The sequence below is a fragment of the Apium graveolens genome, chromosome 3 (genome assembly GCF_009905375.1).
Source record: "Apium graveolens cultivar Ventura chromosome 3, ASM990537v1, whole genome shotgun sequence".
Classification (NCBI taxonomy): Eukaryota; Viridiplantae; Streptophyta; class Magnoliopsida; order Apiales; family Apiaceae; genus Apium; species Apium graveolens.
In genome coordinates this window covers 32,921,718-32,993,806 of record NC_133649.1, presented here as the reverse complement: position 1 = coordinate 32,993,806, position 72,089 = coordinate 32,921,718, and the positions used below count along the sequence as shown (strand labels likewise).

The window sequence follows — 72,089 nt, the reverse complement described above, 5'->3', positions numbered from 1 at the left end:
AGAGTTTGTTGGTGAGTAGGGTGTTTCAGATGCTTCTATTATTAGAGATTTTGGCCGTGACTCCACATTTATTGGAGCCACATCAAACTGAATTTGAGAGAGTACAGGGACTGTGTCTTTAGCACCAGTTTGCACTGTGTGTGTTCCCTATGCATCCCCAGAGGTTTTAGATTTCTTCTTTCTTGTGTAAGTTTGGGGTGAGCTTGTGTCCCTTACCCTTTTGGCCTGTGCTCTTGGCTGAGAGCTATGTTCAATAACTGCATCCTTTTGGGAGGATGTAGCTAGAAGTGAGCTTTTATCCTTTTTAAGCACTGCAGTTTGTTAGGAAACTGCAGTGTGGCTAGGCTGGGATTCACTCAACTCTCCAACCTTATTCTTAGGGTTTCTTTGATGTTCACCCCTTCCCTCACCTAGCTTACCCTCCTTCACACTCCCCTCTTTGGCTTTGGTGGATTTTTCAACTGGTACCTTTTGAGAGATACCAGATGGGGGTTTTCTTTGATTTGGATTTAGAAATTGCAGTTGTTTTGGCAGCTTTGATACGCAACTGTTTGGTCATTGTCACAGTTGCCATAGCTACTCCTGAACTCAAAGAAATAGAGGAGGTTGGAATAGTTAGAGGAATGGATGAACTTACCTCACTTACCTGAGGTGTCTGCATTACAGGAAAATAGAACATTGGCACATCCCTATGATGGTTGGCTCTGTTCAAGTCTGCAATGAGTCTTCTCTCTTGAACCCAACAAGCCAGTTTGTTGTTTGGGTTCTCAAGCACAATTTCTTGACATAGATGGTTAGCCAATAACATGAAAAATCTAGCATAATATACATTCTTTCCTCTTTTAGCTAACTCACCTAGTTTAAAACCTAACTCAATTAAGACAAGGTCACTGAAATTGTAAAATTTATCTGTGACTAGCATGTATAGCATGTTAAGCATGGAAATGTTTACAGAATCAAAATTACTGACTTTTCCAGAGAAAACCTTAGTAACTACATCACACATGAAACTCCACTCCTTCCTAAGACCCATTCTTCTAATATCACTCAGTTTAGAAGTAGGAAGTGCATAATGCATGGAATTAAGCATATTGATAATATCAATGTCAGTGTGTGGTGAAGTCACATTATTATCAGGAATTTTGAAACATGCTTTTATCACATCACTATTGATACAGAATTCATTACCTTTGATGGTTAGAGTGATGGTCTTGTCAGTAGAGTTGTAGATTGCAGTGGTCCACATGTCTTCAACAACTTCACAGAAGATTGTGGGTGATTCCAGCATGGCGTAATTTAGCTTGCAGTTCTTCACAAAGTCCATCATTTTATGGTAGTCCTCTGATTGCTGAATACCCTTATTGAACAAAGCAGTGAAGTTGTTATTCTCATAGATGAACCCAGTTTGAGACATAATCTTTACTACAGGTGCCATTGTTAGAGAATGAAAGCTTGAAGAGAGAAAGAGAAGATTTGCTTGAGAGAGAATGAAATAAAAGCAGCTGAATTCGAGAATGATAAAAGAAAATAATTTGAATGAAATAAGCTTTTATACTATCTCAAAAATAACTGAAAAAAATAATAAAGAAAAGTAAATTAACCAATAGGAATTGCCTAAAAATAGCCGTTTAAAAATAAACTGTAAAAATTCCACCCATTATCCGTCGTGTAATGCTTACAAACTATAAGTATACTCGATGGATAATGTTCAGGGAATTAACGGCTGTGATTTAGACAATTCGACAGATGAGGATAAACTGATATCCGTCGAGTCATAAAGTATTCCAGAAAAGTAATTGACTTTTATTAGCAAGTAATATATCGACGGATGACTAAACTCGATGGATAAGGGTCATCTGTCGAGATGCAAATTTTGACTTAGCCAAAATCTCATCCAAGACTTAAAAATCAACTAAATTTCTAGCTACATTACAACTTGCAAAATAACTCAGATAAATTTAAGCGTAATTAAGCATACCTAACTCACTTACCAACCTTGAAAAGGTGGATTCATCCAGTGGCTTGGTAATGATATCTGCAAGTTGCTTCTCACTTGGAACAAAATGTAATTCCAGAGTACCATTCATCACATGTTCCCTTATGAAATGGTACTTGATGTCTATGTGCTTTGTCCTTGAATGTTGCACTGGATTTTCAGTGATGGAAATTGCACTTGTGTTATCACAGAAAATAGGAATCCTTTCAACTTGCAAACCATAGTCTAGCAATTGATTTTTCATCCATAAAATCTGTGCACAGCAACTGCCAGCAGCAATATATTCAGCTTCAGCTGTAGAAGTAGAAATTGAATTTTACTTTTTACTAAACCAGGACACAAGCTTGTTTCCTAAAAATTGACAGGTTCCTGTTGTGCTCTTTCTGTCAATTCTACAACCTGCATAATCTGTATCTGAATAACCAGTTAGATCAAAACCAGAATCTCTAGGGTACCAAATGCCAAGTTTTGGTGTTCCCTTGAGATATCTGAAAATTCTCTTAATAGCTATCAAGTGAGATTCTCTAGGATCAGCCTGAAATCTAGCACACAAACATGTAGCAAACATTATATATGGCCTACTAGTTGTTAAGTACAGAAGAGAGCCAACCATGCCTCTATAACTTGAAATATCCAAAGACTTTTCAGTAGTGTTTAATTCAAGCTTAGTTGCAGTGGCCATGAGAGTTTTTGCAGATGTGCAATCCATTAGGTCAAACTTCTTTAAAAGATCAAAAATATATTTAGTTTGACTAATGAATATTCCATCACTAACTTGCTTAACTTGTAAACCAAGAAAGTAAGTCAGTTCTCCCATCATACTCATTTCATACTTACTTTGCATCAATTTGGAAAACTTTTTACAAAGTTTCTCATCTGTAGAGCCAAAAATAATATCATCTACATAAATTTGAACAAGTATGCTAGAGCCATTAACATTTCTGAAAAATAAAGTTTTATCTTCAGTACCTCTTGTGAAGTGATTTTCCAAAAGAAACTTTGATAAAGTGTCATACCAGGCTCTAGGTGCTTGCTTCAGTCCATAAAGTGCTTTCAGAAGATAATAGACATATTCTGGAAAATTTGGATCCTCAAAACCAGAAGGTTGACTGACATATACTTCTTCCTCCAAATCTCCATTCAGAAAGGCACTTTTGACATCCATTTGATAGACCTTGAAATTGGCATGGGCTGCATAGGCTAAGAAGATTCTGATGGCTTCAAGTCTTGCAACAGGAGTAAATGTTTCATCAAAATCTATTCCTTCTTGCTGACAATAACCCTTAGCAACCAATCTAGCTTTATTCCTGATTACTATGCCATTTTCATCCATCTTGTTTCTGAATACCCACTTGGTGTCTATTAGATTCTTTCCTTTAGGCTTGGGTACCAGCTTCCATACTTTATTCGTTTCAAATTGGTTTAGCTCCTCCTGCATAGCTAAAATCCATTCAGGATCCAACAAAGCTTCTTCTACCTTCTTTGGTTCTTCCTTTGATAGAAAGCTGTTGTATAGACATTCTTCCTGAGTTGCTCTTTTTGTTTGAACTCTAGAACACACATCACCAATGATAAGCTCAAAGGGGTGATCTTTTGTCCATTTCCTTTGCTGAGGTAGATTAGCTCTAGATGAAGAGGCCTCATGATTTTCTTGATGTGTGATTGAGTTTTGATTGCTAGAAACTCCCCCTGAGTATATGGATCTTTGATTTGAGAAGGGAGAATTTTCTGTAGGTGATTTGTCTAGACCTCCTGCTCCTTTTGATAACCCGACGGATGGTGAATTTTGATTATCGACGGATGAGGCAGGTTGTCTTCCGACGGATAACACAGATTGCCTTCCGACGGATGAAGCATTATGCAACTCGACGGATGTTGAGTTTTGTGCTTCATTGGTGGTAGATTTGTCTGCATTATCCTTAGACCCTGTTTCTTGATCACTGTCATCATCACTTTCATCACTAACCATCTCAACATTGTCGAATTTGAGGCTCTCATGGTTATCTCCATCTTCCAGTCCTTCAATCTTTTTATCATCAAACACAACATGTATAGATTCCACAACAATGTTGGTTCTTAGATTGTAGACTCTATATGCTTTACCAACAGCATATCCAACAAAAATTCCTTCATCTGCTTTAGCATCAAACTTCCCATTTAGATCAGTTTGATTTCTCAGGATATAGCATTTACAGCCAAAGACATGAAGAAAGTTTAGAGTTGGCTTCTTGTTCTTGAACAATTGATAGGGAGTCATGTATCTTGCTTGATTAATCCGAGAAATGTTCTGAGTGTAGCATGCAGTATTTACAGCTTTAGCCCAGAAATATGTTGGAAGTTTAGATTCTTCAAGCATTGTCCTTGCAGCTTCAATAAGTGATATGTTCTTTCTTTCCACTACTCAATTCTATTGTGGAGTCCTTGCTGCTAAAAACTCATGCAAGATCCCATTTTCTTCACAAAATGCTCTCATGACATAGTTCTTGAACTCAGTTCCATTGTCACTCCTGATTCTTCTAACTTTGAAATCAGGATGATTGTTAACTTGCCTTATGTGATTGATGATGATTTCACTAGCTTCATCTTTAGACTTTAGGAAATATGTCCAAGAGAACTTTGAGAAATCATCTACAATTACTAGGCAAAATCTTTTCCTTGAAATTGACAATACATTGACTGGTCCAAACAAATCCATGTGAAGCAGTTGCAAAGGCTCTTCAATTGCTGAATCAAGTTTCTTCATGAATGATGCTTTAATCTGCTTCCCCTTTTGGCAGGCATCACACAGTCCATCCTTTAAAAACTCCACTAGAGGAATGCCTCTTACTAGTTCTTTCTTTACCAGCTCATTCATGGTCTTGAAGTTTAAATGGGATAGCTTCTTGTACATAGCCAACTTTCATCTTGACTTGCTTTAATGAAAAAACAAGTTACAGATTCAGCTTTAGTTGAGTTGAAATCAGCTAGGTACACATTTCCTCTTCTCACACCAGTGAGAACCACTTTTTGCTTTGATTATTAGTCACAACACAGGCTTCTTTGTTGAAGGTTACTGAGTTGCCTTTGTCACAATGCTGGCTGATACTTAACAGATTGTGTTTAAGACCATCCACTAAGGCAACCTCCTTTATGATGACATTGTCCTTTGAAATCAAGCCATATCCCACAGTATAACCCTTGTTGTCATCTCCAAAAGTAATACTTGGGCCAGCTCTCTCCTTAAACTCTGTGAGCAGGGTAGAGTCACCAGTCATGTGTCTTGAACAACAACTATCCAAGTACCAAAGATTCTTTATGTTTCCCTGCACACATCAAAATCAAATCAAGTTTATTTTGGTACCCAAGTATCCTTGGGTCCTGCCTTGTTAGCTTTTTTCTTCTGTTTCTTAGGTCTTAACTCATTTGACTTAGGAATTTCAGATTCTTCCTTAGTCATTTGGGTTGGGCCTTTGAAATCATTTAATGCAACAGAATTATCATGCATATTATGGCTAACAGGAAATGGCATGCTTGGTGTAAACATGTTATTCCAGTAAGGCATGTTAAATGGCATTTGAGGCATACTGTATGCAGCATAATATAAATTAGGTGTAAATGGTATATTAGCAAACTATGCATTCATATTCTGTGTAGGCATAGCATTAACAGGCATGGGAGGCATGGCATTTATGTTAGGAAATTGAGACTGAACAAACATGGGAGTAGGCATGGCAGATTTGCAATTAACAGACAGATGATTTACACTGCCACACTTGACACAGATTTTTCTAGGAGCATATTTATCAGGTGTGTAGTTATTGTGTTTGTTAATCCCTACTTTACCATTCCTATTGTTTTTCCTTTTAGTCTCTATTTTTACCTCAATTTTCTCAAGTCTGTCACTCAACTTTTGACAGTCATGTGACCAACATTAGCCTTTCTCCCTTTTTTAACTTCGCTTGACTCTCCTGAAACAAAATTCTTGGAAACAGGCCCATACTTCTCATTTAGCTTGATTATTTTGGCTTTGTTAATGGGCTTGCTCACAGCCGACGGATGAGGATTTTCATCTTTCGACGGATAACACTTTTTTTATCCGACGGATAGTCCTCATCATCCGTCGAGTCTACATCTGTCAGCAAACCATCTACCAAATTGGGTTCTAGTTTCTCTTTATTCTTTTTCCAGGCTTCATCACAAAAAGACTCAATTCCTTGAACTTTGGTGATTTGAGCATGGACATCCCTGGATGTTTTCCTTGCTTTAATCACCTCTTGTTCAGGCTCGAGCTGCTTCTTTAAAATCTCTTCCTTTTTCAAGGACTCAGTTAATTCCTCCTTGGCAATCTTACACTCAATCCTTAGTTTCTCAAAATCAACAAACTGAGACTCAAGCACATTATTCCTCTCACTTAAAAACAAGTTATTTTCTTTAATTTTAGCATTTTCTTTAGTAAGAGACTTAAGTGTAACACGCAAATGATACAATTCTATAGACATGTTATTTATGGCATCATTACACTCAGCTTTAGATAAATGTGCAAGGTTTGTAGTGATTACCTGATTGCTTGAAGAACTTGTCTCTGTTTCATCAGACTTGGCCATCAGGGCTAGATTGACATAGCTGACATCTTCATCTTCATCCAAACCATCTGCTGCCCAGTCATTCTCTTGTGTAATGAAAGCCCTTTCCTTTTGTTTGAGTAGATCAAAGTATTTTTGCTTATAATCCACAGACTCAAACATTTTCTTACTGGAATCTGACTTTCTACACTCATTTGCAAAATGCCCTGCTAAGCCACATTTGAAACATTTAAATTTTGACTTATCCACCATGTTTCCATTTGGCTTGGCTGCTCCAAAGTTCTTTTTGAACTTGAGCTTGGCAAATCTCCTGGAAAGAAATGCTAGGTGCTCATCAATGTCCTCCTTGTCATCTTGGCTCAATGAATCTTCACTTTCTGCTGCAAGACCCCTGCCCTTACTCTCACTGTCCTTTGAAGTTGATTCTACAGCTTCCATCTGCATTTTCTTCTCCTTTTCCAGATCAGCAACTAGTGCAATGGATCCTCATTTCTTCTTTCCTCTCTCCATCCTTTCATCCTACTCTATCTCAAGCTCATAGGTCTTCAGGATGCCATACAGTCTCTCCAAAGTAAACTCTTTACAATCTTGTGAGTTTCTCAATGAGACTGTCATTGGTTTCCATTCCTTTGGAAGAGATCTAAGGAATTTCAGATTAGAGTCTTTAGTCTGATAGACTCTTCCATGCAACTTAAGAGCATTTAGTAGTTTTTGGAATCTACTAAAAATGTCAGTGAGTGACTCACTTTCTTCATTGTGAAAATATTCATATTGTTGAATCAGGAGCTGCATTTTATTTTCTCTAACTTGCTCAGTGCCATCACAGATTATATGTATAGTATCCCAGACTTCCTTGGCAGTTTTGCAGTTTATAATGTTGTCAAACATGTCTGCATCAACTCCATTGAACAGAATGTTCATGGCCTTTTTATCCTTCATGACTTGTTCAATGTCAGGATCAGACCATTCATGCCTTGGTTTGGGAACAGATGGCTCGTTTCCTGTTGCAGCTCTCATTAGAACATGAGGACCTCTTTCTATGCAGTCCACATAGGCCTCATCTTGAGAAAGCATATGAAGATGCATCTTTACCTTCCAATGATGGTAATTATCTTTATCAAGAAAAGGAATCTTGACTCCAACGTCTTTCTTGTTCATCTTGCTGAATTGTTTTGATCTTTAAACTCTTCGTAGATTAAGAGCTTGCTCTGATACCAATTGTTAGTCCCTCAACAATATAGCAAGAATTACAGAAGGGGGTTGAATGGAATTCTTGAAACTTTTTCTCAAAATAAAAATGTTCAACTCGAATATAAATATAATGTTTTGATTAGCACAATGCGGAATAGAAACTTAATTAAATCAAAACATAAGTAATTAAAAACAAGAGTCTTTAAAAACTTTCTGGTGGATTTAAACAATTTCACCAAAGATATATATTATATATCGAGAGGACTCTGTGTGCAGGAATGCTCACAGCTGCTTACAAATTGAATTGCTGAGAATACAGGGAAATGCTGATGATTCTGCTTACAAAGATTTCTCTATTTGTGTTTCTCAACTTGTTTCTATTTGCTACGTTCTTGGTTTATATATTACCAAGATTACAAAGTCAAAAAGACTGAATAAATATAAAAACTATCATTCTTAAGCTTTGCTGCTTTTCATCTTCTATTACCCAGTTAATAGGCTTCCACAGTAGATTTGTATACATCTCGACGGCTGTGCTCAGCTTTCACTGTTCAACTGCTGTTTGAATTCTTTACATGATCATCCGTTAGATTCTATGAACATCCGTTGGATATATGATCATCCATCGACTTTCTGAACATCCGTTGATGGCTTCATTGATCATCCGTCGATTGCTATATTAAATATCCGTTGATAGTCATTTGATCATCCGTCGATGGCTTTGTTAATCATCTGTCGGTAGCTATTTTGGCACTTGACTTCATTTCACTTATGCAGAATTATAAGACATCATTTATATACAATTAATCAACCTATTCTGCATATCTAGTTAAAGTCAACATGACTTATAGGCTACTACAGAATTTATACAAAGATGTATACAGAACTGTGCTACAGACTTATCATTACATAAGCTACTCACTCGATGGATAATAAGTTAACATCCGTCGGGACTATAATGAGTTATCCGTCGGGACTATAATTCTTATCCGTCGAGTGCTACATTATTTCACTAAGTAAAATCCACTTAGATGTTTTGTTTATGAAATCATCAAGTACACAACATATGCACAACAAAAAGCATGATTGGTTTGGTTGTGTCGATCACAGCAGCTCTTTGGAGCATTTTTTATGGTCTCAATATGGCTTGGGAGAATGAAGAGAAGTCTATGATTGTGGAGTGTGACTCTCAGGAGACCGTGGCTTTGATATTTAATGCTAATCCCACTTTTGACATGTTTGAGTTGGTGTGCATGATCAGGAACCCCGTGTCAGAGGAATGGGAGCTCTGTGACCTTGTTCACATTGCATCCTCTACAAACATTGCAAAAAATGCTCTTGCTAATAGTGCCATCTCTGATGATGGTGGCCTTGTGGAGCTCAGTGCTCCACCATCCTATATGTTCCCACTCTTGGTTGCTGACAAGATGGTTTGAAAGCCTAGTTTGTACACTAGGTTATTCTGTATTTTGGCCATATTTCATCTTATCAAAGGCTACCTAATAAATGGCCATTTTTATGTGGTGTGCTTGATTTTTAATCAGTTACATAAATCATATAATGAAGAACAAGAACAATAAGTGCTAAAACTGTTAAACATCATACATTGATAGCATCAGAAATTACACATAAAGATAATAAATTAGTACAACATTAAATTTAGATTACATAATTCAACTCCTAAGATTACAAGGATCATACACAATGCTTCTCATTACAGTTGAAACTACTTGTTCTATTTACAAACAAACCCAACACAAAACACAATAACAACATACAACCAAGTCAGACACCTTGAAGAATCATGCTTCTTCATTGCAACACCCTTTTAAAATTCTCTCAATTTCTACTTCAAGACCATTAATTCTTCCTAGCAACCTACATATCATGGATCTGTCACACTCACAAATAGGTTGTTCAATCCATCTAAAATAGTTGCATCCAAGTCGACCTTCAACACAGCTCACAAACCTCCTTCCAACATTATTATTAGTCCATGTCGTCCTTATAACCACCAACTGTCCACAAGTACAAAATTCAGACATTTTAATTCTACTGTTAAGCTTTTCAATTTGGTTAAGTTTTCAGCTGTTATGTCTATTGGTTGTGTTTTTATGCATTCATTTATATCCGTTGCTCAAGTTTTTTGCATATAAGCCGCTCAATTTTGCCCCCTTTGCATCAATGCTTAACATCCCTAACACTGCACATAATAGAAGCACACATTCTGCACCTCTCTCCTAAATCCAGTACACATCTTGCTATTATGAAAAATCAGGTAGACATCTTGCACCATTTATAAAGTTCAGGTACACAAATTGCATTTTACTCTCTCTCTATCTCTCTCTCTTTCTCTATATATATATATATATATATATATATATATGGCTACTCTAATAGAAATAAATAGTAAAATAGAAACTAAAAACTAAATAATATTTTTTTTAAAATTAATTCTAAATATAACACATATGATATGCAAATTGATCGTTGAGAGATGGAGAAAAGTATAGTGAAGACGGATTTTAAAAAAATTATCATTTGACGGGAAAAATCAAATTAAAAACAAAAGGGAAAAGTTAAAATTATGTTTGGGATGGTATAAATTATTATATATATATATAATTTAAATATCCATAATTTTACTATTTAAAATTGATCATATACAACCCATAATTTTATCAATTTTTGAGTAAGGGAAAAAAGAGAGAAATGAAGAAGTATGTAGGAATGACAGAAATGAAGAATGAGAATACAAATGTTAAGGCCAATCTCCAACCATTACTCTATTTTAAAATAACCCTATCTTTAAATTTTCACTTTTTTCATTTCAAATCACTATTTTTTTCTCCAACCATTCCTTCAAACCTGTTTTATAGGCATATAAAACTATAAACATATACACATGTACCACGGTATTATGGAATAGCAAGTGAAATGAACATGTGTGGTAATGCGTTGCTTTATATGTACATTGCACTTTTAAATATAGAGTTGATCAGTGTATTACTTCATAAACAAAAATGAAGTTAACTATTAGTGTATTACTTCATGAACAAAGATGAGGTTAACTATTATTGAAGATGGAATTTAGAGACTTTAAATTTAAATATAGAGTAATATAAAGTTAAGGGGGTTTTTAAAAGCAAACATTGGAGATGCCTTAATATTTATAATTTTGGGCTCATGACCAAAAATAATAAGTCGGATATGACCGATCTCATCTTTTGCCAAACAGGCCTGATAAAAAGAAAATGGTCTTTTGTCCAAATGAAGTCCAAATATGAGGCCAAACATGAACGTAGGGCTGTGCAACGGTCGGGTTGGTTGGTTTTTAACCATCAAACCAGACCAAACCATATATAACGGTTTGATCATATACTTAACCAGACCAAACCGTTAGAAAACTGAGACCAGACCAAACCAGACCGGAATTAAACGGTTTGGTCCGGTCGGTTTCGGTTTGTAACCAGAATAGACACCTAAATATTGAAAAATAATTTAACAAAGAGACATCCATGAATAACATTGCACACTTGCAGTTGCACAAAAATGATGTCAAATTCATACATACTTGATACTACTTAGTGCCCAAATATAAACAAATTACATATCTTAAATGTCAAAAGATAGATAACTTGTTCATAAACTGTCTTTATTGGTACACATCATTAAAATTTAAAAGTTCACAGCAAAATATTAAGGTAACGATCTAATCTTGTATCCTTCATGTTCAACAATCCCTGGTCCTTAGCATTTAGTCTACAATAGCCAATTGATAAACAAAAGAAAATACATAAGCATTTAATAAGGAGAATTAAATATATAAATAAAAAAGTATAACAGTGAGCATATGTTATTTAACAATCCCTGTGAACATAATTTAGACTTATAAAACATTGTTTATGTAACACCCCCAGATCCGGGGTCGGGAATCCGGGTTGTCACGGTCTTTCTTTCCACAATATCACTTTACTTAATTAATAATAAATACCCTCATGCTGTGACCCCACACTAACACACACCACAACTCGTTATAGTCTCAGAGATGAAATTTAAATAAGTACAAGTCTTTGAATCCACAATTTAAAAGTTATTACAACCCAAAATGATTACTTGATAAATTTACAGTTAATTGCCATTATCTGCCACAAGTTATAATTATACATAATTGATTCTCAAAAGTAGATGGTCTGATCTACAATAGATCTACCTCTGCAGCTATAGCAGCTACAACATCAATGGGAAGACGCGGGACGCTTCCCACGCGCTTGCGCTGGGTCTGCTGGAGTCTGGCCATCTTTCCTAACTGTTGTTGTGTGATGAAAGAAGAAAGCAAGGGTGAGCAGCAAGCCCACCAAAATAATATGTATTATGATTTACAATATATGAGCCTACTCATAATACTCATGAAAGTCTTGGTCAAAAGAAATGAACCAAGTTGATAACTTAATGCGATGAAGTCGCAAAATATTCAGTATATATACATATATACTTTTCAAAATATTGGAAGTCCTCTTCCATGCATAATATACACAAAGTCCTAGTGTGTAACTGTATGAAAAAAAATATCGTTGCAAGGTGATCTCATATATCTAACCTTGTCTCAACGTTTTTCTGAAAATCTTTGTCATACATAAGACAATTATTAATTAGATATAAGTTTAAAAGATGAGGTTACCAAATACCCCAATATACTTATATCTTTCCCAATACTACTTGAACTACCACCGTTCAAGTTATAATCAGTTTCAAAAGTTCATCACATAGATGAGACTACAAGACAAGATTTGAATAGATTCAATCTTTGAAATATTATTGAATGAAATAAAGTTACGAGATACTTTATTTAGTCCCGATATATATATCCACATATATATATCTCTTAAACATTTCCTGGAACCTCTGTTATGTAAAGTATGAACAGAGTTCGAAACATCCAATGAATTTTGGAAAGGAAGAGAATTTTGGCATAAACCCGATATCTCGCTGATCAGGCAAAGATACCAATAAGTAACCTTTTCTACTAGTAGATGGACGAATTCCCCACTGGTCATCACCCTGGTCATAATTAAGACCTATGCTGGACTGCCACTCAGCCACCTATGCATTTGATGGACTCCCACTGAGCCGCTTACACAATAATAGACCGTACCTCGGCCTGTCGCTTATGCCGACTCAATGAGAGGGGCTTACTTCCCGAACTTTGGGCAAGTAATCAATTCATTTACCAAATCTGCAACCTTGTTGCGAATATAAAATACACCACAGAGCCGGATTTCCCAGGTTTTGAGCGGGTATTTAAATCCCCTTTAAAAAGGAAGATCTTAAATATAAAAATGAGTTTTGGGATCCGCTCTGACTTTTAAAAACCATTTTGAAGACTCGAAAATACTTTAAAGAGTGTTTGGAGTAAGGCTGATTTAATGAAGTAAATCAGTCCCCAGAATATTAGAAAATATCTGAATATTATTAATTAAATAATATTCCCATGAAGAATAGTCTTTATAAAAATAATTGAAGTAGAAGTATTAAAATTTATACTTGAAACGAGTATTAAATAACCAAAGATATACTTATATGAAAGTATTATCTTCATTTGAATAACCGAAAATAAGTTTGATTATCGAAACATTATTCTTTAATAAAATAAAGAATATATTTCAGCAAATAATCGGAGTCATAGATCCTCAAATGAATATTCAAATAATATTCATAAATAATATAAACTGAGTCATAAGCCCTCGAATGAATATTCAAAATAATATTCATTAATAAAATAAAGTGAGTCATACATCCTCAATTGAATACTCATATAATATTCATTTAATATAAAGGAGTCATACGCCTTCGAATAATATTCGAAATAATATTCAATAATAAAATAAAGTTAAAGTTATCGAATAAACCTTATTCGATTTATAGTTTTGAAAACTATGACCATATATATATATAAATATATATATATATATCCATATCCATATATATACAAAATCTACTCGGGATCCTCGACTCCCGGTTTTAGAAAATATTTTCACCCTTGGGTCCCTATACTAAGGGTATATGCAAGTTACCGCTATCCTCTAGCATAGGTATTATCAAATGAACCAACAGATATATATTTCAAGAATATGAAACAGGCATGCATATATACCATATCACATGCTACAATATATCGCAAGAATTTGCTAAATAACCAACATGCATCTATCGCAAGATAATGCATATACAAGTGTATTCATCACAACAACAGTATAACGGATAGAATACTTGCCTGAGCGACTTGGGGGTGAGAAAGGCTCGGGACGAGTCTGATAACCTATAAACAACAAGTAAGTTGGAATTAAACCAAAATCACTTGTAAATCTATGCTTTAGCTAACTTAGACTCTAATGCTAGTTTTACGCTCACTGATTCGCTTAAGTCACTCGGGTACTCTCGGCTCCATCATTTTTAATAACTTAACCTTTACGAGTCTTAAAGCGATTCCTTCGCGAATGACTTACCAACTGCCTAACGCACTTACCATAAATGTTTCACACATTAATTAACCCTTTTTGGTCTTTAACCTATGTTTCAAAGTAAGGCGAGGGAAAAAGTTTCGTCCGCGAAACGCCGTTACTTGAAACGGTCGTTTCTCCTAAACCGTAAATCGGAATCGAACGAACTACATATCAAAACGAAGCTCGTAACATGAGCTATCTAAACATGGCAGTGGTCACAATTTAGCAGGGGGTTCTCGGGTCCTAATGCTATTCACAAAAACAGTCCAAAGAAAATCGGACGTTACGACGGCTATGTTTACGCGATTTCCCATTTTTTAAACTATCCACCATCAACACAAACCATCCTCAAATCCAACACACAATAAACACCCATCCTTATCACATCATAACAACCCCAACCAATTCAATTTAACCATTCATACTTATGCTTAAACTTTACTTTAATCATTCTTAAGTTTCTTTAAATCAAAACCACAAAATTACCATTTCATTTCACTACCATTCCAAATCTCAAACTCTAATCATAACAACAACTACAATAACATCCTACTCATCAAAATCACCTTATAATATATATGAACCTAGGGTTTGAAAATGGTATACCTTCCTTGAAGTGGTGGGTTGAGCTAGGAAGCCTTAAGAAGCTTGGAGAAGCCTTAGGAAAGCTTGGATCTTTAAGAAAAACAAGAAAAAGTTCAAGTTAAAAACTTGAAAACACTATTCATTGTCTTCTTCATTGATTAAATGGAGAAGCTAGAGAAAGAATTAATGGCTTAAACTCATGATATAGCCATAACTAAGCATAAAGATGGTTAGGGAATTTTCTTACCAATTAAGGATGCTTGGATCTTGATTTTGGAAATTTTTTTTTCTTTGAAAAAGGCAAAAAAGCCGAGAGCTAATATGAAGAACAATGCCTTGGCTGATTTTTTGATTTTTGATGAAATGATTTGCTAGTTGGTTGGCTTGGTTTTGTTTTTGATTTAGCAAATTACCACCTTGCCCTTGAATTTGTGTGGTCCTTAATCAACCACACCTCCCTTCTTCCCATGTCATGCTTACCTCATCCTCATGATGTCATCCTTCCTTCCTTGTCTTCTTTCTATTGGTTGGATGACATCACTCCCATTAAACCCTTTGATTAGCTTCCTAATCGTTTGCCTAATGACCGCTGATCTGTTGTACGGTTCGCTTAACTTTCGTTCTCGTTTATCGTTTGAAGGATCATACCCGGGATCTTATTACTTAGGTTCCCTTAACCTTTCTCAATACGTTATATTCCTTTTTATGATCCTCTATTATAATCCTTTAATTTAAATCCTTTTTATCCTGTTACCTTATACTCAATTCTCTCCGTATCTTGTGGATTTCCGGGAAAAACCAAAGTGTTCGGAATTGGGTTCTGACGATATTTACATACACTTATATACTTCATATAGTACTAATAAAATCCCAGAATATCCATATCAGAACCCCTACATAGTGTGGCATGAAAAGTTTTCTCATTCAGCAAAAACACTATTCATAAGGGTTTCAAAAATTTCCCAAAAATTGGGGTTATTACAGTCTCCCCTCCTTAAAAGGATTCCGTCCCGGAATCAGATAGAAAGTGAATAGGGATACTCTCTTAGCATTGCACTTTCTAACTCTCGAGTAAATTTTCCCACATTGTGGTTCTACCACCAAACTCTTACTAGTTTGATAACCCTTCTCATAAGCACTCGTTCCTTTTTACTCTATACCCTTCCTGGTTGCTCCATATAGGTTACGTCTGGTTGCATGTCTATGCGCTCATATGCCCCTATTTGTCTAGCATCCGAATTACACTTCCTTAACATTGGTATGTGTAACACGTTATGAACTTTCTACAGGTTCGGGGGTAGGGCTAGCTCATATGCTAACTTCCCAAACGTCTTTATATACCCAAGGGTCCAACAAATTGTAGACTTAGCTTTCCTTTCTTTCCGAACCTCATCAATCCTTTCCAAGGGATACCTATAACATTACTAGGTCCCCTATTTCATACTCTTTATCCTTTCGTGTCAAATCAACATACTTATCATGACCATCTTGGGCTACTACCCGCCGTCCTCTGATTAGATCTATCATATCCTTGGTCCTTTGGACTACTGCGGGTCCGAGCATCTTGCGCTCTACAACTTCATCCTAACATAAGGGAGATCGACATTGTCTTCCCTCAAGGATCTCATAAGGCGACATCTCGATAATGACATATGATCTATTGTCGTAAGATAACTCAATCCGAATTAAGTGATCATTCCAATTTCTTTCAAGTCTATTGCACAGACTCTCATTATAGCTTTTAGCATTAGAACTTTTGCTTCTCAATACCCATTCTTTTCCAGTTCGTAATCGCTATCACCTTCCGTTCCTAATATTATACTGGTTATACTTTTGCTCGTTAGCGTTCTATAACCTTTTAATAACCACGTCAACCTTAGTATCGCGAATGTGTTCCCATTCCGCATACTACCACACTTTATTACTCCTTTTTCAGCTGTTTCTATTTTCCAAAATTTGATCAATCAAATAGAAGTAAAGGAATTTGTTGAGAGATTACTATGATCATGAACACTTGTTATATCGCATAGTTAGTACAGAAGGTGGCCAGCCTTTAGTACTTGACAAGCAATTAAACAATAGCTGGTATCCTACTCGGCTTCTATCACACAGATAGATAGTCATTCGGCAATACCTCCCCTTCTGGAAGGGTTGTTCTTCTCAGCTTACATGAAATGAAAAGAAGAGAAAAGAATGAATTGAAGAGAATTGTATATTCATAAAAAAAAATTTATTGCCATAAAATATCTGGCTTGGAATCTACCTCTGAACTATAGAGGTTTGTCATAGAAGAACAAAACATATTTTGTATTTATATCAACATCAAGTATTATAGCATCGCATTTCACATGCCTAAATATTTCTATTCCGTTCATCATTCTATGGACTCATGCTCTTCCTCGAGCTTATACACAATCACCTTTGAAACTCCCTCGACATTGAAAACCGAATCTGGAATCTCATTTTATACATCATCGATACTAGAATTCTGTGCTTGCACCGCAACCTTCCTCGTATAATAATACGACTCTCTATTGATAAGAAAGAATAATAATTCACTAGGTAGATACTCTACTTAATTAGTCTATCAATGATAACTTATACACTGCCACGACCCGATTAGTGGTACTCAATCTCAACATCCATTCCAATACAACTCTCACGGTTGTAATCGGCTCAATACTCGCAGAATCATTGCTGCCTTACTATGGTCCACCACTGACCTACTGTCGTCATTCATTTTTCCATAAAATCTTAATATCTAACCATACGGAGTCTATACATGTCGTATCAAATTCTCCTAAGGAGTTAACATAACCACCAATCACAATTCATGAAGAACACTCCAAACTCTGACGTACTTTCATGTCATGAAGCAGATAAAATTGCAGAAGAGTTTCAATCAAAGCAACGATAGCAGGTTAATACCATTTTTAATCATATGCCTTAAATAGAAGACTTAACTCAAAGGTTCGTTTAGTCCTTTTTGAAACATGGTCCTGGATTATTTCAAGATAGGACCTTCTAAGATAGATAGCCCGTTCATGGCGATTACACGAATTAAACCTTTACCAACTACTATTACGGTTGGGTACTGCACAGTCATCAGAAGGAATGTCAATCTTCCAAACCATAATTCAACCTTCACATTTTTTTTTTAACCATCATCACTGTATTCTTTTGGCACACGTGCCTATAATTATCCACTTACCTTTAAAGTGTCGGCCACCTCTTTGGCCTTTCCTGATAGTACAATTTCCTTATAGTCAATGTCATTTTAACCACCTCCAAAAAATTTTCTACCTCATTTCAATCACAGCTTATGTGAAGATGTTTTCCTTAAAATCTGATGAGTAAAAAAAAAAATCACCATTTTTCCATAAGTTATTGCCTCAGTCTTTAGAGGTTAATCACTGTCATGACTGACTCTCAATTATACTTAGAGCATCTTCTATCTTAAGTCCTAATTGCCCTGAACAATTTCGACCATTACTGGTTCGATCCATACCTTCTCGTGGTTTAACACGTGCCTCACTTGGCATCAATATAATCACGTCATATTTCCTTTATCAACATTTCTATTCTTGAGAATTTTGAATATTACCTTTTTCCTTATAAAACCTCTAGGGTTATCCTTGAATCGTTCCTCCTGTATTCCTTAGATACAGGGCATATCAAAATACCATTTACTACTACTAGAACCATTGTCTATATACTTCTGAAAAAAATTCTCCACTGATTCTTAAAGGTTGTTATTACCTTAATCCTTTCCAATTCATACTGTCAAAACTCATACTATCCCTATTAAGGGTGAAATGCCAACCTTTATGCATTCCCCTAGGATTCATTTTAAGTTACCGATGTTCTATTCTTAATTCCACCTTTAAAAAGGTACATGCATCCTTCCATGGATAAATCAATTCATATATCCTTGATAGATTATCTTATTCATCATTCCCACCTCGATAGTCTATACCTAACTTCATAATAGCATCCTTATTCAAATTGAGGTCAATCCATATGGCCTCCAAAAGATAACAATGGTCATCCGCTTTTCTTTCCTGATTTGGTAATGATAACATGGAGCTTCTGAAAGATATTGGTCATGTTCAACGTGAACTTCTTCTTAATAATTCCTTATTTACTTTTGTTGTTTATCTCAATAGTCACCTCAATGTTGGGATATCTTTCATACCTGGCGTCTCCCTTTCTGGATATCAAGCCACCGGTCTTACACTTCACATTCTTGAAGGTCACTTCCTTCATCCAATTTTTCCTAATTTCTTACTTCCTTGTCTCCTCAGTCTATCTGCGTCTCATTATTTATCCTTCGAACTATTTCAAGGTTTCCTCGAATCCTCCCAACTTAAAGGGGGTACAATATATGTATCTCTTATGCCTTCAACCATCAATTTTAACTCATGGTGGATCATCATCATCCTGACGATTACATACTTTTCTATTTCTATTGCTATGAGTCTTTAGGGTTTCCTCATACCCGACTCCCTTATCATACCTCAAACTCTTTTGCCTTTAAATCCCTTTCCACTTCAGTTCCTTTTTATTTCCCTTTTTCTTATCATTATTTCATGAACCAACACAACATAAGCATTGATTTCAAACATCCCGTCATTCTGGATTCGTGTCCTTAGAACGAATCTTGACAACTTTTACAACTTTAAATTCACAATTCATCATACTCGTTTGCCTTTGTTCTGGCTCTAAAGCTTTTACACTCTCTCCATAACCTTGGGAATTACTTTCCCGAAAACAATTGGCTGAACTTTAATCAGTTTATCATAACCTCTGGCTCCGTACCTTTCTTGGTCTTTCACCAGCGGGTGGTCTCTCTCTTAGGAGGGTAAGTGACAAAAACAGTCTTTTGTAGTTCATCAATCATTTAGAATCTCAAATGATTCCTATATTTCCTTTAGCCAGGCTCTTGCCTCGACTGGGTCAGCTTGTTCCCTGGAACTCTGAGAGCTTAGCAACTTAAACGTCTTGAAAGAATTTCTCACCGCATTGTTTCCTCAAGGTGGTGGTTGGGGATAATAGTCTAAGTTCTGTCTAGACAGGTCCATGAATTGCTATATAGGAGTACCGTCTCGGGTCTCCTTTCCTTACTCGACTTTTTGTTTTCTTAGTATGAAATGTTTCATCCTACTCCCCATAATTGGGGTCATCTTTTAATTTAAAATCCTCATTTTCCACTCCATTATGTCATGGGTTCCTTCTATCTTGATGGCGACCTCCCTGACTATCACGTTCAGGGTTTGCTCTAAATCTTATTCCTCAAACTAGCTTTCATCTAAGATCTCATCTTTAAGCTCTTGAACATTTGGAACCCAAATTCTGTAGGAATACCTCATTATTCCCTTCTCATCTTTCTCGATATTAATCTTTTATCTAATTGTTGGCTCTCTGCCTTTCTTCATAACTTTTTCTGGCACAATATGCTCTTTTCCAATAATTCGGGCTGTATTGCAATCTCGAACAGCTTTTCGGTACCGGCTCCGGTTACCTTCACTACTATTTCCAAAATCTCTTATAAACTCTCCCAAAGACATTATCATCTTGAGTCTCTCCTTTTACTAAGGGCATCAGCCACCACATTGGCTTTCCCCGAATGATAAAGAATCTCCCAATCATTATTCTTGATTAGCTCTAACTGCCTCCTCTGGCATATGTTGAGCTCTTTCTACGTGAAAATGTACTAGAGCACTTATGGCCTAGGTAATTCTCGCACTTCTCTCCATACAAGTAGTGCCTCCAATCTTTAGGGTAAAACTATTGCCACGAGCCTAAGCTCATGGGCGGGGATATCGAATTTCATATTACCTTAATTGTCTTGACGCGTACGCGATTACCTTGCTGTGCTAAGAAGCACCCTAATTCCTTATGCGAAGCGTCACTTACAAATCACAAAATCTCCTTTTTCCATCCGGCAATGCCAGCATAGGGGCCATCACCAACCTCTGCTTCAGTTCTTGAAAGTTGTTCTCGCGTTTCTCTGTCCATTCGAACTTCTCAGTCTTACGAGTAAGCCGCGTTAAAGGGGTTACTATCTTTACAAACTTGAACGAACCTCCGGTAGTGACCGGCCAATCCTACCTCTGGTAGTCGACCAAACCATGGTCATCAATTCATCAGTGGTCCTTTATCCAATCCTGTCAGGATCCTCCATGGGGTCCTCCTCAACAACTATCCCTACTAGGACAACATCCTCAATATCAACATAATCCGGTCCTGCATTAGGACACTCTATCGGATCCACAATCCGATCTCCAATTAGTAATAAAATATCATCACGATGTTGCTCCTCAACCTCAGGGTTCGGAATCCCGCTACCATATACGATAACGAACTACGCTCCTATCACGATATTTATAAGGGTTCACATAAGGGTTTTAACTGTCAGTGCTACGTTAGGTAGCCCGACTATGAACTTGGCAAGAGTTCTTATTATCTTAGTTAACTTATTATCTTAACGTCCCATCATCTCTGAGGTTTATAACGCTTAGCTCTGATACCATTTCTGTAACACCCCCAGATCCGGGGTCGGGAATCCGGGTTGTCACGGTCTTTCTTTCCACAATATCACTTTACTTAATTAATAATAAATACCCTCATGCTGTGACCCCACACTAACACACACCACAACTCGTTATAGTCTCAGAGATGAAATTTAAATAAGTACAAGTCTTTGAATCCACAATTTAAAAGTTATTACAACCCAAAATGATTACTTGATAAATTTACAGTTAATTGCCATTATCTGCCACAAGTTATAATTATACATAATTGATTCTCAAAAGTAGATGGTCTGATCTACAATAGATCTACCTCTGCAGCTATAGCAGCTACAACATCAACGGGAAGACGCGGGACGCTTCCCACGCGCTTGCGCTGGGTCTGCTGGAGTCTGGCCATCTTTCCTAACTGTTGTTGTGTGATGAAAGAAGAAAGCAAGGGTGAGCAGCAAGCCCACCAAAATAATATGTATTATGATTTACAATATATGAGCCTACTCATAATACTCATGAAAGTCTTGGTCAAAAGAAATGAACCAAGTTGATAACTTAATGCGATGAAGTCGCAAAATATTCAGTATATATACATATATACTTTTCAAAATATTGGAAGTCCTCTTCCATGCATAATATACACAAAGTCCTAGTGTGTAACTGTATGAAAAAAAATATCGTTGCAAGGTGATCTCATATATCTAACCTTGTCTCAACGTTTTTCTGAAAATCTTTGTCATACATAAGACAATTATTAATTAGATATAAGTTTAAAATATGAGGTTACCAAATACCCCAATATACTTATATCTTTCCCAATACTACTTGAACTACCACCGTTCAAGTTATAATCAGTTTCAAAAGTTCATCACATAGATGAGACTACAAGACAAGATTTGAATAGATTCAATCTTTGAAATATTATTGAATGAAATAAAGTTACGAGATACTTTATTTAGTCCCGATATATATATATCCACATATATATATATCTCTTAAACATTTCCTGGAACCTCTGTTATGTAAAGTATGAACAGAGTTCGAAACATCCAATGAATTTTGGAAAGGAAGAGAATTTTGGCATAAACCCGATATCTCGCTGATCAGGCAAAGATACCAATAAGTAACCTTTTCTACTAGTAGATGGACGAATTCCCCACTGGTCATCACCCTGGTCATAATTAAGACCTATGCTGGACTGCCACTCAGCCACCTATGCATTTGATGGACTCCCACTGAGCCGCTTACACAATAATAGACCGTACCTCGGCCTGTCGCTTATGCCGACTCAATGAGAGGGGCTTACTTCCCGAACTTTGGGCAAGTAATCAATTCATTTACCAAATCTGCAACCTTGTTGCGAATATAAAATACACCACAGAGCCGGATTTCCCAGGTTTTGAGCGGGTATTTAAATCCCCTTTAAAAAGGAAGATCTTAAATATAAAAATGAGTTTTGGGATCCGCTCTGACTTTTAAAAACCATTTTGAAGACTCGAAAACACTTTAAAGAGTGTTTGGAGTAAGGCTGATTTAATGAAGTAAATCAGTCCCCAGAATATTAGAAAATATCTGAATATTATTAATTAAATAATATTCCCATGAAGAATAGTCTTTATAAAAATAATTGAAGTAGAAGTATTAAAATTTATACTTGAAACGAGTATTAAATAACCAAAGATATACTTATATGAAAGTATTATCTTCATTTGAATAACCGAAAATAAGTTTGATTATCGAAACATTATTCTTTAATAAAATAAAGAATATATTTCAGCAAATAATCGGAGTCATAGATCCTCAAATGAATATTCAAATAATATTCATAAATAATATAAACTGAGTCATAAGCCCTCGAATGAATATTCAAAATAATATTCATTAATAAAATAAAGTGAGTCATACATCCTCAATTGAATACTCATATAATATTCATTTAATATAAAGGAGTCATACGCCTTCGAATAATATTCGAAATAATATTCAATAATAAAATAAAGTTAAAGTTATCGAATAAACCTTATTCGATTTATAGTTTTGAAAACTATGACCATATATATATATAAATATATATATATATCCATATCCATATATATACAAAATCTACTCGGGATCCTCGACTCCCGGTTTTAGAAAATATTTTCACCCTTGGGTCCCTATACTAAGGGTATATGCAAGTTACCGCTATCCTCTAGCATAGGTATTATCAAATGAACCAACAGATATATATTTCAAGAATATGAAACAGGCATGCATATATACCATATCACATGCTACAATATATCGCAAGAATTTGCTAAATAACCAACATGCATCTATCGCAAGATAATGCATATACAAGTGTATTCATCACAACAACAGTATAACGGATAGAATACTTGCCTGAGCGACTTGGGGGTGAGAAAGGCTCGGGACGAGTCTGATAACCTATAAACAACAAGTAAGTTGGAATTAAACCAAAATCACTTGTAAATCTATGCTTTAGCTAACTTAGACTCTAATGCTAGTTTTACGCTCACCGATTCGCTTAAGTCACTCGGGTACTCTCGGCTCCATCATTTTTAATAACTTAACCTTTACGAGTCTTAAAGCGATTCCTTCGCGAATGACTTACCAACTGCCTAACGCACTTACCATAAATGTTTCACACATTAATTAACCCTTTTTGGTCTTTAACCTATGTTTCAAAGTAAGGCGAGGGAAAAAGTTTCGTCCGCGAAACGCCGTTACTTGAAACGGTCGTTTCTCCTAAACCGTAAATCGGAATCGAACGAACTACATATCAAAACGAAGCTCGTAACATGAGCTATCTAAACATGGCAGTGGTCACAATTTAGCAGGGGGTTCTCGGGTCCTAATGCTATGCACAAAAACAGTCCAAAGAAAATCGGACGTTACGACGGCTATGTTTACGCGATTTCCCATTTTTTAAACTATCCACCATCAACACAAACCATCCTCAAATCCAACACACAACAAACACCCATCCTTATCACATCATAACAACCCCAACCAATTCAATTTAACCATTCATACTTATGCTTAAACTTTACTTTAATCATTCTTAAGTTTCTTTAAATCAAAACCACAAAATTACCATTTCATTTCACTACCATTCCAAATCTCAAACTCTAATCATAACAACAACTACAATAACATCCTACTCATCAAAATCACCTTATAATATATATGAACCTAGGGTTTGAAAATGGTATACCTTCCTTGAAGTGGTGGGTTGAGCTAGGAAGCCTTAAGAAGCTTGGAGAAGCCTTAGGAAAGCTTGGATCTTTAAGAAAAACAAGAAAAAGTTCAAGTTAAAAACTTGAAAACACTATTCATTGTCTTCTTCATTGATTAAATGGAGAAGCTAGAGAAAGAATTAATGGCTTAAACTCATGATATAGCCATAACTAAGCATAAAGATGGTTAGGGAATTTTCTTACCAATTAAGGATGCTTGGATCTTGATTTTGGAAATTTTTTTTTTCTTTGAAAAAGGCAAAAAAGCCGAGAGCTAATATGAAGAACAATGCCTTGGCTGATTTTTTGATTTTTGATGAAATGATTTGCTAGTTGGTTGGCTTGGTTTTGTTTTTGATTTAGCAAATTACCACCTTGCCCTTGAATTTGTGTGGTCCTTAATCAACCACACCTCCCTTCTTCCCATGTCATGCTTACCTCATCCTCATGATGTCATCCTTCCTTCCTTGTCTTCTTTCTATTGGTTGGATGACATCACTCCCATTAAACCCTTTGATTAGCTTCCTAATCGTTTGCCTAATGACCGCTGATCTGTTGTACGGTTCGCTTAACTTTCGTTCTCGTTTATCGTTTGAAGGATCATACCCGGGATCTTATTACTTAGGTTCCCTTAACCTTTCTCAATACGTTATATTCCTTTTTATGATCCTCTATTATAATCCTTTAATTTAAATCCTTTTTATCCTGTTACCTTATACTCAATTCTCTCCGTATCTTGTGGATTTCCGGGAAAAACCAAAGTGTTCGGAATTGGGTTCTGACGATATTTACATACACTTATATACTTCATATAGTACTAATAAAATCCCAGAATATCCATATCAGAACCCCTACATAGTGTGGCATGAAAAGTTTTCTCATTCAGCAAAAACACTATTCATAAGGGTTTCAAAAATTTCCCAAAAATTGGGGTTATTACAGTTTACTTTTATTTTTGTAGGTAAAAGACACTACCAGAAATGTCTACGTATTCTGATTCTCATCCACCTCCATAGCAGCATCCAAATCTGAAATTAAAATTTAATCAGTAAAACAATAAAAGTCTAGTTTATATACATTATGTAGTTGATGCAATTATTAGATAGTTAGATACCTTCAGCAAACTCTTCATACTTCTCCAACTCCAAAAGCATATCACGAACGTGGATTGGTTCTTCAGGTGCCTTTAACCAACTTTGGGCACAAATTAAACATTCAACGGTTTTAGGAAGCAAACTACTTCTGAATGTATCCAAGACTCTACTGCCAGTTGAAAATACAGATTCGGAAGCTACGGTTAATACAGGAACAGCCAACAATTCACGTGCCATTTTAGAAAGAATCGGATATTTAGGAGTATTAACTTTCCACCATAAGAGTATATCAAAATCTTTAGTTTGAGCCTCGATCCTATCTAACATAAACAAATCCAATTCACTCTTATTTTCATCTGAATTTTCAGCCATCATATCCAACTCCCATTGTTTTAACCTTTCTTCTTCTAGTATCGCGTACATATCCATCCCCTGACCCTCAGCTGGTGTTGTTGTATTTCCTCTGACTCCCCTATATTCTGAAGTAGAACTTGAATTTCGGTTCACACTCGAAGATTCATAAAACTTGAACAACTTTTCAAGTGCCACCTCAACCTTGTTAGTTATGAAACTACTTCTCTCACCATCACTTTCACACAGACGTTTTATGTTCCACCTAACATATTTCATCTTGTATCTTGGATCTAAAGCAATACAAACGAACAGCAAGTAATTCATATTAAAATAACCTCCCCAGTACTTGTCATACTTACTTTTCATCTAAATTCCCATACTTGCCAAAGCCTCGTCATTGCTTGAGTTTATCATCTAGTTCAACATATCGTGCACTTGAAGCATTTCTCGGAAAAACAAGTTAGAAGTGACAAATAATGAACTTGAGAATTTAACTGTGCATTCATAAAAAAGCTTCAGAAATTCAATAAAAACTCTAGCACAAGTCCAATCAGCCTTGGTAGGTGGTCCTCCCAATTTCTCAAGATAAGTCTTAAAACCTTTATCTTCCTCTTCTAACCTCTCAAAAGATTTCTCAAAATTAACAGAACTCTCTAACATGAGATAAGTCGAATTCCATCGTGTATCAACATCCATTATTGGCATACACTTGGAGTCAATTTTCTCAATCTCAACACAAGTTCTGAATGTATCAAAACGGCTATCAGAAGCACGTATATACTTCACAGCATTTCTAATTGAATCAATGGACTTAATTTCTGTTTTCAAACCATCTTTTACGACCAAATTAAGGATATGGGCGGAACAACGAACGTGTAGAAATTCATTGTTGGAGATACATGACTTCCAATTTGTTGTCTTATCTTTTAAGTGCTTAAGTAATAAGTCATTTGCAGAGGCATTATCAGCTGTTAGTGTCAAGATATTATCAACCCCCCACTCTAACATGCATTTTTCAATTGTTTTTCCCAGTACCTTCTCTTTATGACTTGTCACTCGACGAAAATTTAAAATTTTTGTATGAAGTTTCCAGTCATCATCTATCCAATGGGCTGTTAAGCACATATAGTTTATTTTTTGATCTGAACCCCAACAGTCAGTAGTCATACATATGCGTCTACCTTTCATAAGATGTTTCAGTTTTTTCTTTTCAACTTTGAACACCTTAATACAATCTCTAGCCACTGTCCACCTTGATGGGAGATTAAACCTAGGCTCCAACTCTTTACTATATCTAATAAAACCAATACCTTCAACAACTCGAAAGGGATATTCATCTAATATAACCATATTTGCTAAGGCCTGCCTACAACGCTCAACGCTAAAAGTGTGGCCCTTAAGAGTTCCTGACCCCTCTCTTTTCATTTCAAATGAAAGTATAGGTTGATTCTTATCTGCTCTCTTAGATGGATTTTTTGGACATTTTTTGGCATGATTCCATAAGGTACTTGTCCCATTAGTTTTACTATCATGAACAAACTCTTTGCTGCAATAGTTACAAGTCGCTATTTTCCTAATTTTATCTTCAGTAAAAATTTGCCAAATAACTGATCTAGCTGCTCTTTTTTTTGTACCTTGAGATTCATGCTGAGTTTGTGTAGGAGGTTCCGCATGTTCTTTATCCCCGGTAGCAACATCAGGTTCAGGTTCAGCAAACTCTACGTTGTGCGAAACTTCGTTAGCATCAAGTTCAATAATTTCACTATTTTCATTCATATTCTTAAGTCTCACCTGCACATTATTTGGCACAGAATACAAAGTTATAAACAACTAACAATGAAAAATAATGACAGACTCTAACTGTATTCAAGCACAATACACACCAAGTGTTTGTCAAAAGTTCACAATTAAAAAAGTAGTGTATTCGAATTTATTTAGACTAATTAGTAATATTAACACAATAAATTAGAAGATTCAAGTACATCAAACATCAATACGATGATATCGTCCATCGAACACAATGAATTTCAAGATTTCAAGTAAAAATTCACCAAACAAAGAATCATTTATATAAATATATATAAAGAAGATAGATGAAGAAAGATGAAAGATGATGATATATTACCTTCAAAACAATATTGAAAGATGATGATGAAAGATGATGATATATTGTCGGGAAGAAATATTCAAAGCAGATGGTGAAAGAAATTTGAGATACTACTCTACTAGTGCGGCTCAAGCCTGAAGTGCAATTGTGCAAGTACTAGGGTTTTTTCAAGATAGAAATAAGAAATATATTTGATATCCCCACTTACTAATTTTAAGTTATGTTAAATAAATATGTAAATATATATAATATTTTAATATGTATTTTGAAACGGTCCGGTCCGGTCCTAAACGGTCGGTTTGAATGTGCAAGTCGAATCGAACCGCTAAGAAACGGTTTTTATTTTGATCAAACCTAAGTCGGACCAAACCGCCTCAAAAACCGAAAAATACGGTTTGGTCGGTTCGACCCGTCCGATTCGGTCGGTTTGGAAAAATTTTGCTCACCCCTACATGCACTATATCTTGAGGTATATGGATAATGTATTGTAAGGAAAATGAACTTAAAATTTTGGAGTGAAAGAATTTTGTATTTGAAAACATGGAATTTCAAAATTTATATATTAGAGGATTGATATGTATGACTTCTTTTAAAAGTATATGTGTACGTAAAATCATAGGTGAAGATTTGAGTTATAATTGTTATCAATCTTGTACGATAAAGACATTATTATATATATATTGAATATATAACTAATTCATAAGAACATTGCTAATTCTTAAATCACATAAGCATATAAGAATTAACAATTAAATTAGGAGAAGGGTTTGAGAAAACAAACAGAGATTGGATTTAATCTCGAGTTCAGAAAACTGTCTCCTTAAAGCAGTTTCGCCCCGCACCATCCGTGTTTAGCGACCTGCTTCCCAGGATAAAACGAGATACTAGTATAATCGATAGATCGAATATACTCTCAGCGAACTTGAACTGAGCCCGAGAACTATCACCGGAATATTGAAAAACTTTAAGACTAAAGAGACCAAGAATGAAAGAGATGACTCTTATTTCCTTGACTTAATAAAACTGGTGCCCTAAAACTATTTATAAAGAGAGACTTGAAAGGACTTGTTTTTCTTTTCGATGTGGTACATGGTATTTATAAGAAAAACTAAGGAATAGGTTTGTGCTACTCTCGATGTGGTACAAAACCACTTTTCATATTAAAAGGTAAAACTTTGGAACATCGGTTCTCATTCACCTTTTACTCATTTTGAGCGTGTTAATATGCGTTGGAATCCCCTCGAAGAGAAGAATACGTTCCAATAAATACACACCAACACATAATGTGTCTCACTCATATAGAGTATCAAAATGATTCACAACTTAGTCTAAAATATTAAGTTTGTCCAACAATCCCCCACAAATGAGATTGATGGTCCAGTAGCACGCACCACATAGACACCACATAGACAGACAGACGCGGAGCTTGACTTGGTGATAGTTCCGGCGGTCAGATATAGCATACGATAGGTAGAGAATGCTCCTTGAACCTTCGCTCGAATAAGTATATCGACTTTACTGGTAGACAGTATGACGCGATGTACTTGAACTGTTCGACCGTTTGTGTAAACGATGACATACTCATCACTATATCTTTCCTGACTCATTCAGTTCTCATGATTATGTCCATTTTGGCCCTGGAACATCGTCCTGGTTCTACAAGAGTTTCTAAAGAATTGTGCCTCGCAATTCTCCTTTGAAGCGGCCATACTCTCTTACATAGGTGATCTTTATCTTATAGAGTAACCCGTGTTTACTCAACCGAATATTATGTATTCAAACTTGAAATCCTTGTATTCGTCAAAGATCATTAAAAGCATAAAGCTTAACCTCGTACCTTACGGGTATCACTGTTTCATCATCATAGAAATAGGCCAGGGGTTACCCCCACAGTGATTTGGTCATCATGATTTAGTTGTCCCATTGAACCAAGTTCTTGGGCTCTCCAGTCAGCAAGGTTGGGTGTCCACCATGACGCCGTTAAGCAATAGGCAAGGCTCATTCCTCTCGATGATTTGACAACTATCTCTCGGTCTAACTAGATTCCCTTGTCTTAAACAGATTCGCTCAGTTTAACCATCTGGTTAGTGGATCCAAACATTATCATTTGACTTTACATAGTCAATCATGATAATTCTCGTTGAGAATAGTTGTTTAATGGTAATATGTCATCATCATAGATGTGAGACATACCATTTCATACACAATAATGTGATCTCCCAATTTGCATATTGATTACACGATATATGCATATTGAAGACACATTTTCCTTGTCATTTAGGAATATCCTTACAAAGTGGCTACTCAGCCTTTTAACTGCATTTATTTTATGCACCAGACTCGTATTCCATCATGAATCGAGCTAAGTTTAGGATTTCCATGACACGACTGCTAAGTGTGAAATGTATTCTCGAATGACTTTTAAGTTCTTAAAGTCAAATATCTCATTTACATACTATATTCACATAGTACAATTAGATATCTTTCGTATTGCAGTCCAAGCTCACGAGCACATATCATACACCTTAAATCTCATTGCAATCACTTCCAAGTGACCAATTTCCATTGTACTCGTGCATCTACCCAGTTTACCAACTGTGTAGCCTATGTCTAATTTTGTACAATTTTAAAAAGTACAACAGACTTGCAATCCTTCTTGAGAGATCCTTGTTCATCTACGCTTGGATAAATATAAATCCATTCCAGCTATGACAACTTTAGCTTCGTTGATCTCTTCAAAATTCACATCACCAACATGTGACATGTATCATCTAAAACTTTTAAAGTCACGAAGATTGTAATCTTCAAATAAAAACTTTTCAATCTCATCAAGATTTTCAGAGATGATCCTCTTGTCATTACTTCTCGTAATGATCAGATCACTCACATGCAATCAATTATGACTTGCATATCTTGTGTAAATAACACATGCACACTTGTCAATTCTCTGATTTTGAATCAGTTTGACATCTCATATTGACATATTTCACATTTATGAAATAACTTTACTAGTTATTACTTAAGGCTTCACTTGTTATTGATATTACCAGCTTTTAGCGTCCCAAAAACCAGCAATTTCAGTTTGCATCATTACCGAGTTTAAGCGTCCTTAAACTGGCAATCCTTATTCACATAGCAACCAATTTTGAGCGTCCTCAAAATGGCAACCATGTCATTTATTTGAAGCCATTGCTTATCATAGCAATATCAAATTTATTATGCCATTATTTCGTGTCAATGTTGTTTCACTCAACATGATCACCGAAAATACAGATTTTCTACTCTTGCTTTATCTAGAGCAACCCTCGGGTTCACGTAAATAGATATTTCTCCAAATATCTATTTAGAAAGACCATCTCAATGTTCATTGATGCACTTTTAAATTTCACCATACGATAATTTTAGTATCATCTTAATGAACCTTATTCTCAAAACTCGAGAATATTTCATAAATTATATAAGGTCATCACTTTCGACTGTAATATTTTTGTATCAGTCTGACCTTATACTTCCTTCAGACCCAGATATATTTTCCCAATTTAAAAATTCATTTGGGTCCTAATGCTTCTATCTCGTAAGAAGATCTATATATTTTTTAAACAAGATTCTGTCAAACAGAACCACTCTCTCTATTTCTTAACATCCTTTCCCCCACAAAGGACATAGAGAGAACATGCACAATCCATTTTCTAGTACACGTGCTAGAAAATCTTGATTTATTGACTCTCAGTAATAGTCAAATTTTCTCTTGATATATTCACTTATCAAGAAATTATACGAGAAGTGCATTGCTTCTATTAAATTTACGAGTTCACCTTCAAGCAAATTATCAAGACATTCGGGACTAGCAATTATCCAAGTCTTTTGCTCTCTGCAGGTTCATCCTCACATTCATCCAATAACTCGTAAGTTCATTTAGATGACTTTTAATTACAGATCTACTAGGATCTACTAGCTTATCGCATAAGCATTCCTAAACTCTGTAATAGTATTCTTACGAATCTCAAAAATTAGATTCATATATCGGATATTATTAGACTCAACCATTGTCTATGTATCCATCCAAAATATCTCAATTGATTTTGGATCTCATGCTACCAACAGAGGTATTGGTATCAAGTTTCGAGATACCCCCACATTTCAATTATTTTCAAGAATGTTTCATTACATTCCACTATTCATAGAAAATTCAATAATTTTCTATTTTAGATACCCCACAATTTTAATATTTTACAGAATGTTAGAAAATATTCCAAAACTAATAGGAAATTTAATTATTTCCTTCTGTGGTATTATGTTTAAGGAACGATTAGCCCTTCGTAACTAATATCCTCAAATTCAGTGATAGTCTGAGCTGATCACAATCGTTTTACATCTCTCTCAGAGCGCAACTCAAGCCTGCATCTACTCCATTTATTTAATGCGAGTAAGGTGCAACGACCTCATGAATATTCACGTTGCAAACAGAATTTGCCCGGTGATTATTCATCATCAAATTTATTCACTACCATCTTAATTATCTGTATTAAGTTGGATTTACCCTTGAGTTTATAAAGCACACATATCTCTATTTAGCTTCAATATTGACTCGACTACGAGTACGAGTGATAAATGTTTTACTATCAAACCAGACAGTAAACGTATCGTGTCACTACCTCTCATCTGAGCAGGTTTTACGTCATTCATTAAAACCTATAAGATTTTAATATCATGTTTAAAGAACTTCCCGTGGTTCTTATCATTAAAAATTCAATTACCGAATTTCTCTAAAATATTTACATGGTTCACACGAACCTACATTTCTGGCTCACCTACTGGTACAACCATAAAAGGCCCAAGGAAGAACATAAATCTTCAATAACCCCACATTCAGTGATTCTTAATCAACTGATGCGTTAGGGTTAACAACTTTTCGGATTCTCTCTGAAGTTCAGCATAACTACTGAGATCAATATTCGCCGTATTAAGTATCATATGGATCACTATAATAGGCTCGTGTGTCACTGTCGCAGCAGACCGACACCAACACGTGAAATTACTATTTAACTGGAGAAAAATTCAACCAGAAAAATATAATTTATGTGCCGACCCATAACTTGTACTCCAGGCCCATTAGGTTTTTTAATGTTGAGAATCCTGAGCAGTTGTAAATCTGGTTCACTTCAGCTGCCCACCTCGTCACATTATTTAACAACAAACATGTTACTGCATTCTATCCAGTATTACAAGTTTGTGATATAACTCCATTATTAAAGATTAAACAATAATAATTGATGCCTTATCATAACTCAACAATGATTAAAAAATTAATCACCAAATAATCAAGTTCCATCATGAAGGGTCACATTTATGTAGTCATATCATTTAATTGCATAGCAATATCATGTTATGAACTTGCAAACACGCATGTAAACTATAGCATATACGATTCTTGTATCAGTGTACTAATAATTCCAAAATCAATTCAGAATTAAGAAATCAATCACCATGTTAACAAAACATAATAAGTTATCCATTAATAGCGAAAACATGGACGAATTATAAATTTGGGTTTAATCTACCAATTTATAATGATCAACCCGAGAGAGATGTCACCAAATATGTCCACTTGAATATAAGTTGATCATAAATCAATAACCATTAAAGCATCAATAGCCTTATAAGAAACCCATTATCCAACAACTTTGTGCTTACTTTTGCCTCGTACCTGTTATGCTTAAACAAAGCACCACTTAAAATCAATTTTATATTAATTTCAAGCACATGGCAACAAGTGATCAAAGAAATTAACGCACTAAATTTAATTTAATTACCTTTAGCATGTGACAGTGATGACATTAATCGAATAACACGAAACTGATAAAAGCCAACTTTCATTGTACTAATACCATTCTACCAAACATCCACAATTAAGATAGAAGTTGAATAGTCATCAATCATGTTGAGTTCCTATATGTCTACAGAAATTGACAACACAACGATTTAAGCACAAGTTATCCCTTTTGATTACATAGGGCAAATAAAACTGTTAGAGTTATCCACTAATCATGCACAACGTACATGAACCTATGCTAGCATGGCAAGTTCTAAATCTCAAGATCCACCGTCGCTTCACAAGAGATTAACACCCTATCTTATATGTTCGCGACGCACATAAGACGAATACGCACAACCAATACTAGATAGCATGCAATCATCACACACTAAAGTATTAAACAATTAACTAAAGAATTCCATAATAAATCCGTTGCAACCCCATGATCACGATTAGCCCATAATAGAACTTATCTCCATCATGGGTTCATATGAAATCATGATAAACAACACAAGAAAATAATAACTAAACTAATTATATTAAAACAGAGTACGTCACAAGAGTAAATAAGTCAAAGCAAGAAAACTAGCATCCAACGTTACAACGAAACAAGAATCACAAGAAAATATGCTTCCTCTTCGCTGCAGTGTGCTAAATCGGTCTTCTTCCTTATCTCCTTCGCTTCTTGTGCCAAACACAATCTAAAACATAATCTCCTTCATATTCCCTATGAAAACGTCTCAAATCTACTTATATAATAGTCCCATAAAACTCAGATTACATAGAAGTTGGAAGCCAAACAGAAGTAGAAGTCTAAAATAATTCAGCTTTTTCCCCGACCCTGCGCGGCCGCTCAGCATTTCTGCGCGGGCGCGCAAGGCTGCTGCGCGGCCGCTCAGCATTGCTGCGCGGGCGCGCAGGACCCTACTGGAAAAATTCCAGGTTTGCTCCGTTTCTTCGCCGTAATCTGCCCGTTCTTTTTCTCTCGCAATGGTGAACACATGCCAAGGCTTATTCTTGATGATTTCTCCTCCGAAATGCAACTAATACCCTGAAATGCATAAACACTAGAAAAACGCATCAAATACACAAAATACTTGACTTCAAGACACCAATTTAAGCCATTTTAAGACGTTCTAAGTGGTATAAAATGCCACTTATCACACCCCCAAACTTAAATCGATGTTTGTCCTCAAGCATCACAGACTCAAAACAAATAAAAATATGCATGAATGCAATCTATATGAAAATGCAACGATCCCCCTTACTACAATTAACCAACCAAATTGTCACGTCTCAACGAATGCAGTTAGACACTAAAGATCAATAAACTCATGCAAACGGACATACAGCCAGAAACGTGGTGTGTGCAAATGCTTAACAGATATGCTTCGGAACTAGACCAATTACTATGACTAGACTATCCTCAAGGCAATCCTACGATTATACAAAGAATAAAAATTCTAGGCACAAAGTGATATACAACACTACAAGAACTCTGGAGCTTACTACGGAATCGTGCTTTTTATTTACAACTCAAATGCTTATTTGACCGTGCAATGAGTGAGGTCCACAAAAGACTTATACAATGGTATCCATGTAACGAGCGTTAGGTTAGCGGATCCCAGACTCTAAAAGCCTTAGGTCACTAGGCACAAAGTCCCCTAAGAACTTAATAACTCGAATACCAAAGAGCCCACTCTTGATCAATTATGCAAATTTTTTTTTTCTTTTCTGAGCAAGTGCGTTTCGCTCCATCTTGCTCAACCCTAGACTACTCGCATAACATGCGAGCCGGCTACTAGCCAATTGACGCCTAGCCACAACTAGCAACAAATTCCATTTTTACTCCATTTTTTTTTCTTTTTCATGCCTTTACCACTAAGAACCTATTATCAAATTTTAAGCATAATAAATAGATTATCCTCGAAAATAATCAGATCATAACAACAATCTAGCCCTTAAGCATTCTCTAAGACTTAGTGAAAATACAAGTGCTTCTAGCATGCATATCAACCTACACAACTTAATATCACTTTAATGCTATCACTACACTCGAATCAATATCACAATTCAGTCGATAAATCATTGCAAAAGGGATCATGGTATATGCATGAGCTATATGATATGACAAACAAATAAAGCTATAAAAAAAACTATATGGCAAAAATTATGCAACTATATGAACTAACTATCATGAATATGCAGCTATATGACACACACAAAATATTCCTTAACTACCACCCCCAAACTTAAAATCTTCACTGTCCCCAGTGAAGGTAGTAGAAAGGAACACAGGGTATACCTACTCGGAAGAAATAATGGCCACTCATATATCCATAAATAAATCCAATTTAAACAATCAAATTGACTTTTGCGTCTACTCACAAGAAAGTATGAAAATTGAAGAAAATTGCTTTAAGATTGTTATCAATCTTGTACGATAAAGACATTATTATATATATATTGAATATATAACTAATTCATAAGAACATTGCTAATTCTTAAATCACATAAGCATATAAGAATTAACAATTAAATTAGGAGAAGAGTTTGAGAAAACAAACAGAGATTGGATTTAATCTCGAGTCCAGAAAACTGTCTCCTTAAAGCAGTTTCGCCCCGCACCATCCGTGTTTAGCGACCTGCTTCCCAGGATAAAACGAGATACTAGTATAATCGATAGATCGAATATACTCTCAGCGAACTTGAACTAAGCCCGAGAACTATCACCGGAATATTGAAAAAATTTAAGACTAAAGAAACCAAGAATGAAAGAGATGACTCTTATTTCCTTGACTTAATAAAACTGGTGCCCTAAGACTCTATTTATAAAGAGAGGCTTGAAAGGACTTATTTTTCTTTTCGATGTGGTACATGGTATTTATAAGAAAAACTAAGGAATAGGTTTGTGCTACTCTCTATGTGGTACAAAACCACTTTTCATATTAAAAGGTAAAACTTTGGAACATCAGTTCTCATTCACCTTTTACTCATTTTGAGCGTGTTAATATGCGTTGAAATTCCCTCGAAGAGAAGAATACGTTCCAATAAATATACATAACTAACACATAACGTGTCTCACTCATATAGAGTCTCAAAATGATTCACAACTTAGTCTAAAATACTAAGTTTGTCCAACAATAATTAATCCCGCAATTCGGGGTTCATGTATCAATTGGCATCACTTGAAGCAACACCAGTCGAAGAAGGAGAAGATAGCAGCACTGATTTGAGACATCCTAGTAGTTAACAATAATGCATTTATTTCCCCAACTCGGGGTTACTTAAATCCAGCCAAAAGAAGTTGCTGGACTTTGATACAAAAACTAGGAAAAGGCACGCCTTCCCAGTATGAGAACTTAAATCCAGCCAAAAGAAGTTGCTGGACTTTGATACAAAAACTAGGAAAAGGCACGCCTTCCCAGTATGAGAAGACACGAGGATATGGTGTCAGTTAAAGTTACAAAACTTGTAACTCATGCAAGCCTTAAAGCCTAATAAGCTGCCACGTTTCACAGCCATGCATTCACCTTCCTCCTTATAACTCCACCACACCAACCCCTCTCTCCTTCACATTGTACTCTCTCCTCTCTCAAAGCTAGTCTTCAAGTTTTTATCGATCGATGGCTGACCGCACAAGGCAATTCCAAATTCACACACAAGGCACACGCCACAATGGCCCAACGACTTCCCAAGTGGTAGCTATAATCACCCTCCTCCCTGTGGGTGCAACCCTTCTTGGCTTAGCCGGCATTACCTTCATCGGTACTGTTATCGGGCTAGCAGTCTCCACCCCGCTTTTTGTAATCTTCAGCCCTGTTATAGTCCCTGCAGTTTTGGCCATTGGCCTAGCTGTCGCTGGAGTCCTTGCTTCCGGGACTTTTGGTATCTCGGGACTTTCGTCGCTATCTTGGTTGCTTTCTTTGTTCAGGCAGACGGCTGACACGATGCCCGAAACTCTGGACATTGCAAAGAAGCGAGCCCTGGAAGTTGCTAATTATGCAGGGCAGAAAACAAAGGAAGCAGGACAGACTATTCAGAACAAGGCAGCTCGGGATGATGCCAAGGAAGGCGGTCCGCGAACACAGATTGGGGTTGCATAATGTAGACCGTCTCTTTGGTGTTCGACTCTACGTTGTCTTTTCTAGTTAATGGTTATTGTATTTGTTTTCTGTCTGTACTGAGTGACCAGTATCAATGTAACTGCTGTTTTTAATATATTGCATCTGTTTTCTATGTTATTTACGATGTATCCCATGCTTCTTATGTGTGCCAAACATATATAAACCCAAGCACATTCCGGCAGTCTTTACTCCCTACTCTTGCCGAGTTAACTTTTAAAATATAGTAACTGGGCAATGAGAAATATCACGTAACAAGCACACAGACTAGCAGAACTCAGAAGTATGAAAGGGGAAATGAGAAATTAAACCAGGCTTATCCCCTCAACCTTTCTCTAAAAGAACGCAAGATAAATAAATAAGACTAGAAGAGTTTTACTTTTGAAACTGCTCTCAGGCGCCTTTAAAATTAAAATTAAGACTAGAAGAGTTTTACTTTTGAAACTGCTCTCAGGCGCCTTTAAAATTAAAATTAAAAAAAAATAATAATAAGAAAGGTCTAAGAAATGGGATAGTTTAATTGAACAACATGTGCTTTGGGTGGGATTACCCACTAGCAAGCTTCAGATTTAATGACCTCGGATTTTGACTCATCAGGAATCCAAAATGTGAGAACTGAAGAAGCAGCGGCAAACATGACCCTCCTAGGTGCCCATTTCAAGCATGAGACCACTCCAATGTTGCTGTCCCATGATCCCACCTGTTTATGGATGCATAAGAAGACGTCAGGTTAGTGGATGTACACTAGGACCAGTGTTATTCTGATGATGATAAGAAACTTCAGTATGATTAATGTGAATACTGAATCATTTAGACTCTGCAAAGAATAGATTGGAATAGATTTTCACAGAACACTTCTTTTTCATATCCATCAAGAGCTTACTGATTAATATGTATATGGAAGGGTAGAATGGGCGATAAAATACTTCCTTGACATACTCGCAAAATACACATATTAGCAGAAGGTAAAGATGACATATGTGCACAGATGATGCAACCAAATAAACTGTACTCATACAAGATAAAATGTTTCACTATATTGGCAGGTAAAGCTTAGCATGCTTTAAAGGAAGGAAATCATATAACTGAAGATTATATATGGGCACAGAGATAATGCAACCAAACTTCAATCATACAAGATGATGAAACCAGACTGCCAGTTGAGTAAATGTTGACAACCCTTTCCCTCATTATAATTTACCTGAGTGAAATGGTTCACTATGTTGGAAAGTAGAGCTAATAAGATATAAATATTTTATAGAACTTTATGGGGTCGTTTATCGGGTTGGAATCAGAAATAGGGTTAAATGGGTATGGGTTTGGAACTTGATACTTGACATCACCTGTTTGGTTCAAAAAAAGGATGTTTGGTTCAAAAAAAGGATGAGAATGTATCTCGTTGATAAACTAATTGGAATCAAGAATCAAAAGTCATTTAATTATTTTTTTTGTTAATTTATTATTTTAATATTAAAAACTAAAATTATACACAATCACTTGATTTAATCATAATTAGTAAGGCTAAAAATATATTTTTTTGAAAAATACCTAAGGCTAAAGATATTTTTACAAATATACTATAATTTTAAAAAAAAATTGCAAAAATATTTTTTTATTTTCAAAAATACTATTTTCCTATTTTTTTACGAAAATATTGTTTAATGCAACTTGATTCAATTAGATGCAACTTTCGACGAATTTATGCCACTCCGTGTAACCTCAAATGCAACCAAAAAAACTCAATTCAACTAGTTATATGTCTGCTTGATTTTGGTTGATTCTATATTTTTGCAAAAAAAATTAAAAGATAGTAAAATCGCAAAAAAAATAAAAAAAGCTAGTATTTTTGATAATTTTTCTTATTAAAATATGAGTTTATAAATATTGTTACGTAGTATCTAAGAAAATAAAATATACATTCACATTTTTTATTCATCAATATTAAAATTTGAGCTAAAAAAAGAATTATACTTTAGTTAAAAAGAAAGACGAGCGAGCGAGAGAAAATAATGAAAATGATACCCAAGAGTTCGATTTAGCTCATACCCACCTCTTCACGTGGGTTTCTAAATCCTATACCACATGGGTTTCAGGAATGGGTTTTAAAACAAAAAAAAATTAACCAAACACATGGTATGGGTTTTATCCATTCCAACCCAATACCTCATACCCAGATTTGTTGAACCAAACACCCCCTATATGTTATATCTTAGTGTAGCACACATACTGCTCAACTAAAAAGTATCTTCAGGAGGCAATGAAAAAAATGTTATACCTTACTGCCGCTGTTGATGCCCCAAGCATGCATAGTTCCATCACCCGAACCTTTGAAATGCAGAAGCAGGAAAACTGAGATCTTTGTTGTCGATAGAATAAGAAGAATATATGCAATCTTTATATGACAAACTAAAGTGTAAATATCCAAGTGGTATTAGTCCATGCTTAAAGTGACAATTGCAGAATAAGCTTTCTCAGTGAAAGGAGGCTAGCGAGCACCACAAATAAGAACACAATCTCTCGGTTGGAGGGTTTTCAATTTTACATAGTTGATTAGATTGATTATTTAAACCTCATGAAGCCATGATGAGGTATTCAACTCAAGGGATGAATCGAGAAATGGTTGTCAGCAATGCAAACCTCAAAATCAGATACCATGTATTTTACAATAACTACTTGTACCAACAACAGCTACAACTTAATTACAAACTACAGCTCCAAAAGCAAGATTTACAGAATAGATTAATAAAGAGAGAGAATTGTTAACAGCAGTTTATATTGTTACAAGCTGTTAATTTCCTTTAGTATACTGTCACTTGGATGCTTGTTTTTTCATCATATTAGTGCTTGATATTTATTGCCACTCGTCTTGTGTATGTTGTTTCCTGCCTATGTAGTATTACTGCTATGGCATTGTTAAAGGTGCAAGTTTATACAGAAACAGCTATATCTTATCCTCCACATCTCTAGAGCAGGATACATTGGGCATATGTTTGGTTTGGTTTTAGTACCCATACTTCATGTAACTAATAAGTAATAACTGTATACCTGATATCACATATTGACCATCTGGGGTGAATGTTGCTTCTATTTCTGTATCTGGAGATGGATCCAAACTGAAAACGCCTCGCTACACCCATTGATAATTTAACAGTAATTAGACTTAGTTCTATATTGAAGGAAAGTGAACACCGAAAACATAACAGCCAAGTTGGAATACTTGTTTCTATAAAGGTAGAACTTTCTTCGCATTAATGATTAAAATTACCTTTTCCCCTCCATATGCATCAAGAATATATGTATTATTTTTTCTGGTGGTCAAGAGCATTGATTTACCATCATTGCTAAATTTAATATCACAGACCTCGGCCATATCTCCGCCAACTAAAAATGTCTCGAATGGCCCCTACAAATCAGAAATTGAATCAAACTCAAATCTCTTGTAAAAAAACATCAAACTTAAACCATAAAAAAGGCCTCAAAATATACTAATAACCTTGTCATACGAACGAGAGTCGAACAATTTAATAGCACCCCCTTCCATTGCTACGGCAAACACAAGGCCTTGCTGATCATAAGCAACTGCAGGCCGACCTCTAAGCCGCAAAATCCCCTGTAAATTACGCCGGTAAGCTGATATTTAAGCGATAATAACTTTCCAAATCTAAGGAAATTCCAAAGCGCTTCATTTTAAACTTTTGCTTCAATATTCAGCTGCAATTTTATGGCTTTCATACACGTCTAAAAAAATTGTGCCTGATTTAGAATTGCACCAGCCATCTAGATCACAGTTATCAGCCAATTTGAAATTTAATTAAACGATGAGGAGAGTTTGGTGACAAGAGTTCCATCCCAACTGGCATGGTACAAATAAACAAAGTTCAATCTCAACCCTACAAGGCACATCTATCCTCTACTTTAACACTCCCCATTTATCATTTCAATCAAGGTGTCTTCATTTATGTGTGAGAAAGACCCAAAACATGCATAGTATATGTGATCTTAAATAATGAGAAACTATAAACAACCAACCTGGCAGGCATTTACACGAAGATCCCATATTCTGACAGTATGGTCAACTGAACCAGACATGAAACTGTCATTAACTGGAGATATACAAAGGGACACGACTCTACAGCCAAAAGAAAAAAGTATCAATAACTGGAGTACAAAAGTCCCAACATTTGATCTTTTTAACTCTAAAATAATACATGGTTCCACACTTCCACATAGCTAATGTTGGTGTAACAACTAGCTTGTTAATAGATTGTTTTCTACAACCAATGTGACATCATTTTAAATAAACACCATGTTGGTTCAAGAACAAACCTCTCCTTGTGCCCTTTGAAGTAACGAAGGCACCGGTTGTCATACATAGACAGATACCGCAGGGATTCTGGATATACAAGAGAACTGTTTGTTATTGTTCTATGGCTCATGATATCTACCTTTAAAGCACAAACATTACAGTGAAATGCTTACCCCCGTTTGAATCCAAACCATATCTCGAAGAACATATAAAAGAACTTGGGTGGTGAGTAAAGCATATTCGATCAGCACCATGTTTCTTGTGATATGTGGTTTTAAGCAACCTGAAAACTTGCAAAACAATTGTTAAAAAATCTCTAAGAAAGCTTGCACTCTCAAGTTGTACCATTGTACAGCTTACATTGTAAGACTCAGAACACCTGTTCGAGGAAAAAGCTAAATTAAATGACACTAAATAAAAGGTTACAGACTTTAGATTTCCTTCACTTATTGTTGTACACTAAAGCTTATATGACAGATGAGAAAATCAATAGCAATCACTAACCAATCAAGCTTTACAAAACAAAATCTAAAAATCAATACTTTGTATGAATACCTAATTTTTAAATCTTTCACAACGTGTCCATAGACAACTACTTTATCCTGTTACATTTATACAAAGTAGCATATGTTCATGCTAAGCAATATAAAGTAAGAGATCAAAGACAAACACTTTATCCTGTTTACATAAAATCCAGTGGTATATTTTCATGGCATACTCAGCCTAATTCAGCATGATAGCATGGTTCTTATGATCCTATTCACATCAAAACCCTTAATTCAATTATATTTGAGATTTCAAATAAACCCACTCACTTGGCATTTGCAATATCATATAAGCGCACTGAATCATCCTCGCTAGCTGTAACTAATAAATCCTCAGTGCGATGAAAATCGAGTGAAAATATTTTTCCGCCCTACAAAAAATCAAGTTGGAATAAGAATAAGCTATGGTACCAAATTGAAAATTACATAATGCATTAATGCTAAAAAATAATGATAAACCAAAAGGATAAAAAAAAAGCAACACCTTCAACAACAAGAAACAATGCATCACCGGAAAATTAAGAAAAAGCGGTCAAACAACTTAACACATTCAGGGGGGATTTTTCTTAATATGTTATCATAACAGAGTGTACCCTAAAAATTAAGAATTTAATGAGGAAATTTGTGGTGCATAATAAACTTTGACTGAACCAGAATTCCAAAACAGCATAAAAGAATAATTGTAACTTAGGAACTTAGTAATTTGCATAAGGGTAAGAAACATACTACAAATCAATAACTAAACAGAAGCAGAAAAAAATAAGCAGTTGAAAAATCATACTAAAGAAAATATATAAAAAAGAGAGGATGAATTAGGGGAATACAAAATCAGAGAAGACAGCTCCAATGGACATATTGCGAACAGTGTCGTCACTCAGTTGATTCACTATCGCCATCCCTCCTCTTTCTTCAGCTTCTCTTCAATACTGATTAATCTGCCCAATTAATCCAATTTTTGAAATTCGTAATCTACTTATATTCCCCTTTGTATAAATTTTAAATATTCTACTCAGAAATTTTAAATATAAAGACACACAGGAGTTGTAAATTGATTGCTGCTGTTTTTATGTTACTGTTACTGTAAGCTATTAGGTCAGTTTTAATTTGCAAATCTGATTAATCACGCCCTATTTTTCATTTTTCTTAAACTGATATTTTTACTTAATAAATTAATATTATTATATTTTAATTATTATATTTCTTTAAATAAGACCGGATTAATCACTATGATTAACTTTTCCAAACTTATTCTCCTAAATTTTTTTTATGAATGTGTGGGATTTTAAATAGTGATATATGTATATGCACTCATGATTTTTATATTATTAACTTAGACACATCAATATTTTGAAAGATTTTTTTATAAAATATTTGGGTTATCTAGTATTTTCTTTTTGTTAATTATTGAAGGAAACAACCATGATTTTTATATTATTAAGTTAGACACATCAATATTTTGAAAGATTTTTTAAAAAATATTTGGGTTATCTAGTATTTTCTTTTTATTAATTATTGAAGGAAACAACCATGTAATTGAATTCTAAGAAGAGGATTACAAAATATGTGTTATTTTTTCATAATTTGACTTTAAAAATGGGAATTACTTTTTTAAACTTAAATATTAATTATAAATCCTTCTTTATAATAGGAGTTAATCACCAATCACATATTTTTCATGCAAATTTAAACAATAAGAATAAAAAGCTACCCCAATCATGTTATATTAAAAACTTTTCTTATTTATCATTCCCATATTATGATACTAACTATGGTTAATTAATTATTCTAATTTAAATTTAAAATAAGAAGCTACGTCAAAATTTTAGACCAATCACATTATTTTAAATACTTTCCTTATTTAACATTTTAATCTTTTAATACTAACTACAATTAATTAATGATTCTAATTTAAATATTAATGAATGGACCAATCACATATTTTTTTATTTAATTTTAACTAATAGAAGTCCTCCTGACCAATCACATTATATCACAAGCTTTCCTTATTTTTATATATGTCAATCACGTATTGTTTATGTAATTTTGACTAATATGAAGCTATTATTAAATTTTAATTTTAGATCAATCGCATCTATACTATATTATAATAGACGAAACATTAAAAATTTGTTAGTCGATCGGTCGGTACTTCCTGAAATTACTTTATTACCCTTATTACTTTATTATCCTTATTACTTTATTACCCTTATTTATAAATTTTAATAAGCTTATAAATTGTATGTATATCTGATCGAATAAGACTTTTACTTGCATATGACATGCGCAAAGTTCTCCCTCTTCCTCAGCAGTCTGTTTTTGTTATTAAGAACAAAAACCTCCCTCTGTCACATTCGCGCAGTTACAAGAATAAGGGTTTAGGTTTACAAAAACAAAAATATTTATCTTCAATTTATTGCTTTAAAACAAAACTTTATCAGCCAAAAATTTATAGTAACGTAAATCAATTTGACAGAATTCGTTTTCAAGAAAAAGTATGATAGTTTATTCTATACCAATTTTCGGTAACCTATTTATTTACCAGTTTTTTGGTATTTGGTTATTTAGCTTAATTACTTTTATATTTGTTATTTAATTACCCTTATTTTATTATTTTATATGTATTTATATTATTTTAAAAATTAAATCAAAAATAATATATTGTTCATTATAATGAGTCAAGCATGATTAGATATAATAACAAATATTATTATATAAATTAGTTCAAAATTTGATATTTATTAACAAATAAAATAATTAAAGATTCAAAAATTTTAATTAAAATATATGATCAATTTAATTGTGCCGGATATATATTTTTCAGAACCTATTTATTGCGTTAGTTTATGAAATTATTTATCTTAGAACCTAATTATTATAAATAATTAATACAATATAATGAAAGATATATTGATATATTTAGCTATATTTAATCTGACATGATTTCTCTCAAAATAAATATAATTAATAAATATTGAAACAAAAAAACCATATTTAATTAATAATTTTAATTTAAATATTATCCATTAACTTATTTTTTAATTTAACTATAACTAATAGAAACTCACCCCTAAGTTTTACACTAATCTAATTATATTAAAAAAAATTCTTATTTTTATATATGCTTTAAAAAAGATATTAAAAGTTTGTTACTATATATTAGAAAATTTCTTTATTTATCATTATCATCCAATTATATAAATTATAATTAATTTAATAATTATAATTAGTTACTTAATTTAATACAATTAAGTACTATTAATTTAAGATGCTATCAAATTCAAAGATGAAAGTCTAAAAATATGTTGATCCCCAAAAAATTAACACACGGTTTTGTTCCGCACCAAGCAAATATGGGAGCACCATACCTCTCCTTTTTACACAATACCACTCAAAGAAAGTTAACTATTACACTATTTTATATTTGATATATTATTTTATTTTTATGTAAAGTAATTTTTATTTAATATTAATTGGTAAATGTAACTAGTATCAATACGAAGCTCCCATTAAATTGATTCATGTATAGTAATTTCAAGATCGATTGTATTAGGAGCCTAAGAAAACAATATAGATAGTACTCGTTATTATATATATAGTATAGATATACCAAGAGAGAAGAGAGAATATATTAATTTCAAGTGAGTTTACAAACTCCATTTAGATGGTTATTTATAGGTGTATGATATAAAAGAAACATGAACTTGATACATGAACTTGAGAAGTTAACGGACTCATATTTATCAAAGATTAAAAATTGAATTTTTTAGGGTCATCCATTCACAACATCTAGAAAGATTTAGGGACATCCATTCACAACTCCCCCTTGGATGTCCATTTTTCGATAATCGTGCCTCGTTAAAACCTTTCTAGTAAAAATTCTATTGGGAAAAAAATCCTAGTAAAGGAAAAAGAGTACATCGATTATGAAAATTTAGTTCAAGTCCTTAAGTCGACGCATGCCAATCACTAACTTCTCAAAAATTGATGGAGGTAGCGACTTCGTGAATAGATCTGCAAGGTTGTCACTGAGCGAATCTATTGGACCTCAATTTCTCCATTCACTTGAAGATCATGTGTGAAGAAAAACTTGGGGGACATATGTTTAGTATTATCGCCTTTGATATATTCTTTCTTTAACTGCTCGATGCATGTTGTATTGTCTTCGAACATTATTTTCGAAACTTTCCTGTCATGATGCATGCCACATAACTCCCTAATATGCTGACATATTGATCTCAACCAAACATATTCTCGACTAGTTTCATGGATTGCAAGAATTTCTGCATGATTAGAAAAGGTAGCAACCAAAGATTATTTCACTGATCGCCATGAGATGGTCGTATCTCCATAAGTGGACAAATAACATGTTTGTGATCGAGTTTTATCGGGATCTGATAAATATCCTACATCTGCATAATCAGTTAGCACTGCTTTGGATTTATTAGAATAAAATAATCACACATCAGTTGTGCCTCGAAGGTATCGAAAAATATGTTTAACTCCATACCAATGACTCCGAGTTGGAGCACAACTATGTCTTGGTAATAGATTTACAGAAAATACAATGTCTGGTCGTGTATTATTAGCAAGATACATAAGTGCACCGATAGCATTAAGGTAAGGTGCTTCGGGACCGAGTGCCTCTTCATTTTTCTCCTTTGGCTGGAACAAATCTTTTTTCTTATCAAGTGATCGAACAACCATGGGGGAACTGAATGGATGTGATTTATCCATGTAAATTTGTTTAAATAATTTTTCAGTGTATGTTGATTGGTGAACAAAAATTTCATCTATCAAATATTCAAATTTGAAGTCCAAGACAAAATTTTATTTTTCCAAGATCTTTTATTTCAAATTATGCCTTAATATAATTAATTATTTTCTGGAGCTCTTCAGGAGTTCTAATTATATTTAAAATCATCAACATACACAACAACTATAGCGAATGAAGACTCGGTCTTCTTTATAAATACACATGGACAAATGTGATCATTTATATATCAATCCCTAAACAAGTACTCGCTTAACCTTTGGCACCACATTCGATCAGACTGTTTTAATCCATATATTGACATTTGCAACTTGATCAAGTAAAGGTCGCGAGAATGTGGTCTAGATGCTTCTGGTATTCGTAATCATTTAGGGATCCTCACATATACATCTTTTTCAAGAGAACCAAACAAATATGTTGTCACAACTTTGATCAGACGTAGGGGTGAGCGCGGTGCGGGCGGTGTGGTTTTTTTCCTCAAACCGCAAACCAAACCGCAAACCAAACTGCACATGCGGTTAGATCAAATTTCCAAACCGCACCGCACCGCGTACCCTTAAAAACCGCATAAACCACACCACGAAAATGCGGTGCGGTTTGGTGCGGTTCACTGCGGTTTACACTTTAAAAGTTTGAAAGATTTAAATAAAATACAAAACTTAAATTTAATCAAATTTCCGAATAATATAACACAAATTCGCCAATATTCTTCAATAATACAAGTTATAAATTACACACCGGAAAGTTTACATTTTTAGTAATTCAATTACAAAACAAAAATAACTTAAAAGTGCAAAGCAAAAGACATAAATAGCAGCTCCAAGATTTGATCATGAATTATTATTAAGTTTGAAAAAATAAATTTGTAAACAATGATCATGAATTGAGTTCAAGGCTAACTATTCTAATCACATAAGAAACAATAGGATGTAATGTAATCTTGGTACTTGTGGGAAGTGCTTGTGCGGCCAACTCAAGAGCAAACAATAACCTAATTAAGTATTAGGCTGTAAATATTGAGTGGGATGATCCGATGGGAATATAAGTATATTATATTTATTTATTTATTTATAACATATTAAATATTGCGGTGCGGTTCGGTTTGAACCGCATTTCAGAAATTTAAAACCGCAACCCGCACCGCACCGCGCGGTTTATTAAAAATTGAAACCGCAACCGCAGCACAAAAATTAAAAACCACGTTTTGCGGTGCGGATTGGTGCGGTGCGAACAATTTTTGCGGTTTGTGCAGTTTTCTGCTCAACCCTAATCAGACGCATTTCTAATTTTTCAATCACTGAAAAAATCTTGAGCAACTAGACGTGCTTTGTATCTTACTATTTCATTTTTAGCATTTCTCTTTCGCACAAATACCCATTTGAAACCAACAGGTTTTGTCCCTTCGGGGGTTCGAACTACAGGTCCAAACACTTTATGTTTATTATGTGAGCTCAATTCATTTTCAATTGCTTCTTTCCACTTTGGCCAATCATTTCCACGTCGACATTCATCGATGAATTTTGGTTCAAGATCCTCATTTTCTGTAATTATATCGAGCGCTACATTATATGCAAAAAATTTGTCGACGATAGTGTCATATCGGTTCCATCTCTTTCCTGTGACAACATAATTAATTGATATCTCTTCACTTTCAATATTTTCAGGTACCTGGTCCTCTTTTGAGGTTTCATCTATCGTGTCACAGGTCTCTTGGGGAGTCTCTTCTGGAGATTTTATTTCCTCTATTTGGGCATCTCCACTTTTTACCCCTTTTCTTTTTCAAGGATTTTTATCTTTGGAACCGAGCGGCCTACCTCGCTTCATGTGAGGTCCTGATTCACTTGCTTTGATTATTTGTCCTTCTGGGACTTTTATCTTTGCAGGAGCATTTTCAGCTGGTATGTGTGACTAAGTCACTCTATTTATACCAGTGAATGCATCAGGTAATTGATTTGCAATGCCTTGTAACTGAATTATTTTCTGAACTTCTAGTTCACACTGATTTGTACGAGGATCATAAATATTTAATGTTGATGCATTCCATGTAATTTCTTTTCCCGCGGTTTATTTTCTCCCCCTGATTTTAAGATAATCTTGTTTTCACCCCCTAATGTTGGAAAAACTGTTTCATCAAAATGACAGTCAGCGTACCTTGCTGTAAACATATCACTGGTCAAAGGTTCGAGATAATTTATTATAGAGGGAGATTCATAACCGATGTATACCCCTAATCTTCTTTGGGGACCCATCTTTGTACGTTGTGGCGGAGCAATAGGGACATATACCACACACCCGAAAGTCCTAAGATGGGAAATATTAGGCTCTCTTCCAGAGGTCAATTGTAAGGGAGAAAAGTTATGATAACTTGTGGGTCTGATGCGTATAAGTGCTGCTGCATGTAAAATAGCATGCCCCCAAACTGAAATTGGGAGATTTGTTCTCATAATTAAAGGACTAACAATCAATTGAAGTTTTTTAATAAATGATTCCGCAAGACCATTTTGTGTGTGAACATGAGCAACAGGATGTTCAACTTTTATTCCAATTGAGATACAATAATCATTAAATGCATGTGAAGTAAATTCCCCAGCATTATCTAAACGGATCGTGTTAATATTATCATCCGGGAACTGTGCTCTTAATCGAGTTATTTGTGCAAGTAGTCTCGCAAACGCCAAGTTACGAGACGATAATAAGCGCACATGTAACCACCTTGTTGATGCATCAATTAGTACCATAAAATATTTAAATGGTCCATATGAAGGGTGAATGAGCCCACATATGTCACCCTGAATACGTTCCAAAAATCTCGGAGATTCAACTCCTATTTTTGCTGGAGAGAGCTTAATAATCAACTTACCTTGAGAACAAGCAGCATAAGAGAATTCATTAGTCTGAAAAATCTTTTGATTTTTCAGTGGATGCCCATTTGAGTTTTCAATAATTCTCCACATCATACTTGATCCCAGATGTCCCAACCGGTCATGTCAAATCATAAAATTATTGTATCAATAAACTTCTGGTTTATGATAGCATTTGCTTCAATAGTACGAATATTTGTATAATATAATCCGGAAGTAAAGGCGGGTAGTTGTTCCTTGATACTTTTCTTACCCGAAATGATGCATGTGATATTAAGGAATTCTTTATCCTCTTTACTCATTGTTTCGACATGATATCCATTTCTGCAAATATCTTTAAAACTTAATAAATTTCTTTGTGAGTTGGAGAGAATAATGCATCATTTATAATAAATTTTGTTCCTTCAGGTAACAAAAGATGAGCTCTTCTGGAGCCTTCAATTATACTTATACTTCCCGAAATTGTATAGACATTACTTTTACATTTTTATAGATGAGTAAAATATTTTTCATTTTTAAGAATGGTGTGAGTAGTTGCACTATCCACAAGACAAATATCTTCGTTTATTTTGTGATCAATGCGAGAATAAGAAATATCCATAACACTTCAAATAAAAGTACATAGAATTAGTAACTTAATAATAATAATAATAATCATAGAAATAAAATATCTTACACATAATAAAAAATAAAATTTTCATCCAAACAATTATTTATATCACATCTGTATCATTCATATTGTCGCTTCCTTCAGGGATTTCGTAAAAATCAGACGCATCTAAATGTGACATTTCATTCTCCTTCCGGGAAGCTAAATTTGCTTCAGCAATCTTTCCTTTCTCCTTCTGGGATGCTTTGTATAGGCCAGCTAAGTGCTTAGGCGTACGACAGGTACGCGACCAATGACCCTTCATACCACATCTATAACAAATATTCTTAACATTCTTTTGCCCTCTCTTATCTTTCTCCACCTTTTCATCTTTTTTCACAAACTTCAGGTTGTAATTTGATTTTCCTTGATTACAAGGATAGTTGTTTCTTACTTGATTTCCTCGACCGCGTCCACGGCCACGTCCACGCCCAAAACTATAAGTTGTCGCATTCACTTCAGGGAAAGGGCTAGAGCCAGGTGAGCGAGACTCATGATTCTTCATCAAAAGCTTGCTGTTTTGTTCAGCAACAAGAAGACACGAAATTAAATCTGAATATTTTGTAAAACCTTTTTCATGATATTGTTGCTGGAGGAGTACATTCGAGGCATGAAAAGTTGAATAAGTTTTTTCTAACATGTCCGCGTCAATAATATTTTCTCCACATAATTTTAGTAGAGAACTGATTTTAAAAAGCGCGAAGTTATATTCACTGACGGTATTAAAATCTGGAAGCCTCAAATGCATCCAATCATATCGAACTTTTGGAAGAATCACAGTCTTTTGATTATCATATCTATCTTTCAAATTTTTTTAAAGTTCAAGTGGATCTTTCACAGTAAGATATTCAGTTTTAAGTCTTTCGTGGAGATGACAGCGGAGAAAAATCATCGCTTTTGCGCGGTTTGATTCAGATTCTTTGTTTCCCTCTATAATGGTGTCTCCAAGACCATGTGCGGCCAAATGAATTTCAATGTCTAGTATCCATGATAAATAATTCTTTCCGGTGATCTCAAGAGTCTCAAATTCAAGTTTGGTGAAGTTTGCCATTCTTAGAAAAATAATCACAAAAATATATAATTATTATTTCAAACATGTATGTATATCTAATTTTACAAAAATAAAATTGTGATGTCTAAATACATGCATGTGAAGCTAAACAAATTATATATGCTAGAAAACTTATAATTATCATTGATGTGGGTAGAATAAAATATTTCCAAAGATTACCATATAATTTTTTGATGCCTACTATATCACAGGTATCATATAATCCATAAACAACTTTCATCACTTGCATCCATGATTTAAAATGAAACTATACATTTACATAAATGCTTATAAACTAATAATTATGTATATTTTGGGCACATTAAAATAATTTATTTTGGTAATTAACTAGTCTAATATTTGATAAATCTTCTAGTTAGGTTTAACATTATGTACATATAAAACAAACAAATTACAAAGCGCATGCATGTAATTTTTCTTTTATTATATGTCTAGTGTAAAGAAATATAATACCAAAAATGGACATATTCTGAATATATGTTTATGCAAAAATATAATAACAAATGAGTTATCTTAACACGAAAGATTACGTACCTTAGGTGAGATAAATAAAGAAGATATGTAGGTGACTTCTTGTACGGTACGTGGCCTCCAAACTTTTTAAGTAAATCGTGCTGATAACGTATTATATATATAGTATAGTTACAACAAGAGAGAAAAGAGATAAGAAGAGAGAATATATTATTTACAAGTGAGTTTATAAGCTCCATTTAAATGATTATTTATAGGTGCAGGATATACAAGATACATGAACTTAATACATGAATTTGATAAGTCAACGGACTCATATTTATAAAAGATCGAAAGATTAAATCTAGAATGTTCTAGGGTGATCCATTCACAACACTCATGTTCATTTTAATTTTATAGAAGTCAAATTAATATTTTTTGACTCTTTAACATTAAAAATTATGAACAGTGCTAGCTCTCTTTTATTTCAGTGGCAGAAAGCTTAAACTAACATGTTGCTCACAGTAATCTAAATGACAGGAAGGGTGTTTTGCTTTCGAAGAGACCTAATCCGGGATGATTATCCTGTAATGTAGATGCAGCAGTTTTTGAAGGAAGTAACAAATGTTCCTTTGGATGTCTTTTAAGAAACGATCAAGGAGAATTTGTTGCTGGTTATGGAGGAAGCTTTCACGGAATAGCCAATCCAAAGTACGCAGAAACTTTAGCGTCCAGGAAAGCTCTATCTTGGTTGAAGAAGATGAGAATGTCTCAGGTACATATAGAGTTCATATACTCCATATCCCAACCATTTCTTTATATTTTTCTTTTTTTGATGTTGTATCTAATTTTTTACATTTCAAAACATACTAAAAATTGTTAATGGGTCCTACCACTTTCCCATTTTTCCTCACTTTTCACATTACTTTTACTTCACTATCTCTTTTTTATATAATAAAAATTAATGGGTCTCACTACTTCACCCAAAAAATAGTCAATGGGTCCTACCACTTTCCCATTTTCCCTCCCTTTTTACATTACTTTTACTCAACTATCTCTTTTTTATATAATAAAAACTAATGGGTCTCACTACTTCACCCACTTTTCTTTCTCTTTTTCACTACTTTATACATATTTCTTAATCTCCGTACCCAAACCAAACGTAAAAAATTAGTCGGGGCGGAGGGAGTAATTGTTAAGGACTTAGGGTCCCATTCAATATATTTTATTAGACGTTCATCAAACCCAGCTCACTGACTAATCTAAGAAATGGTGTGATGTACCATCCTTCTTTAGCGATGTTTTAAGTTCTGATTTAATATAAAGTCATGTTATCTGGTTTTAAAAAAAAACCTGAAAGTTAAATTTTTATATGATCGGTGTAAATTACAAATTGTCAAGTTCACCGGTCAAAATGGACAAGTATTCGACGGAGTGAGTAATTTTCAAGCTCCAAGTATTGCAGGACTCGTTTTCTCTCATCCTGCTTTTGTACAGCTTTCAAGTTTTACTATTGTTTATGTTCCCCTTCAAATTGCAGACCACACAACAAAGAACTCTTATCAAGTTCTCATAGATGCAACTTAAGTTACAAAAGGGGCTGCCATTGAAACTCAACTCCCCCGGGCAACCGTGCAGTCCCCCGCTTCATGTAGCCAACTTCTTTCTCGTTGCAACAGGGGCTGCCATCAGAACTTAACTACTCCCCCCATCTCCCTCATTATAGGCAGCTGAGCAATCCCACACTTCAAGTAGCAAACTTCTTATAATGTTGTTAACTCATTCAACTACATTTACATGTAAACAGAATTCTGACTAGAAATCTACAACTGTCATTCCCACTTAAACTATGGGTTCCAAGTTTCAAAACTATTATATATATTAACATTAGTCCTCTAAAAAGACTGATACTGATTCGGCGAACAGCTTCTCATACTCTCGCAGACGCTTACCAAGTTCATCTCTCAGTTCTTGGGCCTGAAACAAATTTAGGAGAAATTCCACAATAAATTAATGCAGGGTATAGAATCTAGGGCCAACTATCTTCATTTACCGAATTTCCTGATGATGGCAACGAGCGAAGAAAAATGTACCTTTAAATTAAGAATTTCTTCGCTTTTTATCAAGTCAAATAACCTACATACAATTAACGAGGATTAAAACTTTTGAAATATAATATAAGATCCAGTCGGGGCCTTCCTAACACCTTGAGATTTTAAAATGACTGATTACTTAATATGGTATCAGAGCTCTGGTTGGCGATGTCTCAAGTTCGACGCCCTGCCACCTCCAATATTCTCACAAATTATTAGACACAAAGGCAAATTGTTGTTCCAAAGATGAGCGCCTGCCCGTGATCCACTCTTCGACCCAAAAATGGGCTTTCGAGTGAGGGGGAGGACAAAAAGACAATGTGAAAAATATTTCTTGAAACACTTGAGCATTAGACAAATTGTAATATGCAGTATGATAAGAAGGTTTGAACAATTGTGTGAACTGGGAATAATTTGCACTACAGGTATAATAAAATTTATAGCTGGAACAGTTTGTGCCACATGTGTACACCATGACTGGATCAAGGACCAGGTATCTGAATAATGCCCGAAGTTTAGCATTTAAGGTGATGTCACAGCGAAATAATGATTTTGAAGACAACATGACTTGGATACAGGATTTAGAACCATTTCAATTTATTTAGCTAGTATCCACTGTTGCAGTGTCACTGCACTTGGTAGCTAATTAAACAAATCAAGGCTGATCCAGAGCAATCAGTTGACACACTCAGATGGGCAATTAAATCAACATTGCAAGCATATTTTTCGAAATTGACAAATCCAATACCAATTTTAGGTAGATTAAACCAATAGTAAAAGATTTTCAACATAAGCTCATTTTGCTTCTCATTTAATGTATGCAGCTCAGGACTTTGCACATAGCTATATATGTCTACTAACAATGTAATTTATCACACCCTTTCATGTAATATCGTAAGTTAAATTATCAATTTCATAATCTTCCAGAAACCAATCAATTGCACGTATAAAGATATGGAAAGCATATAATTTTTGCACTTACCGGGATTTGAGCCTTCGATTTTCTTCCCGCAAATTTGTCTCTTCATTTTGCATTCGAACTTCATTGTCAGTAGAAGGCTGCAGCAGACAATCAGGTATCAGTTGCAATGTCTCAAGAAGGATAGCCATTAGCTAGATATTTCAAACACAGTAATATGTGAGCTTGAATAAGATACTTATGAAAAGTTCGCTTTTCATGATCATAGTAATATCATCTTAGCTAGCTGAAAGGAATAGAATAAGTGCGCTTAACTGGTATTGACGGCCTTAAAATCTTCAAAGAAGATACCTGAGAACTAAATGTATGAACACATCTTGGGTGAAAAGGTTTATGGCATAAACTTGCAGAATTTAAGAGCTTAGAAATGCCTTTCTCAAACCTTAAGAAGCTCTCCTAAAATCACCTAATTATCTACATCTATTTAAGAATTCAATAGATGTTAAAAAACAATTTATGGGAGGCCTTTTGTCGGAGGTTAAACCCATTAGGTCCATAAACAGCTTCCAACGAAATTTGGCGGGGTTATTTTAAAAATGTCAATTTCTAAAGTCCTTCAATAGCTAGAACCTGCTTCAGATGCTACTATCACTGATGCCAATAAAATCTCTCTCTCCCTATATGGGAGGTCAAGGTTTCAAACCTTGTCAAGTACAAGGTGGGTAAATAAAACTCATGAAAGCTTCTGAGGATCTCAGAGAAGCTTTTTTCAGAAAACGAATTTGAGGGAGAAAATGAAAGATAGTTGACACCATTTTTTGGTTGGCCTTCCGTTGGAGATTAACCCATAAAATCAGCAGAATAAGTTCCAGATTAAATAATATATATTCATAGTAAAACCACTTCAGGATCTAAATTAAACTTTGACTATGTCTTCTAAATCAAATAATATATATTTATCATAAAACAGAGATTGAAATATTGTTTAAAATGAAGTCTGGTCATCTACAGAAATAGATAAATAGATTAAGTTGTTTTTTTATTAACTTCTTCTCGTGTACCTGGCTAACTTCACTGTCCGGAGTATCAGCAGCATAAGACCTTGTTGTCCCACACTTTCTAGTTTCAGATGCCATCTTTGAATTGTTTTCCTTCCCTTCTCTAAGGATTTCTGATCAATATATCACAAGTATTAGCAGCAGTATTGCAAGGTTTTAATAATATCTCTGATTGTTAGCGAAATATATGCAATTGCAATATCTACCCAGTTCTTGATTCGGAGCAGCAACAGGAACATCTGTAGATGCAGAAGAACGTGGTCCATCACTTAATGAGTTGTACACTACAGATGTAATAGGATTCAATTGCACTGGTAGCACAGCATGATTGTGCGACCCTAAAGGTGCTCTTCTAGTGCGAGACTTCTTCTTGTGCTGATAACCAATAAGTCCGCAGTGGATTTCCCTGCCAAGAATCAATGGCAAAATATACTGATTTAACCAGTGGAAAAAGAAAAAAAAACTTCTTTGAGAAAATAAAATTAGAATCCACAAGAATTTTAGAAAAGATATATTAATGCAAAGAGCTAATTAGAGATTATAACTGGTTCGATACCAAAACACGGATTAAATTTTTGTTATCATCATTTGAATCTAGGCAATATGTTAAAAAAGGAGAATGGAGTCAATTTATTCTCTTACATGTCACGATAAAATATTGGGTGTTAACATTTTTTCTAAACACAAATAAACAACGTTTCAAAGCTATATCTATTATGAGTCATAAAAAATAAAAACTATAAGAAGAATAGTTAAATCAATTATGCCCCCAGTCCTCAGACCGAAATTACTTAATGCTCTAAATCAGATACTTCTACTGGCCTTTGAATACAACATCGGAAACAACAAGAAGTTACCCTCTCCAAATTTTTGCAAATCCTTGCTAAAATAATCAAATACTTCTGCACTCTGCAGTCATTTGAAGAAGAGCATTTGCCTAAAGTACCATTCTATCTAATTTCTACAACTATCCCTCTCTGAAAGAGAATCAAACTTTTGCAGCTCCTAGCTTACCAGTACTCCAGTGACATTTCTTTCAACCGATGTTCAAGCCTTTGGAAAAGCGAAGTCTTCTCAAAATCTTGCTTATTGTGAGTTGGCTGGATAAAATTTGCTTCCAGAACCCCTATTAAATACCATAATGACGTCCATTACCTATCTGCTACAACACCTGTAGATAATTTTTTACAAGAAACATTAACATAATACGCACAAACAGCACTTACCAACTATTCCTCTCGCGGTATTATTCGTTTGATGCTTGACTACCGGCCAAAATGGCTGTACAATAAGATGACGTGAACATTAAAAATGATGTTAGCACTTCTCGGTAAATTTATATTAGCGTAGTAGAAGAATAAACTAAAATTTCTTTTAGCTTAGTCAGAGAATTTGATTCTTAGATTTTATCAATTGACCTTTTATTTATTTATTGATGAGCATGGCAATCATGAAGACAGAATTCTCCATTCAGGTCCGTGCATTCTCATTGAACTAGTACATTGATGATGCCAGAGTCATGATACTCGAAATTGATTTTCATTTTTACGTGGACCTTGCATCAAGTGTTCTCAGAAATATAAAAATTTTAAAACGAGAGGGGGGGAGAGGAGAAAACCTCACCAGTATAAGGCGATTCCAATGGTAAACACTAAACCCGTGGACGTTAACTTGTCGAGTATCTTTCAAGAATCCTATTGTAGTAATAACAGCAGCCTGTGCATAAACCCAATAAGCAAGTCGATAGCTAGTCAGTACACTTGGCCACTAATTAACAGAAGCCTCTTAACAAGCCAAAGCATTATCCCATGATCCAAAAGAAAGACGCAAATGTCATGGATTTTAATTTAATTACGTAACACTTGTCAGACACGACGTAGAGGCTACTAAATCATATACCAGTGGCACAAAAAGTTGGTTTCTGAAACATACAACAAAAAGTAGATTGTTCACTTTTCTAGGAAGCAAAGTGGCAGAACTATTCTTTATCAAACTAGTGTATCCAATAAAGTAGCTTATTTTAAGAAGCTCTTTGAACATAACGCATAACTGCTAAAAGAGTTTAAAAGTAATGAGAAAGAAATTTAGGTTATATAACACAAAGTGAGGTAGAAACAAAACAAACAATCAAAGAGGTACAGTACGGGATAGCAAGCACATGAAGCACTCAAATTAATACAAACCTCTGAATTGATACCAATTTGAGGCTTGTACAGTATGAATTCAGGAAATATGAGATCATTGGCAATATTATGATGCTCTATTTCTTTTCCTCTTAAAACAATTCTGAAGCTCTGCGGCAGACGGAGGTACAAGATCGATGCGTATACCTACATTACATAAGGAATTTGTTAGAACTCTGCAAGACAAGTAAATCTATCTTGTAAAATCAATATCACCACAGAATATAGAAACTTACACGGAGAGAATATCTATAAAGGTTTGTAATATGCTGGTCTTGAATCGGTTTTGGGTTCAGGCCTGTCTGAATGAGTTTTGCTTCAGCAGTAATACGGATATCCTATTGAAACCAAATTATAAGTAGCAAACCCATTAGATTACAGATTTAACTCGCATTGTAAGCACAAGGAAATAAAATCATGTAAGAGAATGAACCTCTGCATCAGAGTCAAAATCCAGTTCCATGTCCTCTCTATCATTAAGCCAGAGATTGTAAATAACAATTTTTGTCCCATGGTGCCCTATGTCATCAAACTGTTCACTCGGTTAATATAAAACAATTCTTGAAAAGGAATTTGAAGTACTGTGTTAGTATCCAAATGAGTCAATACATTGATAATTCAGTAACGCATGACATTTTAAAGTAGAAATTTGATTTCTATGAACTTTCGTCTATCAATATCTTAAGATTGAAAAAAGTACATAGATTAAAAAGTGTGATAGTGTTTAGGTGTAGGTGTAGGTGTATCTATGTGATGCAGCCATATAAAGTAATACCCCCGCCACATAGATTCCAATTCTCTGCTAAAATTTGTAAGGCACGTTTGTTTTTTTCTACAATTCTTTCTCGTGAAATGATTTTTAAGATTTCTGTCATGATCTCTATAACTACGGCACTTTAGTATTGGCATCCTCTCTCAGATCATAGAGGCCAATTACATATTTTACTGTGATATTGTTTTACAACTTCTGTAATCTATATTTCTCTCATTCAGCATCATCACATTAATCAAAATAACACTAAGAAATCTCTATAGTATAAGAAAATTAATATTTGATAGAGGACCTTGGAAGCGTACCTGCTCAAGAAGTAATTCTTCATTTGAGTAGGGAGACCACTGCAACAAAACGGACAAATTATATGAAAAGTGCTCCTTGCCATTAGAATACAAGGGAACCATCTTCCTGTTTGATTCTTCATACTCGAAATCTACCTGCAAAGAAATTGTTAGCAACGAGGAACTGATTTAGTTACTCTTTGCTCTTTGGTGGGGTATTGGAATGAAAATCCATCGTTCTATAGAAAGAATTGTGGAAGTCAACTATAAAAGTTTAGGAACGCCCATTTGCTTGAGACTAAATTACAACCACTGACACCAAACAGAACGTGAATCCTTTACCAGTAATTTTTCTATCCTAAACGAATTGATTAACAATACAAAAAAAGGGTTGAATTTGTTTACGGCTCAGCACTTTAACATAAGCTATTAACACAGATTGATCATTAGAAAACTAACAAGTACCAAAAAGAGGACATAAGGGGTTTTCCTCTCTAACATTTGAGCCGCATATGTAGACAAGTACTTTTTTGTCTTTTGATTTATAGATGAAATTCATTTGTTTACTGTTCCCTTTGGTGTACACTTCAAGATATAATTGACTACTTCTGCATAATCCTCTTCATTGATTTCTCCACCAAATTAAGTTTAGAAATAGACCTTAAAACCAATATAAATGCTTTTAATATTATGGTAAGTGTAGATTCTTTTTTGACTACGCTAAAAAGACATTGCTAGTAGACTGTCTGTTTATCTATGTTTTTTCACTTTTTTACAGCAACCTATAGAACTTCTTACCTTAATTATCCATTCCGTCCAACCTGAAGCAAACCACTTAACTTGAGGTACTGAATGTAAAGTCTCCTGTCTTAATTCCCAACAATGTCTATGGTAACAACAAGAAACTTCTAATGACTAGTCTTGATTTGACAATACTATGCCATGATTTAATTTTCCATTAAGAGCCGGAAAAGGAATTTTTAGCTCTGTGCTGCAAACCTCTATAAAGACATGTACACCTAGTTTGATTTCTGAAACAACGGCAATATTAAAGTTTTAAAATAAATAAAGTTCTTTTTTATATATATAATGAAACACATATGCACACGCCAGGAGTCGAACTTGTGACCTCCCGTAAGGGGGACACGAGCTCAAGCACTGCACCAACACTTGGTCGGCACAATCAATAAACTTCTACAATGTCTAAATATACATCAAACTCACCAGTGGCACCACAATCTTGTCATAACCTGTCTGTCTTAGAAATGTATAAGAGAGAAGTCCAACACTCTGATAATAATGTCCCCTGATCACAAAAATTATATCAGCTTAAAAATAAACATAAATATACTCAAAAACATAGGAAAATCAATTCTGAAGAAAACACGAGTAGACACTATTGTTTTAAATTTAGCATAATGTTTCTTCAGATGCTGATGTTTGATGTTTTGCAAAGGGCCATGGTAAAGATTCCGCGAAGTTTTAGCTGAAAAACTATAACAGATTGTCAGATACCATGTTTCATCAAATTACAAAGTAACCTTAAATTTTGTTTGATATTGTAGTTAACTATATGGAAGACTGAGGATTCCTATATTTAAAGGTTCTCCTGATGCTTTAAAATTATATGAACCCCCAGGATAGATGTAGATATACATATAAAATACTTGAACAGATGTCAAACCTCGCACTGGAGTGTCGGGTGAAAACAATAACGTCTGAACCAAGTCTCATAGTGCTCGTCTTGAACCCATTTCCGTCTGTCGAGTTACAGTCAGTAATCAGTACACAAAGTGGAGAACAAAAATGAGGATCAATGAACTCAATATATTCATACACTGCCCGATTGCGTTTTTCTTCTTCTTATCTGAAAATCCAAAGCTCATGCAATGGCGAATAGCTTCGGGGTACATTCCAGCACCATCATCTTGTTATAAACATATAAGGTTTTAGTAGATTAAATACTGCAACTAAATGAATCATACAGGAAAATGGAGAAAACGACCTACATGAACTTGAAAGCACTGTTCATAATTATCAGAAGACATATTAATGAATTATTACCTTGAATAAGTAATGCCGGACTTCCATCCCGAGGATTAGTAGTCTTGTCTATCACAACAAATGTAGCCCCATTTTGTATCTACTTTTAGACAAAAAAATTATTTGCTTTTAATTATCACTAGATATCAAGACCAGTACCAACAGATAACAGCATGCTTTAAAGCTTTCATCCAGACATTACAACTTTAAAAACATATAAAACTAAATTAAAGAAACATCCACCACGAAAAGAATCTCACTGTCACTTTAACATTATGATTTAGCAACTTGCAGTTTACTGCTCGCAAGTGACCACACAAATATCAATAATACATTATTTTGAAATGTGGCAGTAAACAAAAATGAAATCAGAAATAGAATGAGAATGTACACAGAACACATTCATAGTTAGGCATATCAAAAAACAACCAAATAATAATTTATTAACCACAACAAAAAGAAAAAAGTAAAAAGTAAAAGAGAAAATTTCACCTCATCAACTGCATTGTCAAGTAACTCTGCTATTGCTGAAAGTGAGGACCCAAACCAAAAAAGGTAATTAGGTTAAGTACGCTGTAAACTTACGTATGTATATATATTGTTAGACAATGAACAGAATTTTCTAGGGAGCAAATGGTAGTTCAAAGGAAAAATACCCCCAAAGACCCACTTATGTGAGGTGGCATTTGAGTGAAGGAACTCTGGATGTATGTGCATTTTACTATCTCCGCCTGAGAGAAAACAAAGATGATGAAGAAAGTATCTTAGAAAGCACTGGACCACCATGAGTAAGCACATGCTCTCTAAATCTAGGTTGATTTGATTTGTAACTATATCACAGGAAGCAGTCCAGTTTCAGATCCTTAAACTCCTTACCATCTGTGTTTCAGGCCTGTATCTAAATAATCCTTCTTATACTAGTAATGTCAAGAAGCACATGCAAACTTTATACAAGCCCAACAAAGGGAACATAAATATTTGGTATTTATTCAAATCTATTTATGAATTAGTGACTGGACTGCCCCAAGTCAAAGATGATCAATGCCATACATGCATGAATGCAAATAAACAAAAAAGGGAGAAAGGCATACTGGAAGATATGAAAGATGGTAAAAGTACTTTGTATTGTAATTTTCGTGCTATGTTCATTGCCATAGTTTCCAGCTTTCCAAAATTGCCGACAGATAGGTGCTGCCCATGGAGAAGGCAGTTGACAAGGACTTGACTTGGCAACTTGAGTACTTCTGTGATTTGCATAACACAAATTGTTCTCAGTCGGTCTAAAAATATTTGGGCTGATTCCATGCTCGAGTTCATATCTCGCAGGATGCCTTCTGAACTTTCGGCAAGCCTTCTTCCTACTATTAAAGCCATTATTTTCAACAGTTTCTAAACAGGGATGTGGCCTCTTTTCTACATGCATTCCATTAGCATCTTCAATCTCACTATCACTGCTTAATTGAATGGAGTTCGTAGTGATCATTGCAGGCTCTGCAACAGGAGCATAATATGATCAAATGTGTAGGCAGACGGCAGAACATGAAGCAACCTACTTAACCAAATACACAAGACATGACTTAACAGACTTGAAATGTCACTGTTTACGCATTTAACCTTCTGTAGTCACTTTGCAACTAAAAGTTTAAATGTGATAAAGTACGGTACCAATGTGGACAAGATTAGATGGATTTACAAGCAATACAAGGAAGTAATTAATCGAGTATCATTCAGTAACTCAAAATTCCCAAAAAAGAGTGAATGATTTGAATTCTCAATTTTTAGTACTCTGTTTGGAACCACTTATCATTATTTAAAAAGCCCATAACCATAAAAGAGCTGTGACAAATAATAAACACAGCATAAAGGAAAACTAAGAGCATCTCCCGGGGGAGAAAACCTTTAGCTAAATAATCTAGGTGGCATCAAGGTGTCGTATATGTGGCACTTTTAGAGAACATGTAAAATTTCTAACACTCCAATCTTCTACCCTTGGCAAAAAATATAAACAACCATTTTTCGTCGGCTATATTTGGCCAACCAAAAAACCACTTGGGTATATTTTACATAATCAAGATTATAGATAATACCATTGGACTACATATTAAAACTCTTAGCTAAAATTTTAAAAAATAATGATAGCCAACCATTATAGCTAACCATTTCAATGTTTACTATTGGAGATGCTCTAATATTAAAAATAGGGATTTTGGGTGTTGCATGTTCTACAAACCTCAACACAAAAGCCTACACCCAAAACCCCCCAATTTTTCTATTAATATTAAAAAAAAAAGTCGGGGTGAAGTTTCAACCTACGTTATCCCCTTATTCCACCCCACCTTACAACTATGTGACCCACATGATCTTGAATTCACTATTCATTGATTTACTATTTTGTGTACTATTTAAATATTCATTTTTGGGTTTTGGGATGACTAGTAAATTCAAGATCATGTGGGGTGGGGCACATAGTTACCATACAAACTCAGCTAGAATAAGTGCACGCAAACACAATGTTGAGAAATGAGAAGCCAAAACAAAGGTGAGGATAGTTATGTGTGTAACAAAATAACAACATGCAAGCTCAGTGAAATTGAACTGAAAACATTTTTGATCCAACACAACAAATTGACACAAACCGTAAAGGGCAGTAATAAAATAAGTAAAATAAGAAGTGTACATACAGTAGAAGTTGTTGACAGTAGGCTCCAAACCTGCAAGTAGGAGGAAAGTTCGGGGACAAGGACAACACAGAAGGGGGGAATGATCAAATTTTATTGAATAACTTCCTAAAGAAGACTTGTGGCAAAAAAAAGCTTCCGTACAAGTAAATCGAGTTCAAAAATTGGGCCGGACTTTTTACTATTACGATTTTGAAGTTAAATTCTTTTTTTTTGGACCATTCTGAAGTTTATTCAACGACTGGCCCAAAATAGTCTTGCATAAAGGCAATCTCAAATCTACAAGCCAGCCGCGAAGAGCTTTGTTTCTTGTGAATTCAATTACGGTAGCTTGATTTCAGGTTCGTCTATCTCTTTTATCTTAAAAATAAATGTTTACCGTAAGTTTGATCTGTCATATGTTAAATGTTACATCATCCGCCTTACTAATTTTTTTTTACAGTTTTTTCTTCATCCTTCATACATATTATAATGATATTATAATATATAATTTCGTAATTGATTTTATCAATTTTCTTTTTTGTTATAAAAAAAATTGAACATTATATTTCTATTAAGAAGAAAAAAAATTAATTTTTTTTAGACAATTACGTTTTATAAAAGTTTAAGTATGTGCCAAGCCCCTATTTCCAATGTAAAAAATTAGGTGAAACAAAGGAAATAATTTTAATCTTTTAAATTCATAATTGCTAATACTACTTAATAGCTAATAAATATTGTTCTTAAAAAATTTAACAACAATAATAGTCTCGTATATATATATATATTACTATTTTCATTAGTTAAATAATGAATTTTTTTAATTTTTTATCTTAAATTTATCTCAATTCATAAGTTACATCTTAAGAATTATATTTACTTCAATAATATTTCTAATTTTAAATTTATTTATATAAATATTTATAAAAATTATATATGTAAAAGCAAAATAGTAAATTAATTATATATTTTGATTTATGAATAAAATTAATATTAAATTAGTTCTGATTAATGACCCGATTAATCACTTCAATTAATCCTCCGAATAATATTATATGTATAAAGTGGGTATAGTGGAGAGAAATAGTGGATGTAGTAATTTTAAAAATTATAAAAACCTTACCATTTTTGGAAAGTTTTGAAATGTAAACAATTGGAAGGGACATCCGAAAAAGGAAAGTGTAAACAAATGGGAGGGACAAGGGAGTAACTTTTAACAAAATAATCAAATATAAGCTTTAATAAGATTCAATGTATCATTATAATAAATGTTAATATTTTGCAAAAAAAATATAAAGACATATATAATTTCCCGTTTGGTCTTTTTTGAGATAAAACGAGTTTCATAACAATTCATAATAATGTTTTGATTATTGAAAATATGTTTTGTCCACATCATTTGCTAGTAATTTACTAATGTAAAATATAGATCTTTACTCCTCAAAGTTTAAAAAATCCAATATTTTATATTCATAATTGAAATTAACTCGAGTTAGGTAAATAATTTAATCTCTATATATTAGAATTTTTAGTTTGCGAAACATTTATAATTCCTTTTTAAGTGTTAAATATTATAATTTGAGAAAAATAATGTAATCTAATATGATAATAGTTATAATTAATTATTTAAAAAAATTTGTTTATTATTACCCCTTTTCAACTATGAATTATTTTAGAGGCCGTTTGAAAACTTACATTTCATTTCAAATGAGGGATTTCAAATAACATGATTTGAGTTGTCATTTCAAATCCTCATATTTATACTAATATTTGAATATCCCCGATTTCAAATGAAATCCAAATTCTAAAAAAACTTATTTGATCAAATTCAGAATTTCAAATGAAATCCAATTTCCCAAACGGGCCATTACGGATTTTATGTGACATGTTTATGGACACAAAACAATAAATTGGGTGTCAAATTTTGATTGATCGCTTTAAAAGTAAATATATTGCATTCACAAAAATTTCAACCAATAAATATTATGCAATTTATATAATAATTTCTTCTATATATAATGGAAGAACAGGCACCTAATATTGATGAGATTAAACAGTCTCATTGAAATTACAGTTTTGCCCTTGCTTTGTCTGCCTCAAATCCCTTGCTTTGCCTGCCTGAAATCCCCTACCCGCGATTTTTTTGTTCTCCACGGCCGCCCACAAGCACTTCCTCCGGAGAGTCAACCCTTGCAACCCCAGATACTTTGGATTCAGATCATCATCAGCCAAATGACCCCTCAATTTCTCAACCGCAAGCCTCAATGCATCCTCACGCTCACTCAAACAGCTGACAATAGCCCTGGTGCAGTCAAACAACAATTCGGAGTTCGAGACTGAAGGGTTGGGGACTGGGAGTTCAGGGTCACGTCGCACTGGTTGTGGTATGCCCGTTGATACTGCAGAACAATCAGGTAGAGTTCTTTTCCAAATTCTCGCATTTATACTTCCACCTCATAGGCTTGTAATTTGAATTATCGATATCATTTCTTGAATATGTTATTTTGTACACTCTTCCTCTGTTGTTGTTATTGTTGCTTCTTTTTGCGTGCGGGGTTGGAATCTGCATCGTTTCGCAATGCCTGCAAGTAGCACACTTCTTCTCACACCGTGGTGGCCTTGAACCAATTTGCGCTCTCAAACTCGACTTTACTTCCTGCATTAGTTAAATTATTAATCAACCAAATTTATGTTATAGACATGAATGAAACAATTTAGTTTACTATCATGATACAGAGAAGTGGATAAGTAATTAGTCTCACCTGGGAGTGGCTAACTGGGTTTCCCAGTGTTTTCTGCCTGTATTATACAGATAATTGAATAAATATTAGCTATGAAGTGGCGTGAACTTTGTCATGACACACACAAGCGCTTTTATCGATAATTAGTAAGAGTAATGAATTGAGTTCCTTTGAGTTTATCTGTAGCAATCTAAATATGATTGATGATGGAACTTCTACAATCACTTCGAAGATATATCAAACACCACAACGAACACACAAATAGCATGTACAATTCTTCATAGTCAATCACTCTGGTAATGAAAATTCAACTAAATGGATAAAGCTAGGCGGAAATGGAAGTGATTGTACATGTTGGATGTTTAATCTGAATGTGTTGTAAAGTTGTTGTTAGTCCCTTAACAATATAACAAGAATTACAGAAGGGGGGTTGAATGGAATTCTTGAACCTTTTTCTTGAAATAAAAATGTTCAACCCGATTATAGATATATTTGTTTTGATTAGCACAATGCGGAATGTAAACATAATTGAATCAAAATATATGTAATTAAAAACAAGAGTCTTTAAAAACTTTCTGGTAGATTTAAACAATTCCACCAGAGATATATATAATATATCGAGAGGACTCTGTGTGCAGAAATGCTCACAGCTGCTTACAAATGGAACTACTGAGAATACAGGAAATGCTAATGATTCTGCTTACAAAGATTTGTCTGTTTTTGTGTTTCTCAGCTATCTCAGTTATTTTTCTATTTGCTACTCTCTTGGTTTATATAATACCAAGATTACAAAGTCAAAAAGACTGAACAAATATAAAATCTAACAGTCTTAAGATTTGCTGCTTTTCATCCTCTATTACCCAGTTAATGGGCTTCCACGGTGTGTTTGTATACATCTCGACGGCTGTGTGTCAGCTTTCACTGTTCAACTGCTGTTTGAATTCTTTATATGATCATCCGTCGACTTTCAGAACATCCGTTGATGATTTAATTGATCATCCGTCGACTGCTATATTAAACATCCGTTGATAGTCATTTGATCATCCGTCGATGGCTTTGTTAATCATCCGTCGGTAGCTATTTTGGCACTTGACTCTATATCACTTATGCAGAATTACAAGACATCATTTATGTACAATTAATCAACCTATTCTGCATATCTAGTTAAAGTCAACATGACTTATATGCTACTACAGATTCTATACAAAGGTGCATATATAACTGTGCTACAAACTTATTATTACATAAGCTACTCACTCGATGGATAATAAGTTAATCATCTGTCGGGACTATAATGAGTTATCCGTCGGGACTATAATTCTTATCCGTCGAGTGCTGCATTATTTTACTAAGTAAAATCTACTTAGATGTTTTGTTTATGAAATCATCAAGTACACAACATATGCACAACAATCTCCCCCAATTTATGTCTACTGGAATTGTAGTCATAAATTAAGAGATACTTGATGATAACAAAACATCCTGAACATACATCTTTAAAGATAAGTAGATAAAACTGAAAGTGCTTAAATTAATTAAAATGTGCAAGGTTTGGCTCACAGTCAATTCAAGATGCTCCTCTAGCCTGAGCAGATTTTTCTAGTTCCTTGAAGGTCTGGATCTTCTTCCAAGCTTTCTGTTATTTTCTTCAATTTGATTCTGGAGCTGCCTGTGGAATTCTAGTTCATCAGATTCTGAGAGATCTAGCTTTTCTTGCATTTTCAAGAGAGTCTCATTGCTAGAGATACCCAATTGGTCTTCTAATCTGAAGAATCTTCTTACACCCTTGTCATCCATGAATTCCATCAGTCAGTAGGGCCTTAGATGCACTCTTCTCCCTGTGTATGGGATGATTAGAGTCTTTGGGAGTGCATCTTTAGATCTAACACTCCTCAGCTCTTCAATCTTCTTCAATACTAGTCTTCTTGCAGTTACATTGAACCCAAAGTTTTTCTTGAAGGATGAATAGACTTTAATCAGCACAGCTTGGCTTTCTTGAATTACTTTGCTGATTTGTACTTGAAGTTTCTCCCCCTCAGTTGGTCCTTTCTCCCCCTTACTTGATTCTCTCTCCCCCTTTTTGTTATCATCAAGTTGAGGAGTTAGGCCTTGTGCTTTAGCCAGTTGCATGAGAAGATTTGTCTGAGTCTGTTGATTTTGAAGAAGGATAGCCACTGAATTCTCAATAACTTGAACTCTTTCTTCCAGCTTGGCTAGCTTCTTTTCAGAATCTGATTCTTTCTTCAGTCTCAATAATAGATCTTGCATGGTACCATATGGCATTACTGAATCCATCTTCTCAGAATTGTAAGTTTTCAAGTCAGCTATATCTTTTTTTAGTTCATCCACACTCAGATTCTGTCTTAAGTGCTAGATCTTCATGAGATGTAGAGAGTCTAGGTGAGCTTGAAAAATGGCCTCGGTACCAGCATCTAAAGTTTCCTGAAGGGCCTTTTAAATAGTCATCACTTGCTTGACCAAAGACACACCAAATTGTCCTGGTGTAAATTCCTTTGTCCATGCCCATCCAGGTAAATTTAAAACAGAACTTGGGCCTTCATCTCCCCCTAAGTTCATGCTTCCATCCAAAGAAATAGAGTCATCATCATTAGAATTTACTCCAAATTCTTCAGATGGCTCACCAGCTTGAGAAGGCATCCTATTGACAACAGCGTTATCTCTTTGAAGAGATTCTGAGGTGTGTACTAAATTCAAAGTCTGTTCTGCCTCCACATTGCCCTGAGCAGCCAACAATTGATAGGCTGACACATGATGAGTAAAAGTGTGAGCATCCAAGGAAATGTTATCAATTTCAGCTTTGTAATATTGCTGAAATTGTCTTCCCTTTTCAGCATCATCCACAATCATTGACTCACTAGCAATGGCTGGATCCACCCTTATTTCTCCTGTACCTGCCTTTCTCTCATAATCTCTCTTTTGTTGCATCAGGGTCTCACCCTGGCTCCCCACCCTCACACCCTCACCTTCACCTACAAAGGTGGGACTCCTCTCACTCACTTTTGCCAATCCTGAAAAAATGGATTGATGAGATTCACTCTTTTTCTCTCCTTTTGCCTGGGAGCAACCCAACCTCTCACTCAATGCACTCTCCTCTCTCAGTCCTAAGAGTGACTGTATTACCACTAAATCTTCTGCACTAGAAATAATTGAAGTTTGAAGTTGTGCAGAGACACTCGACGGATAAGTGTTATCCATCGGGTGAGTGGTAAAGCTATCCGACAGATAATTGCTGTTAAGCTTATCCGTCGATATACAATCACTACTCGACGGATGAGCAATATCCATCGAGAGAGTAGAAATGAATGAGATGGGAAGAGAAACTATTGTTGACTCTGTGTTGATTGAAGTTATTTGAGGCACAGATGCCACAATAGTGTCTGAAAGAATTGGCAAGTGAGCCAACACATCATCTAAAAGATGATGCTCACTTGTACTAGATTTTGGCTTCCCCAACAGAGTTAAAGAAGGGGAATCAGGAATTGAAGTGTTTATCATATCCACCTCCAGAGAGTTTGTTGGTGAGTATGGTGTTTCAGAGGCTTCTATTATAAGAGATTTTGGCTGTGACTCCACATTTATTGGAGCCACATCAAACTGAATTTGAGAAAGTGCAGGGACTGTGTCTTTAGCACCAGTTTGCACTGTGTGTGTGCCTTGTGTATCCCCAGTTGTTTTGGATTTCTTCTTTCTTGTGTAAGTTTAGGGTGAGCTTGTGTCCCTAACCCTTTTGGCCTATGCTCTTGGCTGAGAGCTTTGTTCAATAGCCACATCCTTTTGGGAGGATGCAGCTAGATGTGAGCTTTTGTACTTTTTAAGCACTGCAGTTTGTTGGGAAACTGCAGTGTGGCTAGGCTGGGATTCACTCAACTCTCCAACATTCTGCTTGGGGTTTCTTTGATGTCCACCCCTTCCCTCACCTAACTGGCCCTCCTTCACACTCCCCTCTTTGGCTTTGGTGGATTTTTCAACTGGTACCTTTGGAGAGATACCAGAGGGGGTTTTCTTTGACTTGGATTTAGAAATTACAGTTATTTTGGCAGCTTTGGAAGGCAACTGTTTGGTCATTGTCACAGTTGCCATAGCTACTCCTGAACTCAAAGAAATTGAGGAGATTGGAATAGTTGAGGGTATGGATGAACTTACCTCACTTACCTGAGGTGTCTGCATTACAGGAAAGTAGAACAGTGGCACATCCCTATGATGGTCGGCTCTGTTTAAATCTGCAATGATTCTTCTCTCTTGAACCCAACAAGCTAATTTGTTGTTTGGGTTCTCAAGTACAATCTCTTGACAAAGATGGTTAGCCAATATAATAAAAAATCTAGCATAATATACATTCTTTCCCCTTTTGGCTAACTCACCTAGTTTAAAACCTAACTCATACAAGACAAGGTCACTGAAGTTGTAAAATTTATCTGTAACTAGCATGTATAACATGTTAAGCATGGAAATGTTCACAGAATCAAAATTACTGATTTTACCAGAGAAAACTTTAGTCACAACATCACACATGAAACTCCATTCCTTCCTAAGACCTAATCTTCTAATATCACTTAGCTTAGTAGTAGGA

General features: G+C 34.7%; 4 protein-coding genes across 7 annotated transcripts; 2 read left to right on the top strand and 2 right to left on the bottom strand.

Moving 5' to 3' along the window:
• The first annotated feature begins 8,831 nt into the window (after window positions 1-8,831).
• LOC141714081 (uncharacterized) lies at window positions 8,832-9,185 on the top strand. Its single transcript, XM_074517622.1, has one exon. It carries the CDS (start codon window positions 8,832-8,834, stop codon window positions 9,183-9,185), a length of 354 nt encoding a protein of 117 aa, XP_074373723.1.
• A 28,411-nt stretch (window positions 9,186-37,596) lies between these two features.
• On the top strand, window positions 37,597-38,076 carry LOC141714080 (oleosin-like). The gene has a single exon (XM_074517621.1). It carries the CDS (start codon window positions 37,597-37,599, stop codon window positions 38,074-38,076), a length of 480 nt encoding a protein of 159 aa, XP_074373722.1.
• Window positions 38,077-38,467: 391 nt separating this feature from the next.
• LOC141712079 (protein ANTHESIS POMOTING FACTOR 1) lies at window positions 38,468-43,991 on the bottom strand. Its single transcript, XM_074514871.1, has 10 exons — window positions 43,770-43,991; window positions 43,216-43,316; window positions 42,574-42,683; window positions 42,421-42,487; window positions 42,124-42,223; window positions 41,588-41,704; window positions 41,360-41,497; window positions 41,140-41,221; window positions 40,370-40,419; window positions 38,468-38,794 (listed from the first exon to the last, which is right to left on the bottom strand). The coding sequence occupies exons 1-10, from the start codon at window positions 43,839-43,841 to the stop codon at window positions 38,648-38,650; spliced, it is 984 nt and encodes a 327-aa protein (XP_074370972.1). The 5' UTR covers window positions 43,842-43,991; the 3' UTR covers window positions 38,468-38,647.
• A 10,111-nt stretch (window positions 43,992-54,102) lies between these two features.
• On the bottom strand, window positions 54,103-65,035 carry LOC141712077 (protein MICRORCHIDIA 6-like). Of its 4 annotated transcripts, none has more exons than XM_074514869.1 (20): window positions 64,782-65,035; window positions 63,192-63,591; window positions 62,757-62,831; window positions 62,593-62,627; window positions 62,122-62,200; window positions 61,895-61,984; window positions 61,742-61,817; window positions 61,282-61,363; window positions 60,079-60,213; window positions 59,435-59,533; window positions 59,238-59,339; window positions 59,002-59,148; window positions 58,442-58,534; window positions 58,045-58,099; window positions 57,833-57,944; window positions 57,025-57,224; window positions 56,822-56,931; window positions 55,824-55,900; window positions 54,842-54,884; window positions 54,103-54,725 (listed from the first exon to the last, which is right to left on the bottom strand). In XM_074514869.1, the coding sequence occupies exons 2-20, from the start codon at window positions 63,472-63,474 to the stop codon at window positions 54,636-54,638; spliced, it is 1,983 nt and encodes a 660-aa protein (XP_074370970.1). In that variant the 5' UTR covers window positions 63,475-63,591; window positions 64,782-65,035; the 3' UTR covers window positions 54,103-54,635. The 4 variants fall into 4 exon arrangements, with proteins under 4 accessions (XP_074370970.1, XP_074370968.1, XP_074370969.1 ...); XM_074514867.1 differs by having other exon boundaries at window positions 63,220-63,591; XM_074514868.1 differs by lacking the exon at window positions 64,782-65,035 and having other exon boundaries at window positions 63,220-64,730.
• Between the last annotated feature and the right edge of the window lie 7,054 nt (window positions 65,036-72,089).

Coding starts and splice junctions, on each gene's coding strand:
- LOC141714080 (XM_074517621.1), top strand. CDS start 37,597: ATGGCTGACCGCACAAGGCAATTCCAAATTCACACACAAGGCACACGC.
- LOC141712077 (XM_074514867.1), bottom strand. CDS start 63,583: ATGATCACTACGAACTCCATTCAATTAAGCAGTGATAGTGAGATTGAA. Junction 57,945..58,044: donor TACCGCGAGAGGAATAGTTG/GTAAGTGCTGTT, acceptor GGTATTTAATAG/GGGTTCTGGAAGCAAATTTT. Junction 55,901..56,821: donor CGGACAGTGAAGTTAGCCAG/GTACACGAGAAG, acceptor TGTCTGCTGCAG/CCTTCTACTGACAATGAAGT.
- LOC141712079 (XM_074514871.1), bottom strand. CDS start 43,841: ATGGCGATAGTGAATCAACTGAGTGACGACACTGTTCGCAATATGTCC. Junction 42,224..42,420: donor TTCAAAGGGCACAAGGAGAG/GTTTGTTCTTGA, acceptor TTTTGGCTGTAG/AGTCGTGTCCCTTTGTATAT. Junction 40,420..41,139: donor TGGTCAATATGTGATATCAG/GTATACAGTTAT, acceptor TGCATTTCAAAG/GTTCGGGTGATGGAACTATG.
- LOC141714081 (XM_074517622.1), top strand. CDS start 8,832: ATGATTGGTTTGGTTGTGTCGATCACAGCAGCTCTTTGGAGCATTTTT.